The 72089-nt window shown below is 30.6% G+C and overlaps 2 protein-coding genes across 3 annotated transcripts; one reads left to right on the forward strand and one right to left on the reverse strand.

Annotated features, from left to right (window-relative positions):
- Positions 1 to 12688: 12688 nt before the first annotated feature.
- LOC123296561 (inactive pancreatic lipase-related protein 1-like) lies at positions 12689 to 14379 on the forward strand. Its single transcript, XM_044878089.1, has 4 exons — positions 12689 to 12754; positions 12825 to 13037; positions 13498 to 13651; positions 14271 to 14379. The coding sequence occupies exons 2-4, from the start codon at positions 12893 to 12895 to the stop codon at positions 14377 to 14379; spliced, it is 408 nt and encodes a 135-aa protein (XP_044734024.1). The 5' UTR covers positions 12689 to 12754; positions 12825 to 12892.
- A 26465-nt stretch (positions 14380 to 40844) lies between these two features.
- Positions 40845 to 50467, reverse strand: LOC123297045. Of its 2 annotated transcripts, XM_044878792.1 has the most exons (8): positions 50406 to 50467; positions 50252 to 50290; positions 49427 to 49668; positions 49192 to 49358; positions 48733 to 49122; positions 48342 to 48628; positions 44915 to 44970; positions 40845 to 40909 (listed from the first exon to the last, which is right to left on the reverse strand). In XM_044878792.1, exons 4-7 carry the CDS (start codon positions 49265 to 49267, stop codon positions 44959 to 44961), a joined length of 765 nt encoding a protein of 254 aa, XP_044734727.1. In that variant the 5' UTR covers positions 49268 to 49358; positions 49427 to 49668; positions 50252 to 50290; positions 50406 to 50467; the 3' UTR covers positions 40845 to 40909; positions 44915 to 44958. The 2 variants fall into 2 exon arrangements, with proteins under 2 accessions (XP_044734727.1, XP_044734728.1); XM_044878793.1 differs by having other exon boundaries at positions 50252 to 50415.
- Between the last annotated feature and the right edge of the window lie 21622 nt (positions 50468 to 72089).

A 72089-nucleotide genomic window follows, 5' to 3' on the forward strand; every position in this document is an offset into this window, starting at 1 on the left:
TGGATGGGGGTGAATTATATCAGTCTCTGATAAGTTTGGTACGTTTCAGATTGTTCATAATTAGAAGTTTGCTATTATTTAGAAGACATTAGCAAAGAAACAATGAACGAGCAGAAAGATGAACAATTGTTCAAGAATCATGAGACTGTGGATACTCCACTGGACGCGTCAAACACTAATGAAAATACAGGTAAATTTTCATTTATTTTAGAAGTGGATCCAAATTACTTAAAAAGCTAATTATAAATGAAACTTTGGATGTTTTTTATTGAAGTTTGAAAGTTTTAGAAGTTTAGAAGTTTAGAAGTTTTAGAAGTTTAGAAGTTTAGAAGTTTTAGAAGCTACGAGTTTTAATGAATCGTAAAATAAAATCCAAACTAAAATATTTTTATTAATAAAGGGCCTGGAGTATCTCAAAGCCCAACAAGTCCAACAACTACGGCTCCAGTAGCAGGTCAGACTGAAATTGTCGGAAGTGTGTTAAATACACCAACGACTCGATCAGAAAGTATTGCAATGATGACAAGTACACCAATTACTAAGTCCTCTGCTACACCAAGTCACTCGGGTACTACTGCAACCCAAGCAGGTGACAGCAGTAATACTGTAAACGGTGAACAGACTAGCCAACAACAACCTTTTCCACAAAGTAGTCAAGAATGGCAACAGATCTTGAGTAGACAACGGGAAAACATTGAACTTCAAAACAAAAGTTTTGAGTCAATGAAAACTTTAATGGGTCATATTCAGAAAACTTCTGAAAATTTTCTAGCTGTAGAACGGCTACGGATGCAAGATGTTCGAAATAACATACTTAACTCGACTGAGTTCTTTGATGAAACTCTGACACCACCTGGAACTGGAATGCTCACTCAATCCAGTTCACAAGACATTAATATAGAGGTTACCAAGGCTCTGAATGATTTTCTTACCGCTTTAAAAACTACTTTAGAGTGAAATAATAAAAAAAGCTAATTACCAAGTACCAAGAAAGTATCAACTCGGTCCGGATGCTGATATCACCATTTGGATGGATAAACTCAAGACGGAACTAATACAGAAAGACTTGATAGACGTAATTGACTCGACAGTTACATCTCCTAGTGATTTAGATGCAGAAGCAATCAACAGAAGAAAACAAACAGTAAGAGAAATCATAACTAGCCATTTAGACGACAAATATTATAAGAAAGTTCTCACAATTAAAGACCCTGTTGTGGTCATTGAAAAATTAAAAGAAGCTAAACGAGTTGAAAACAACGTCACACATACTTCAGTTAGAGCGAAGTTGTATCAAATGAGACTGCAACCCAAGGAGAGTATTGATCATTTCTGGAATAGATTCGACAATACCATTGTTGAATATGAGAACTGCGACAACGCAGTGCCTTTAACAGATGAAGAGAAGAGATCATCTTTCTACCAAGCTGTCTGCAATACTATACCAGATATACGGATTGCAGATTTAACACATAGAAGAATTACAAAAAGATCAATGACTCTGGAGGAGTTGAAGTCTTGCTTGCTAGAAATGGAAGCTGAGAAAAAATCAAGCGTTTCTCAGGAACAAGGTGCTACTGCACATCAAGCTAAAAGGTTGAAGACACATCACGACAAATGCCATAGATGTACCAATTATGAGGCTGGTACTCAAAAATCGAGTAATTTTGAGTTCCAACGTGGTCGTGGTCGTGGTAGAGGTAGAGGTAGAGGTGCTTTTAGAAGAGGTACTACTTCTAGAGGAGGTTTCAGAGGTAAATCCAGGGGATTTGCTAAAAACAACCGAAAGGCGTTCGGAAAGCAAGCAGTACCACCAAAATATGGAGACAATCAAAATCCACAAGCACGCCAAGCAGGTATGAAATTTGATTATATTAATAATGTAGATAATATTTCGTTTATTGCAGACTCAGGTGCTACTGAACATATAATAAATAAAAGTTTGTTTTTAAGTAATTTTAAACACTGCACAGGAAGTGTAATTAAAAGTGCTAATAAAAATAAGTCAGCTGACATAGAAATAGATGGAGTCGGTGACCTTTACCTACAATCAAGACTAAATAAAATAATATTAACAAACGTATTATCTGCAGAGAATATATCAAACAATCTAATTTCCCTTAGACGTTTTGCAGATGCAGGTTTAGGTATATTTTTAGATGACACAATTTTAGAAATATTTGATAAAGAAACAGGTGATACCTTTTTGACGGGCACCTATGTTAAACCTAACTGGCTCATAACGTTTGAAGTTAGATCCGTTATTGAAAATAGTAAGTCCAATTATGCAACATATTCGTGTACTGCTGAGTTAGTTTCTCCAAATGACGTTTCCGAGCAATCTCAGACGGTATCTGTTGATTTAAATTTACAAAAGACGGAGAGAGAAGTAGATGTTTTTCCTCAGGAATCAGCACCGTCTGAGGTTGGGAGGGAGAGTCAGAAAAAGACTCTTTTGGAGAAGGATAGACGTAATTCAGAATCTGACGTTACAGATTTTATTTTAGATGAACGAACATTAAATAGAAAAATTTTAGATTTAAATTCAGCTGATGCTCTAGATGAATTCAATAATATCGAAAGTACCAAAAATAATATACATGATTTAAAAATAATCAAATTAGATGATGGTATATTATGGCATATAAGACTAGGTCATCCAAGCTTGAATTATCTAAAAGAACTAAAGAAATCTGAACAGTCGTTGTATAATGTAAATTTTAAAGAAAATATTATAGATTGTGAAACCTGTATTCTTGCTAAAATGGAAAAATTGCCCTTTAAAGAATCTAGATTGATAGCAGATAGACCGTTACACACAATTCATGTAGACACTATGGGACAGTTTAAAATAAATTCGTTTCCAGAGGCTTGTAAATATGTTATTGTGCTCTTGGATGATTTTTCTAGATTTGCTAAAATATATGCTATCAAAAATAAGAGTGAAGCAGCTAATTGTTTAGAAAGTTTCATAACAACAGTTAGAAATTTATTAGGTAGAAATGAAAAAGTGTGCTATATTAGAACCGATAATGCTAGGGAGTTTACTGGAGGAGATTTTGTAGATGTCATGTATAAAGAAAAGATAGAATCGGATTATGCCCCTCCATACACTCCAGAGTTAAATGGTACAGCCGAGAGATTTAATAAAACAATACAGCAAAAAATTAGAGCGTTATTGTTTGACTCTGGCTTGCCTAAGTCGATGTGGATGTTGGCAGCCGAAACAGCTGTTAATATGTACAATCGTACACCACACAAAACCAATGGTTTTGTATCACCATTAAATAAATTCAATGCAAAAATTAGCACACATATGAATAAAATTAGAAGGTTTGGATGTTTAGCTTATGTTAAACTTCCAATATCAGAAAACAAGTTTTCTGAAAGAGCAATATGAGCCATACTGGTGGGTTACTCACGTACTGGATATGTATTGTGGGAGCCAATCTCTGGCAAATTCTTAAATTCTAGACATGTCAGGTTTAATGAAAAATTAGTTTATAGGGATGTTTGCAGGGCGGGGCATTTAGAAGTTGAAGATTCTCTAACAATTGAAAAACAAAAAGAAGTAGAAGCAAATGATTATTCAATTGATGGGAGGGTCGACTCTGAATCTTCCGTTGTAAATACTCCTGTAACAGAAGAATTTGAAGAAAAACTAGTTGAACCAGACAAGTCTAGAAAACGTAAATTAGATGAAAATGTATCAAATGATACTGAACTTAAGAAGCTGAGAACTTCTAAGAGAAAACCAAAACCTAAATTAGATGAGAACTTCGTTTATACCAAAACTGCAGAAAAGTTCAAAATTGTAGACGAAGAAGAATTCATTCACGCTATGCTTGCCACAGTAAACAATGATCCTAGTAATTATAAAGAATGTTTGCTGCGTGAGGATGGTGCTGAGTGGAGTAAAGCTATTAAAGAAGAATTCAAATCGATAGAAGATAATCAAGTCTATGAACTAGTAGACAGACCTGTAGATGTTAATGTTTTGGACTCTAGATGGGTTCTAAAAACAAAAATTGGCAGAACTGGCGAAACCATCTATAAAGCTAGAGTGGTTGTAAGAGATTTTCTAGATGAAAACGAGTACGAGTTGAAAGAAACTTATGCTCCAGTGTCCAGACTTCCTGTAATTAGATCTGCACTAGCAATCATAAATGACTTGATTTAGATGCAAAGCAAATGGATGTAAAAACAGCCTTTCTGTACGGTACTCTAGAAAAAGCCATTTTTATGGAGATACCAGAAGGTTATGATTGTAGTGATGAGATTAGAAGTACTAAAGTCTGGAAGCTCAAGAAATCTCTATATGGATTAAAGATTAGACCTAAAAGATGGAATAAGAGGTTCACTGAAGAGGCTCTAAAATTAGATTTAGAGAATGATTTAAATGAACCATGCTTATTCACTTGGAGAAAAGATGGAAAAATTGCTATTGTAATTCTATATGTAGATGATATGATTGCAGCTAGTAATAACCCAGAAAAGCTAGAAGAAATTATAGATCATTTCAGCAAGGTCTTTGAAATGAAAATACTGGGAGAACCGGAGAATTTTCTTGGAATGAAGATACATCGCGTTAGAAGTAAACGTGAAATGTCTATTACACAGCCAGAGTATACAGAGAAAATCCTGGAACGATTTAATTTAAAAATATGCAATACTCACGACACACCTATGATAACTAGACAAGTCAAAAACAGAAACAGCAAAAGTAAAGGAAAATTAGATGATTCTAATGATCCAACTAATGCACCTTATAGAGAGGCTATAGGGAGTTTGTTGTATCTAGCTGGTGCAACAAGACCAGCTATAGCATATGCTGTAAATCTGTTGTCTAGTAAACAGAATAATCCTACTAAAGGAGATTAGACAGAAGTCAAAAGAATTTTCCGATACCTCAGAGGAACAACTGACTTAGGTTTGTACTATAGAGGTAAAACCGAAGTTATGGAAGCTTTGACAGATTCTAGCTTCAGAGATCGAGAAAAGTCGACTTCTACAAGTGGTTATATAATCCAGCTGTATGGTGATACAGTAGCATGGAGAAGCCACAAACAATCCTCTCCTGCAACATCAACATGCCAGGCAGAATATCTTGCCATGAGTGAATCCTGTAAGGAAATAATTTCCTTAGATAAAGCGACTAGAGATATAATAGGTAAAACTATGTATCCAGTCACTGTTAGATGTGATAATAAATCAGCCTGTGACTGTACTCAGATGGAGGGAAGTCACAAACTAAAAGATTTTGATGATGATGTCAATCTTATCAAATTAAATTTGGCTGAAAGAGAAATTACAGGTATTAAACCTCAAATGGCAGAAACTCACGGTGATTTTATAAAATCATGTGTCTTAGCGAGTAAAATTAAAGTTAAATGGATATCCACCAAAGAAAACATTGCGGATATCATGACTAAACCTTTACCATCCCCATTGCATATTAAATTTAGAAATAAAATGATGAATATTTAGATGACAAAATTTAGATGATATAGAAGCTAAATATAGAATTAATATATATTATTTTAATTAATAAATCAAATCATATGCTAATTACTCATTCTTTTACAGAAATCATTAACTAGTCTTAGCAGAGTGCGCAGTGGAAAGAAGTGAGGAGTTCAGGGACCAAATAATAATATACTTAATACTTATCTTTTGATTATCTCTATTATTCATATTTTATACGATCTTAGATGTAATTTTAGATTTTATTTAATTTATTTTTATGATTAAAACATGTATGTGCAAAGGGAGGGAGTGTCAGAAGTATTTAGCTTTGCCCAAACATGTGGCACCATCTCTTAGATGAAAAAATAAAGAGACGGTATACGACAAGTCACAAAAATATATATAGAAGGCTCTGCATGTATAAATAGACATATCTGAATACCGCATAAAGGATTGTAATATTGATAATAAAGTGGTAACTAGATAGTTAAAAATATACAAGAATAACCACGTGTTTATATAGTTTTTATAGCCATCCTTCCTGAATATTCCACAAAATTTACCTTAAGTCCTTCAAAGTATGAATTCAAAACAAAAATAATCTTATCTATTATAATTTAGACAAAATAAAATACGTTTTCAATAAATAATAAAATTATGAGAAAATGAATAAAAAAAAAGTTTTTTTTAACGTACCGGCAAATAATTATGATTGAAAAGATACCGTTTTTTTAGGGTTCCGTTGCCAAAACAAAATTTATTGTATCATTAACACAACATCACGAAAATGTGGAGAAGAAGCTTGCCTGTACTAGCCTGGGTGTTTTGTGTTGTTTTTGAATCGAGTACACAAAATCACATTTTTGTCCCTCGCTCGACTATCTAGTCGCAGAAACGATGTAATGAAGTTCGAAAAATTTGAGCAGTAAGTCAGATTTGAATACGGTTTTCGGCATATAATTCGTTAGTCAAGAATTCGAATGTCAGGAAATTTTGTGACCTAGTGAATAGTGAAGAAAATAATTCCAAACTTTTTACACGTGGGTTTTTGTTGGTCGCTGACCACAAATATCGTTAGAATTGGTCTCCGAGGTACCTGGTGCTCAAGCTGAACAGTATCCCCGTCGTTTTCTGGAGTTTTCGGGATATTCTTTATAATATCGGTCCAAACTCGTTACTCTGAGGTCTTTGGGGTCGTTGAGCACGAATATCGTGACAGGATTGATCTTCCAAGTTACCTAGGCACCCCAGGCACCCTGTATTCAGCCCAGTGTTTACCCAGGCAGTACCTGTATTCAGCGACCTCACAATATCCCGAGTAACAAGTTTAAAATCATTTTCATCACTATTAACCGAATTGTGAATTTAGTAGATATATTTACGGTTAATTTAAAATTCAATTATAAAATGCATATTATTTATGTAAATTGCATATTTTTAATTTCTTATAAATCCAAATTACGTTAGTTACAAAACTTTCTGAGGCTCTAACGAATCTAATGCATTCAAATTCGACTTACTGCCCAAATTTTTCGAACTTTGACCCTTTTTTTGTGTTTCGTTTATGCGACTAATGTGCTACATCGTGAAAGTGTGGAGGTGGATTTTAGAAGTAAATTTACACATGCGCTTATCCAACATACTCTAGGACTCGTAGTCTAGTCACAGCAATAGGCCTTTTCATCATGTCATAAGCGCAAGTGCAGAGTTTATTTTTTCGTACTGACAGCAATAAGTAGGACTAAGATAGAAGATATTTGTTATTCATTTTATCACATTGGTTATAAATCATTTAGTACGAAACAAATGTGAATCGTGATTTTAAAATGAAAAGCCCTATTAAATATTCAAGATCATTCGTAAACGGAAAAAAAAGTTAAATTTTTTTTCTGACGTATGGCGTGCGTTATTCCCCTCCAATTTAATATACGTGTCACAGCGTTAAATTTTTTAACTAAATTTTTTTGAAAATAATTCATAAGTTTATGCTAATACCCTTCATTCAACGGAACCCTAAATTTATGCTTGGTCGACACACTTGACTTTTTTTCTTTTTTTTTCTGGTTTAATTCAATAAACTAGATTTCAAGTGTATTGTTTCCAAAAAAAAGAAACTATTCATAAGAAACGTAAATTATCTTTTTCTACAAAATAACGAAGATTAGAATCGAAATACAAGAACAATAGTTGATTGTTTCGTATTTGTATATATTTTTGTTTTTTTTTTTAGTGTGTTCAAACGACCTTGAATTTAATTTTATAATATTAATTTTATAATATTATTAATTAATAATATTAATATTAATAAATTTTATATATTAAATTACCTATATTAACACTTGCATCATGTAATTTGGGAGTATTTTAAAGGCTCTCATGAATATATTTTGATATATTTACATAATTTGTTTTTATAGTCTTTTATTTAAATATGATAATTTTGTTTAAGGATGTATGAGCACTGCCGTCATATTTAGTTCACGTGTTTTAATTCGAATTCATCCATCATGCCATATTTCCTTTTCATTTAGCTCTTCTTATTATTTAATGTTTCCTATTGAAATAAGTTTTTAACCCCCGAACTAAAAAAAGGGGTGTTATAAGTTTCCCAGATAGCACACAAGTCATAAAAACGACTACGAGAAGTCTTTTAGAAGACTTCTAACAGAAGTCAATTCATGAGTTCTGAATGAGTTTACATTTAAGAACACTAAAATAAGAACTTTTAAAGACATCTTTTTTAAGACATCAATTTTTTGACATCATCAAGCATTCATTTTTTTTACTTCTTATTGTATTCAAAATTAGGACTACTTTAGAAATTCATAAAAAAGGCTCCATTTTTATACCATGCATATATGAAATATACATAGTATATTAAGTTTAGTCCCAAGTTTGTAACGCTTAAAAATAATGATGCTAGGAAAAAAATTTTGTCATAGGTGTTCATAGAATCACCTAATTAGTCCATTTCCGGTTGTCCGTCCGTCCGTCCGTCCGTCCGTCTGTGGACACGATATCTCAAAAACGAAAAAAGATATCGAGCTGAAATTTTTACAGCGTACTCAGGACGTAAAAAGTGAGGTCAAGTTCGTAAATGAGCATCATAGGTCAATTGGGTCTTGGGTCCGTAGGACCCATCTTATAAACCGTTAGAGATAGAACAAAAGTTTAAATGTAAAAAATGTTCCTTATCAAAAATGAAACAACTTTTGTTTGAAACATTTTTTCGTAAACATCACTGTTTACCCGTGAGGTGGCCAATTAGGCGGAAATTTTATAATATGTGTACAAACTATACACTAAATGTCGGTCGGTAATGCAGAAACCTATAAAGTCATTTACATATGTACTATACTTTATTAGTTATGTATGTGTCACATGTTTGTATGTGTAATGTGATAAAGAAATCAACACCGACTATGCATGGTATTTCAACAATTAACTCAGTCAATTGTTTGTTTTCACTTGTTATGAATACATTATGTATTTATTTTGTAAACTTAATTAATAATAATATTTATTTTGTAAAAAAAATAAGACACGCCATCTAATCTTCTTATTCTGAACCTACATCTACGTACATACATGGTACACACATACATGTTTCCAGTATAGGTATCAGACGTGTACAAGTAATTGCGTCTTTTAGAATTCAAGCGTCTTACGAAATAACAAAAAATAATAAAAAATAAGGGTTAATTCAAAACATTTTAGTAAAAAATAAGTTTATTTTTAAACGTTAATAAAAAAGTAATATAAATTCATTTGATTATAATATACATTCTATATTTTAAATGACTTTCATAAACTAAAGAAAATTTAACCTTACTTTTCACTTAATTTATATTAAATTGATTTGTTTAGATGTATTTTGTTGCTTTTTCTGATAATTGGTGTTCGACTGTACCAGAAAATTGGTTACAAAAAGAAGAAAATAAAATGCAATGGCCTCCTAAAACTGAAAATGCTACGAATGCATGCAAGAAAAAAATGATGCCTAAGAGTAATTGGTCCTATGTAAAGTAGACAAAGCTGTTAGGACCCTACGGTAAGTTCATATTTATTTTGATAATATAAAATTTAATTTGACAATTTATATTAACAAATATGAGATATTTAAAACCATACACACAAGAATACCAATCCCCAAAACCACATTTTATTTATAATCAATCAGAATCTAAAAATATTGTATCAAGTATTTATTTCCGTGTGTGTATGTTAACAAGATCCATTATTTTTGAAATTTTTTAATTGAATTTAATATTTATTTTTATTAGATACGTTTGAAATTGCTAGACAAGTAGAAATGGCCGCCGTTAATTTGTCAACAAGTGATGAGGCATCTTTTTTATGTATTCCAAAACAAAATGATATCCGTGGGAAACGCACGCGAAAACTACCGAAACGCTATCAACATTCTGATCGAATTAATTAAGTATGTTAACGTTAAACATCAGGCAAAAAAGTAACATTTAATTAAAATACTTATTTATGTTCTATAATTTTACCAAATTTTCATTTCTTATGTGTTTTGATTTATCTTAGAATTATTTTAATTTGATTTAATAAGCCAAGTGATACTATAGAATTAATATAATAATATAAGTAAACATCAGCCAAAAAATTAATGATGATAATAACATTTAATTAAAATACTTATTTATGTTCTATAATTTTACCAAATTTTCATTTTTTATGTGTCTTGGTTTATCTAAGATTTATTTTAATTTAATAAGCCAAGTTATATAAAATTAATATAATATTATCAATAAGCAGAAATAATACGTTATGTAAACTACATTTGTGATAATATAAAAAATATCTTTGTTTCAATAAATAATATTGATTTAATTTTTGATACCTAAAATTAAAAATTATTTATCCCAAATATGAAGTCCTAACGAAGTCATATTAAAGTCTTCTTCGACTACATCTATGAGATCTCAAAAAAATGAGGCGCTCAGGAAGTCATTTTCATTGAACAAGAAAAGAATTCTTAATTTGTTCTTATTTCTGAAGTCAGAAAAAAGTATTCCCCATGAGCTTTTGCGTAAGAAGTCTGAACTTGCTCATAAAGTGGCGCATTCGACGTCTTGATAAGTTCGTAAAGTGTTCTTTTGGATATGAATTCTGACGTCTAAATCTTTAATGAGAACTCTAGCGGTATTCTTCCAGAAGTCAATTTGCTATCTGGGTTGATCGCTATGTGTGTGTGTCTGTCTGTCTGTCTGTGGGATCGTAGCGCCTAAACGGATGAACCGATTTTGATTTTTTCGGTTTTGTTTGAAAGGTAATTTAATGAATCAAAAAACTAGCAATCAAAAAACTAAAAATTGGCTATGATCTTCCAAATCGGTTCAGTTTGGAAAAAGATTTAAGGAAAAAAGCAATTTAATGGAGAGTGTTCGTAGATATGTTTCAAATGTGAGTTTAGGGTTCCATTGCCGAAAAATTTTTCGGGGGTTTTTTAAATTTTGAAAATGTCACTTGTCTTTTTAAATAATTTTGAATAAATGAAATATATACATGAAAGGGTGGGGAAGGGGTTCCGGTATGTCGAAATTACCAAAAGAAACTATCTTTAACCTCTAGCTCAATTTGGGAAAGTCTTGGAGGTGCAAAAGGCTTAAAATCGAAGATTTTTTCCGCATAAAACTGAGGACAAAGAGGGCTATAAACTTTACACCCCAAAAAGAACTTTCTTAGTCTACAAGGCCACACTAACTTATCCTAAAAGTCGATTTTTAATCACGACGCTCAATTTGAAGAGACTTTCAAGAAGCACAAATTTAGAAGGACTGTAGAGATGAGAAAAGTTTTTAAAACGTCGAAAAATGGCGGTTCTCCTTGGAAATCCCTTCCAAGTGATTGAAATCAACTGCCACTATTATAACATCGTCCTATCTAGTAAACATCCTACACACCAAATTTCATCTCATATTAACAAATGGGGGCTGCTGGAAATGCACAAATGTAGCGGGAAAATTTTCTGTGTAGAACTGAAAAAACTCTGGGAATTCTAAAAGGGAAAAAATATTGCATTGATTCACTTTTAAGACATCTGTGAATGATTTCTGAATGATCCACGATATTAAAAATGTGTAACGATTAAAACTAGAATTTAATAAATGGTTTATGTCATAAACTCAATTTTATCAGTGCTCATACATCCTTAATTGCATATAAAGTACTAACAATGCATTTTGTGAATTCTATGAATGAGAGTTTATATTTTTACCACTGTAAAAACACTTTTTTTTTCTGTGTTTCCAAAACTTTTCAAGCTTTTGGAAGTTTCAGATTCATATCAAAATAATTTTTGTTCAAAATAAACTTTGTTTTAGGTTATATTGAAAGAGGTGGATGGAACATAGTGGCATTCGATTTCTCAATTCTAGTTCATGATTATGAAAACTTTACAGGTCCTACGCGTGACTTTATACCAGCAGAATCAGCGATGCTTAGTTTGTGTCAAAAGTATATGCTATGGAAGGTTTAGCCTTAAGTTATATCGATTCAGTACGGAATTCTTCAAGAATTGGTAAAGTAAATTAAAATTTATTTGCCTGCCAAAGTTTCAGCTCGATTAGATCACGGGAATTGTTTTAATCACATTTTCCCAGATTTTAATCCATCCTTAAAGGTTTATATATTTCAATATATACAGAGTGAGCCTAAATGGCCGAGCGGTCTAAGGTGTTTATCTTCGACTGTTTGTCCATTTAGACTTAGGTTGCGGGTTCGAATCCAGGCAGCGGCAGTGTGAACAATTTATAATTAATGGAAGTGCATAATTGATCACATTGTCGTCGCTTGGATAAGAACGAAGTAACCGACTCCACCTACATCAAAATGTAATTGTAAATATGTTTGTAATTAAATAAATAAAGATTAACAAGTAATGATGTGGGTGGCCTCTGTTATAGGCCTATATGTCAGAGAAACGGAGGTTAAACCCCATTATTATTATTATTATTATATACACAGAGTATTTAAAAATTGATTAAGGGATATAGGAATAATAATTCACTTTTTGTATTTCATAGACACCAATTTACAAAATGAGAAAATAGAAAGAAAATAAATAAAATTTTGGTTTTTCACGAAATTTCGTATTTAGGTACTGCTATCGGAGAATTATTGGCAAAATACGTTGAAGAAGGAATGCCTTTAAAAACAATCCACATAGTTGGGTATTCTTTGGGCGGGCATATCGTGTCATTTATTGGCAAAGCATTTAAACAACATTTTAATAATGAACTTCGCTTACCAAGAATTACAGGTATGATAACCAGCAACGAAAATTTAACCAAATGGTTGGTTATTTAATAAATTTTGTATTGTTTTTTTAGCTCTAGATCCAGCTGGACCAATATTTGTTTTGAAATTTTGTCCAAAATTAGAAAAAGGAGATGCTGATATGGTTGATGTGATACATACTGATACCAATTTATTTGGATATCCCACAAATTTGGGGTATGTAGATTATTATCCGAATATGCATTTACTGATGGGCGGTCAACCTGGGTGTAGTAATGCAGAAGACGGCCGTATAGAAGGTCCCGGTAAGTATCCTTTTTTAGGTATTAATATCCCAAATATTTAGTACTTCAAGAAAAAGGAGGAAGAGACAAAGCTTTTTAAGAGCTTAGGGTTTTTTATAATTACAAGACTCTTATAGTCTCTCATTTAGTGAGGAGCGTATCCAGTTTTGTCTCCAGAAAAGAATTTTTGGACAAAAGATTTTATAATTCTTCAGTTGTTTGGCAAATTCAGGTTCAGAGAGTGGGCAACTTTCATTTACGACTTTTGTCAATATATATGAAATTATTCGTCAAATCGTAAAAAGAATTACCATTTTTAGGCCAAAATGCCTCTAGGAAACAATGTTTTATCCATATCGGAAACAAGGTAATTTTGTTGTTCACCAAAACTTCGAAATGGCAAAACCAAAAATTCCCATACACAAGCACTTAAATAATATACATTTCAAGGGCTTCCAATTTGATTGATTTTATTTTTCAGGATGTTCGCACTATCGATCATGGAAATTTTACAGCGAATCAGTTCTAAATCCAACAGCATTTCCCAGCGTACGATGTATTAATAAATATGCATTCTTATTTAACTATTGTGACAATGATAGCCTGACGTATATGGGATACCTTTATCCAGACAAGTAGGCTTACTCCTCGATTCAGCTCCATTGATTCTGAAATTGATTCATTCAATTCAAAACGCTCAATTATCTCTAAATATCCGATAATTTCCATAATCCTCAAATGCTTATTTATTATCTTTGGTAATACTTATTCGTTGTGTGCGTAGTCATGGTAGGGACAATAAAATCGATGCCAGCGCTTCCAGTGAAAAATTTTGGCGATAAAGGAAGCTGTTATGACTAATTTGCAGTTCTTTACATGTTAATGTTATAGAAAATGTCAAATTAAAATTATTGAAAAACACTAATTAATTAAACTTAATGCATTAAAAATTGTGAAAATAAGAAATCAAATTGCACAAATATTATTTTTCAAATGTAAATTATCATAATTATTTATTTAAATTTGTGAGACAATAATATTAAATTTTCAAGTCATAAATGCAATCCATACAATTCTATAATTAAAGTAGTGTATCGTTACCATGGAAACGCCTCCAATATAACTCACGCATGGTGCAAATATTTAAAAATCATTGCCTCTTAAAAAAATTCTCTTGAATGAATCAATTCTTAAATCCGAATCATTAAATCCGATAGAATTTCGAATCAATAAATTTTGATATTTTTTTTGTAGGGGCAACGGAGAATACTATTTAGAAACAGGTCCTCGGCAACCATTTGGAATGGAAATGGATGGAATTCCAAATTTACCGATTGAAATATACGATTTTGATGAAATGTAAAAGTTTTACTCAAATTATTTTAACGTACAAATTTAATAAAGAGTACAAATTTAGTAAAAAATCATTTTGATGGATTCAAACAAAATTTACATAAATCCTGCTTGTTTCCGTCACACAATTGACTTCCGGAACATAAACGCTTTATCACACCTTTCCACCGTGAATTTCCCATAAACAATGATTTTGTACACACAATTATCCAGGCCCGTGCCGAAGGGAGGGTTTTTGGCGAACGAAACCCCTCCCATTGAGAATCTGTCCGCATAAATTTTGAACTAACAATATAGTACTGTAAATGCACCCATTTATGAGACCCATTTTCAATGACAAATCAGATATCCATGCTTATTTTGAATTCGGTATATTTCTATTTTTTTGGGCTCGGTACAATCTTTGAGTCGAATATTTCAAACAGAAACTTTGGCGAAAACGCATTGCCGGACGGGTGCTAACAATTCATACGATATTTGCAATAAAAATTCATCAAAGACCCATCTTGTAAACCGTTTGAGATAGAACAAAAGTTTAAATGTAAAAAATGTTTCTTATAAAAAAATAAACATTTTTTGTTTGAAACATTTTTTCATCAACATCACTGTTTACCCGTGAGAGCGCATATTATGCGCAAATTGTAGTATTATACGGGTATATCATTTATATGTGTGTGACATGTATGTATGTGTAATGTGACAGTGTAATCAACACTGTCTATACATGGTATTTCAACAATTAACTCATTCAATTGTTTGTTTTTATTGACTTTGTGACCTAACATAGTGAACAAAAGTTGGAACCCCTCCCTTGGATAATTTCTGCGGACGGTCATGCAATTGTCGCCATTAAAAAAATGTGACAAAGGTGATTGAAAATAAACAAAGGTAAATGATTGCTACTTAAATGAAGAACATTAACTTTTTATTCACTTCACGCCAAACAAGAATAATGAAGTTAGTGTTGAATGTAGATAAAATTTATTAAAAATGAAGTTAGCTAGTTATCAAATTACTTAATTTGAATAAATATGTCGGTAGTAATATTTGTTTACAACAAACTGTTACAAGAAAACAAGTCACATTAAAATGTAATATAAAAATAAATATATAAAAATCAGTGTAACTTTTCATTAAGAAAACCGGAGGTTTATGTCGTTCGTTGCTTTGATGTGTACGCCGGACGCGTACAAAATATATATACATAGGACAAACATAGAGTGTGTGAGACCTGAGACTGTGAGCACAGATAGTAACACTTTTTTAAATGTGTATGAGAGTCATTGTTGGCCGTGTGTCAAAATACAAAATATTTTTAACACATTGAGTATAAAATAATAACCCAGTGTACAAATCATTCGTTTAGGATTCCGTATAGTTAGAAAAAAAATTGTAATTTTAAGGTACAAGCTTTTATTGTATTAAAAAATAGAAAATAATTTAAACTATGAGTCACTGATACCCGACTATTTGTAAAAGTTTGAGGCGCTTAATATCAAGAATGAATCAAAAAATAATTAAGCAAGTGGAGTAGATGAGGCGATGAGAAATTGAGCGACTGAAGCTTTTACATATAGTTGGATATCAATGACTCATAGATAAAATTATGTTCTACTTTTTAGTACAATAAAAGCTTGTCCCTTAAAAAGAATTTTTTATTAAAATTTTAAGACTAAAAAAATTTATATATATCAAATATGGTGGAAGCGATGGGAAAATAAGGACGCCATAACTTAACCATGCATTGTCATCCAAACTAAATGTGCATACAAAATTTCAGCTCAATCGGAAACCGGGCAGTGGATCAAATTTGACTTGCAAGATTTGATTACAGACAGACAACGTGGAACTAAAATAAAAGCTTGTAGTAATATCGAACATAAAATATTTACAAGCTATGCGATTATATATTTGTCTATAAATATCCGAATAAATTTAATTTATATGATTCTCACGAATTTTCCAATCTTAATCCATTTTATTTAGTTACCAACAGAATTGTGTCATTGGAAAATTAGTTTTTAGAAAACATGGTTTTAATGTGAATAATATCAGATTATTAATAATAGACTTATCATTTCCATTACAATATTTTCAGAATTATAAATTCCATTATAAATAATCCAGGAAAGTCCATAATATGATTTCAGGAGACGAATACATTAAAAATATTTACAACATGAACTAATTTTTAAATCCGTTTATAAATTAATGCAATTTTTCAATATCCGAGTAAATTTAATTAAAACAGAGTAAAACAAACAGTTGACTGAGTTAATTGTTGAAATACCATGTAAAAACAGTTTTTTTACGTTGTGTAAGTAAAGAACGATAGTCACTCTGCCACACAAAGTAATAAGGGTATCTATTTTTTCACTTTCCCACTCTGCATAGAAATAAACAAACACATACATATGTACAAAACATGCATACTTGTTACATGTATACAAGTATACTTGGGAACGAAATAGCAAAGATTGGACTAAAAAAATAATTCAGTTGACATGCTATAATCATAAAAACTTGTAACGCTGGAGCTGCATTAGCTAAAAGAATTAAAAAAGATGCGTTATAGGAACAATCACAAGTTGCAAGTTAAAGTAGTTCGGCTATTTGAGCGAGTACGGTGAATGTTAAATTTTTTTGCGGTAAATGATTTTCCTTGATCACAATAAACACAGTTTTAGGGCCTCTTGCGTAGCAAAATTGAGAATTATTTCTATTTAAAATTGTGATTTTTAACACAGCACCTTATGGAAGACCTCACGATAATGTTAATTGTACAAAAACTAATCGGTGATTGAGCTTTAAAAAAGTTTTCATCATGAAGAAAATTTATCACAGATTCTGCAAGAAAAAACATTATCCTATGGCGCTTTGCAAAAAGAAACATAAAAAACTAATCAAATTGACGTATAAAATTGATTATTTACGATATTTTTGAAGCATTAAAAAACATTTACGTGATACAAATATTATTTTTATTCATAATTTTATTCATAACGGCCAAACTATTTTAAATTAGCTTGTAAATTGACAAAACAAGACAAATTTGTAGGATCAGCAACTGTGATATTAAGAAAATATTTTTATGTTGTTACTTTTCGTAACTACTCTTCAACCGTAAATTTGGTTTTCCAATTTCACATTATAAGTTCAGCTATAATTGCTTATTTTCATTGAATTTATTTTGGCTTGTTACAGGTTTTTCTAAATTCAAATTATTTATTCTGTTTTAGGTGTACCGAGGATAAAATTTTTAATTTGTTGGTAATCTATTTTTCTCTTTATTTTTTATTATTTGATATTTACAACTTTCCTTATTTTATATTTTATTTTAGGCTAAGGCTTAATCCCTTAGCTTGTTTGTTATATTCATAACGATAATCCTATCTTAGGATTTAAACTTAATATTTTATTGTGTTTTAGGTGAAAGCAGGCAGTTACATTGTTTTAGAGGGTGTAACATAAAGATTTATTATTATAATCTGGTAAATAATTTTATTTTAATTTTAAGGGTAATATTTTATTATTATTTGTTTCAGGGTGATGCGGCCTTTTTCGGAGTTTAGTAATTAATTGTTTAATTTTAAGATTTTTTTAATTTTAAGAGGTTTAATGCTACTGAAGAGGATTGCCAAAGCAATCGAAACCGGTCTAGCTAATTAATAATTTTATAATCTAGCTAAATATTTTTATTGTGGGTCCTTAAGGGGATATATTTTAACAAAATGCATAATACAGCCCACAGAAATGCTCATCTTAATTTGAATAACAATATTCGTGTTCAGCGATCCCAAAAACCTCCGTGTAACAAATTTGAAATCATTTTCATCACTATTAATCGAATTGTGAATTTAATATTAACGGTCAATTTAAAATGCATATTAATTATGCTAATTGTATACTTTTAGTTTCTTATAAATAAGACTAGGTCATAAAATTTCCTGACGCCCTAACGAATTGAATGCCGAAAACCGCATTCACATCCGACTTACTGCTCAAATTTTTCGAACTTTTATCATTTCTTTCGTTTCTTTGTCCAAAAACTATATAGAAAAGATTTAAATCGAATGTGAGCAAAATGATCATATCGCGAGTTTTGATGGGTTAATTAAAATCAATAGTATTTAATTCTAACGAATTCTTAACCAATAACCAATTCTTTTGACATGTCACGATAAAATTTTCTATAACAAAAAACAAAAAGTTATTTCTCTACTGTTAATATATAATAAAAAGTTAACTCTATGCACGTTATTTAAATATATATATTTTCTATTATCATAATGCGAACTATTAAAAACAATTACATTATAAACACCTGAAATATAACAGAAAAAAAAAACAAGTGAAAACAAACAATTAATTGAGTTAATTGTTGAAATACCATGTATAGACAGTGTTGATTACGCTGTCACATTACACATCTATTCATGTCACACATATATAACTGATATTCCTATATAATACATACCATACGATTTGCGCATAATTTGCGCTTTCACGGGTAAACATTGATGTTTACGAAAAATTGTTTCAAACAAAAGTTGTTTATTTTTTATAAGGAACATTTTTTACATTTAAACTTTTGTATCTTTTGTATTAACGGTTTACAAGACCCAATTGACCTATGTTGCTCATTTACGTCCTCAGCACGCTATAAAAACTTCAGCTTGATATCTCTTTTCGTTTTTGAGTAATCGTGATGACAGACGGACAAACAGACGACAAACGACAGTCGACAGATAGACAGACAACCGGAAATGAACTAATTAGCTGATTTTATGAACACCTATACAAGAATTTTGTTCATAGCATCAATATTTTACGCTATTTAATTACATTTTCAATATCAACGTTGAAATTTAATTATTAAATCTATTATTTCGTATCGTTTATATTGCTTTCATTCAATTGTTATCGGGAAAGTGTATGTTCGAAGAAAACAGATAAGGTTAGTTTTCTCATTAATACATATTTGAACATAATTTTATTTATTTTTTTATACCATGTATATATGAAATATACATAGTATATTAAGTTTAGTCCCAAGTTTGAAACGCTTAAAAATAATGATGCTAGAAAAAAAATTTTGTCATAAGTGTTCATAAAATCACCTAATTGTTCCATTTCCGGTTGTCCGTTCGTCCGTCCGTCTGTGGACACGATAACTCAAAAACGAAAAAAGATTTCGAGCTGAAATTTTTACAGCGTGTTCAGGACGTAAAAAGTGAGGTCAAGTTCGTAAATCAGCATCATAGGTCAATTTTGTCTTGGGTCCGTAGGACCCATCTTGTAAGCCGTTAGAGATAGAACAAAAGTTTAAATTTAAAAAATGTTCCTTATCAAAAATTAAACAATTTTTGTTTGAATTATTTTTTCGTAAACATCACTGTTTACCCGTGAGGGCACTAATTAGGCGGAAATTTTGTAATATGTACTATACTTGATTACTAATTATGTATGTGTCACATGTTTGTATGTGTAATGTGATAAAGAAATCAACACTGACTATGCATGGTATTTCAACAATTAACACTTAATTTGATTTTGGTTTATTATTTTAAAATGTAACTTAATCAATTTAGATGATTCGCAGACGAATATAAAAATTAACTGGATTTTCGTTATTGCGAAGCCATATTATTATACCATGTATATGAAATATACCAGGGTATACTAAGTTTAGTCCCAAGTTTGTAACGCTTAAAAATATTAACACTATGAACAGAATTTTGATAGTTTTGTTCATAAAATCATCTAATTCGTCCATTTCCGGTTGTCTGTCTGTCTGTCTGTCCATGTCCAATTTTATACCATATACGCTTTGTAATATACTGACGTATAGGTATTATATATAATTTCCAAATAAAAATAACGATTTAACATATAATACAATATTTTATTAACACAAATTATAATGCTATACAATATACACACATTTAACTTCCAGTTAGAATAATTGTTGAACATTCACGTTTGATGGTTGAATTACTAGTGAACTCCTTAACCACTTAATGGCGGCGATGACCCATAGCCGGAACATCTACGAGACCAAGTATATTTACTACGTGATTCTACGAAATAATACACGGAGCCACTTCTATGATATAGCTACGAATATTAAGTCAGCCATCTATACGTACTATCAAACATCGATGTACCTCTATGTCCGTAAGACACCTGTACTTAGTTAGACTATTAATGACTTAAGTATTCGCTATCACCGGTCATGCTGATTTGAACTTTTGATCAATAGATTTCACATATACTACACGCTTAAAAATATTGATGCTATTAACAAAATTTTGGTATAGGTGTTTATAAAATCATTAGTACATTTCCGGTTTTCTGTCTGTCTGTCTGTCGTCTGTCCGTTTGTAATCACGATAACTCAAAAACAAAAAGAGATATCAAGCTGAAATTTTTAGAGTGTACTTAGGACGTAAAAAGTAAAATGTTATCAATGTTTCTTTTTGTTTTAAACATATTTTTTCGTTAACATCATTGTTCACCCATGGGGGCGCAAATTAGGACAAAATTTTGATGCAAATTTTCTCCAAAATTGTAAAACTACCTCTCTTTTATGAGAAAATGGGCACCAAAGTTTTTCCTAATTTGCGCCCTAACGGGACAAGACTATGGTATCCACTTTCTCCTAAAATATGAAAGATAGGAAGTTAAAAATTTGCATGTTGCCTCATCAAGTAGTCTTGTGAAACATTCTTCAAACATAAAAAAGAATTCTAGATAATACTTTCGAATATTTTCGAAATCCAAATAAATGACAGCCGAAAAGCCGGCATAATTGTGTTGGTTTTTTAAACTCTTCTAATTTATAAAAAATAATACAAGCACTGACATAGGTACAACATTTTCTATACAGGGTATTTCAACAAATAACTCAGTCGATTGTTGATTTTCACTTGTTAGTTTTTTTTCAATAAAGTAAAGAACAATAAACACGGAATTTTCGTCAAATTTTGAAATGTGAATGAAATTTTGGCTGACGAAAATGTTAGAAAAAGCATTTGTTCATAAAAAACATGAATTAGGAATGAACAAATCATTCAAGGCAGATTTTTCTTCAGATTTCAAAATTTGCAGCACCATAAATTTCCGTAAGAAACGTCTTCGAAAATGGCCAGAGCTTTGGAAGAAGATTAATGGAATTTACACGTTCACGTTCATTTTATGTAGAAGAGTCAGGTCACTTTCAGCCCAAAAGAATGGTACACTTTTCAAAAAAGGGCAAACCTAGGTGAATGTTGGAAACCTCGGTTGAATGCGAAGTTGGAGGGGATAGATGACGTCATTGACCAATAGTAAATCAAGATGGCGTTGGGAGGTGTGGTGGGGCGTGGCTGACAGAGCGTTAGTGTGTTTCTTGGCGGAAGTGGAGCTTAAAGTGGTGGGCGTGGTTTTGGAAGTGGGGGTTAAAGGGGGCGGGAATTGGACGTTAGATGAGATAATCGAATTCAGCCCAGTTGGATGGTACACTTTTCCAAAAAGGGCAAACCTCGGTTGAATGCGAAGTTGGAGGGGGGGACGTCATTGGCTTTGACCAATAGTAGCGCTGTAAAAATCAAGATGGCGTTGGGAGGTGTGGTGGGGTGAGGAATGGCTAAACGGGGGGTTGGCTTTAACCAATAGTGGCGGAGAGTGAACAGGGGGCGGGGCGTAAGGGCAAACCTAGGTGAATGTTGGAAACCTCGGCATTGGCCAATAGTAAATCAAGATGGAGTCGGGAGGTGTGGTGTTGGGGAATAATGGCTGCCTAAGCATTGATGACGTCATTGGCTTTGACCAATAGTGGCGGAGAGTGAACGGGGGGCGGGACGTTGACATTAGTCAGCAATTTTCAAGAATATGTTAATTTGACCTTGAAAAATATTGTAATTTGATACTTTATACATGATAAAATTCAAGATACGTGACCGGATGTTAATATTTTTTTATGATTAAGCAATGTAATATGACACTTGAAATTTACATAATAAAAATACATGTTCAAACTTGTTTGAATGGACTTTGATCTTAAAATAATTTTACACGTGTCAGCAATTTTCAAGAATATGTTTGACCTTGAAAAATATGATATCATCATCTTGTAACAAGTTCAAACTTGTTTGAAATAATTTTACACGTGACCGGATGCTAATATTTTTTTATGATTAAGCAATGTAATATGACACTTGAACGTGTTAGATAATAATTTGCAAATCTGAATTCCAAGAAAAGAATATTATGAGTCTGCAATTTTCAAGAATATGTTGAAATAGATATCATCTAACCTTGAAAAATATTGTAATTTGACACTTTAAGTAGACATGATAAAATTCAAGATACGTGACCGGATGTTAATATTTTTTTATTGAATCAGCAATATAATATGACACTTGAAATTTACATAATAAAAATACATGTTTAAACTTGTTTGAACTTGTTTAAACTTGTCTGAATTCCAAGAAAAAATAATTAGTTTGAATTACGATTATAAAAATATCAAATTACAAGATTTGACCATGAAAAATATGATATCATCATCCTGTTACAAGTTCAAACTTGTTTGAATAAAAATACATGTTCAAACTTGTTTGAACATGTTTAAACTTGTTTGAATCGCATTAGATCTTCAAATAATTTTACACGTGTTATGAGATTAGATAATAATTTCTGCTGGTGGGGGATTTTTGGAGTGGTGGTAATCATATAAAAAAGACGCTCGACATTACGGTAATATCAGTTTTCATTAAATATTCATAATATTAATCAAAATGAATAGAGCAGAATTAAAATTATTAGATAGTTGTTTAGTGCGACCATGCATAAAAATGGACGACTTGCCACTGAAAAAAAAATTAAAAATACTAAAAATGGAGCGGATTCTAACGATACATGGGCCATCAATAAAAGTTTTACTGGATATAAGCCTAGATGGTACAGAAAACGAGGGGTTTTTCTACCATCTAGGTTTGCAGTGTTGACGGACAACATGATTAAATTATTTAACACAAAACCGGGGTATTTGAGGGTGGAGGAGAAAATTGGAAGAAGTCACCAACTGAGACTGCGCCTATTCGAAGACGATGGTGATAGTGATGATGACTATGTTCAAGAACATCAAAATTTTTTTTAACAAATCATTCCTATATTGAATTTTATTACTGCAAGATATATATATATTATTGTTATTGTTATAAAAAAATTGTAAAGTTTATGTTTTTGATATTTAAAAAAAAAATAATACTAAATAAATTATGGATATTTTTGTAAAAAATGGTGTTTATTTTAATTCATTACAATTATGGGGTACAATGTCGCTACAAAATCATATTGATCTGTTTCAAAATTCGGAGATGATTTACCCAGAATATTTTAATGTGAGTATTGTTTGATAAGATCTGTTTAGAAAATTGTAGCCAAATATTTTTATAGATGGAATTTTATCAACTTATGGAGGCATGTCGTTGGAGTATACCTACAAAGTTAATCGACACATTACGGTATTCTTATTTAGAAGTTGATGATTGCTTTCATATTGCTGCATTTATGGTAAGAAATTGTTTGGATGCAATCTTATTTGTAAATTATGCGAAAAAGTTCAACTACTTTAAAAGAGATTTCAATCAGTTTGAAATATTACTAAATGAATGTTGTGATGATCTTATCCATGGAAGTAACTTGAGAAAAAATTGGGGTACATACGATATCCGTCGAAAACAATGGATTGGTGATAGTGCTAGACATGATGAGAGAATGTTTTTATGGTATCAACAAATAGATCCTGAAATTCTCTGTAGAATGCTATACCAACAAATGGATGGTGGAAATATACCGAAATGGTTCGAGCCATGGATATGTGTTACAAATTGTAATGAAATAGACAGATGTGATTGTGGAAGAAATAGTGATGATCATGATTGTATATAGAAATAAAAACATGAATATAATTGTCTATGATAAGTTTTTTTTAAAAATGTGTTTGTATTTACAATAAAAAACACCTATAATTTAATTAATCATCGTTTTGTTTTATCTATGAAATGACCTCACCACCTTATTTTCAGGTTATAAATACACCTTGTTTGTGATAATTATATTCGCACCATCAAGTAATTTTGAGTAATAAACATGAATCAAAAAACATTTGTATTACAACAATATTTTTATATTGTTTTGTGTTAGTTAAAAATTGCTTCAATAAAATTTCATGAACCTAGTCTAATATATATTCATATTAAAAAATACATCTCCTTTTTTAAAACACAAATATGTTTACAAAAGCGGTCCACTATGACAAAATTTATTTGTTGAGTGTAAGTATTTTATATTTTATGTTTTTAATATTTAGCTAATTTTTGTTGTTGTTTCAGAAATGTGTCCTGCTGTTGTTGTGATGATCCTCAAAAGTGGTTCGGTATTGTGATAGGTGTACAAACAATTGATAGAGTAGTGCGCATGAACAATTGATAGAGTAGTGGTGGGAGTGTCAAAAAATTGATAGTTAGGTAGAATTATTGTAGAAAACAATTTAGTGTTAGTTTAAACATACAAAATGCAAGACTTTGGTAATCATAATAGTGATAACAACTGTATTGTTAATATGATTAAAGATGATTGTAGTTTAAGTGCTATAAACAATGTGTTAACAAAGTATTTTAAAACATCCGTTAATATGGCAATTAAATGTGGTCAACCGGAAACTTTAAACTACCTTATTGATAAGGTAGAACAAATGGACTTAGAAGTGAAATTTTCCCCATCGTCAGACGATGAAGACAAACAAATTTGGAACTGGATTTTAAAAAATATCCACTCTGGACAAACAGATGGAATTGTAGGACTATCCATTTTTGAACAATCTTACTACAGTGTATTTACATCAAACGAGTTATCCGACTATGTTCAAGTGAAAGAAATAATTGAAAATTATCTTATGAAGAAAGATGATGATGATAACAATAGACACTTTTCAGAATAATAATTATAATGTATTTTCGATAATTTATAAATATATATTTTTTAAATATTATTATAATACAACTCTGTTTTTATATGTTATAGATAAAATTTTACAATAAAAAAAATATTTTTACAATGTGATATTTTTTATTTATTTTTTTATAAAACACAAATATGTTCACAAAAGCGGTCCACTATGAAATAAGACTTTTTTTATCAATATATGAATCATGTAAAGAGTCGAACCCTAACCACCGGACTTTAACTTTGGATCCATCATTTAAGGTAAATTATCATTATTTTGAATCAGAATTCATATTGATTCACAAACATCTTCTACACTAATACCTGGGGTTGGGAAAAATTACTCCAAATTACTCCGATATTACTCCAAATTACTCCGATATTACTCCGATATTACTCCAAATTACTCCGATATTACTCCAAATTACTCCAAATTACTCCGATAATACTAAACAGGTCTGTATCTAAACAGGTCTGTATCTTAACAGGTCTGTTTCTAAACAGGTCTGTATCTAAACAGGTCTGTATCTAAACAGGTCTGTTTAATACTGTTTTTGACCGGTTTAATACTGGTCTGTATCTGTTTAATACTGGTTTTGATCGGTTTAATACTGGTCTGTTTAGAAACAGGTCTGTTTAATACTGGTTTTGACCAGTTTAATACTGGTCTGTTTAGAAACAAGGCATTTCGTGCCTTTCGCACTGATGCTATAAAGTTTATAGTTTTCTTTGCCTTTTTCGTCTTTTTCTTTTTTAATCCCATACTGTAGTGTCACCAATACTTTGTGTGTTTTTTCAGATTCATAATAATAATTTTTTTCTGTAAATTTTTTTTAAAATGTAAATTTTAATCATTAATAAATAAAAAAAAAAATATTTATAAGATTTTTATTAAATAAAACCTTTATTCTAATCTCATAACACGTGTAAAATTATTTTAAGATCTAATGCGATTCAAACAAGTTTAAACATGTTCAAACAAGTTTGAACATGTATTTTTATTCAAACAAGTTTGAACTTGTAACAGGATGATGATATCATATTTTTCAAGGTCAAATCTATTTCAACATATTCTTGAGAATAGCTGACACGTGTAAAATTATTTTAAGATCAAAGTCCATTCAAACAAGTTTGAACATGTATTTTTATTATGTAAATTTCAAGCAATATAAAAATATTGTTGTAATACAAATGTTTTTTGATTCATGTTTATTACTCAAAATTACTTGATGGTGCGAATATAATTATCACAAACAAGGTGTATTTATAACCTGAAAATAAGGTGGTGAGGTCATTTCATAGATAAAACAAAACAATGATTAATTAAATTATAGGTGTTTTTTATTGTAAATACAAACACATTTTTAAAAAAACTTATCATAGACAATTATATTCATGTTTTTATTTCTATATACAATCATGATCATCACTATTTCTTCCACAATCACATCTGTCTATTTCATTACAATTTGTAGCACATATCCATGGCTCGAACCATTTCGGTATATTTCCACCATCCATTTGTTGGTATAGCATTCTACAGAGAATTTCAGGATCTATTTGTTGATACCATAAAAACATTCTCTCATCATGTCTAGCACTATCACCAATCCATTGTTTTCGACGGATATCGTATGTACCCCAATTTTTTCTCAAGTTACTTCCATGAGTAAGATCATCACAACATTCATTTAGTAATATTTCAAACTGATTGAAATCTCTTTTAAAGTAGTTGAACTTTTTCGCATAATTTACAAATAAGATTGCATCCAAACAATTTCTTACCATAAATGCAGCAATATGAAAGCAATCATCAACTTCTAAATAAGAATACCGTAATGTGTCGATTAACTTTGTAGGTATACTCCAACGACATGCCTCCATAAGTTGATAAAATTCCATCTATAAAAATATTTGGCTACAATTTTCTAAACAGATCTTATCAAACAATACTCACATTAAAATATTCTGGGTAAATCATCTCCGAATTTTGAAACAGATCAATATGATTTTGTAGCGACATTGTACCCCATAATTGTAATGAATTGAAATAAACACCATTTTTTACAAAAATATCCATAATTTATTTAGTATTATTTTTTTTTTTTTTTTTAAATATCAAAAACATAAACTTTACAATTTTTTTATAACAATAACAATAATATATATATATCTTGCAGTAATAAAATTCAATATAGGAATGATTTGTTAAAAAAAATTTTGATGTTCTTGAACATAGTCATCATCACTATCACCATCGTCTTCGAATAGGCGCAGTCTCAGTTGGTGACTTCTTCCAATTTTCTCCTCCACCCTCAAATACCCCGGTTTTGTGTTAAATAATTTAATCATGTTGTCCGTCAACACTGCAAACCTAGATGGTAGAAAAACCCCCTCGTTTTCTGTACCATCTAGGCTTATATCCAGTAAAACTTTTATTGATGGCCCATGTATCGTTAGAATCCGCTCCATTTTTAGTATTTTTAATTTTTTTTTCAGTGGCAAGTCGTCCATTTTTATGCATGGTCGCACTAAACAACTATCTAATAATTTTAATTCTGCTCTATTCATTTTGATTAATATTATGAATATTTAATGAAAACTGATATTACCGTAATGTCGAGCGTCTTTTTTATATGATTACCACCACTCCAAAAATCCCCCACCAGCAGAAATTATTATCTAATCTCATAACACGTGTAAAATTATTTGAAGATCTAATGCGATTCAAACAAGTTTAAACATGTTCAAACAAGTTTGAACATGTATTTTTATTCAAACAAGTTTGAACTTGTAACAGGATGATGATATCATATTTTTCATGGTCAAATCTTGTAATTTGATATTTTTATAATCGTAATTCAAACTAATTATTTTTTCTTGGAATTCAGACAAGTTTAAACAAGTTCAAACAAGTTTAAACATGTATTTTTATTATGTAAATTTCAAGTGTCATATTATATTGCTGATTCAATAAAAAAATATTAACATCCGGTCACGTATCTTGAATTTTATCATGTCTACTTAAAGTGTCAAATTACAATATTTTTCAAGGTTAGATGATATCTATTTCAACATATTCTTGAAAATTGCAGACTCATAATATTCTTTTCTTGGAATTCAGATTTGCAAATTATTATCTAACACGTTCAAGTGTCATATTACATTGCTTAATCATAAAAAAATATTAGCATCCGGTCACGTGTAAAATTATTTCAAACAAGTTTGAACTTGTTACAAGATGATGATATCATATTTTTCAAGGTCAAACATATTCTTGAAAATTGCTGACACGTGTAAAATTATTTTAAGATCAAAGTCCATTCAAACAAGTTTGAACATGTATTTTTATTATGTAAATTTCAAGTGTCATATTACATTGCTTAATCATAAAAAAATATTAACATCCGGTCACGTATCTTGAATTTTATCATGTATAAAGTGTCAAATTACAATATTTTTCAAGGTCAAATTAACATATTCTTGAAAATTGCTGACTAATGTCAACGTCCCGCCCCCCGTTCACTCTCCGCCACTATTGGTCAAAGCCAATGACGTCATCAATGCTTAGGCAGCCATTATTCCCCAACACCACACCTCCCGACTCCATCTTGATTTACTATTGGCCAATGCCGAGGTTTCCAACATTCACCTAGGTTTGCCCTTACGCCCCGCCCCCTGTTCACTCTCCGCCACTATTGGTTAAAGCCAACCCCCCGTTTAGCCATTCCTCACCCCACCACACCTCCCAACGCCATCTTGATTTTTACAGCGCTACTATTGGTCAAAGCCAATGACGTCCCCCCCTCCAACTTCGCATTCAACCGAGGTTTGCCCTTTTTGGAAAAGTGTACCATCCAACTGGGCTGAATTCGATTATCTCATCTAACGTCCAATTCCCGCCCCCTTTAACCCCCACTTCCAAAACCACGCCCACCACTTTAAGCTCCACTTCCGCCAAGAAACACACTAACGCTCTGTCAGCCACGCCCCACCACACCTCCCAACGCCATCTTGATTTACTATTGGTCAATGACGTCATCTATCCCCTCCAACTTCGCATTCAACCGAGGTTTCCAACATTCACCTAGGTTTGCCCTTTTTTGAAAAGTGTACCATTCTTTTGGGCTGAAAGTGACCTGACTCTTCTACTCGTAATCTATACTTGAATTGATTAAAGAAAGGATAATTGACTTGAAAAAATAATACCATCATTCAATCGCCCTTTCTAAAAATAATTTGACGGGAATTCCGTTAAGACAAACATAGTAACAACAATATTCAAATTTTTGAATATTGGTTTAGTGGAAAAAAGAGAATATTGGTTTAAGCATATACCACTAACCATATGTTCCGTTATACGTTATATATCTACGTTAAACGTTGTTAAACTTAACGCCTTAATTATGGATACATCAGTTGTTTATTTAGGCCATCCAATCCATACGTACACAAATCTATTTCAAATATTATTTTATCCATGGTTATATAACTAATTTCAAACTTCTTTCATTGATTGATATAATAACGTGTGTAAATCGATATAATCGAATTTATGTAAAACAGATGTTTACATAAATTTAATATAAAAAAAAATTAATTTTAATGTGTTTTTTAGGATACCGTAGCAATTTTTATAAGGACGAATTTCTAAACGGTGTTCAATTTTCGATATTATTTTGAATGGGCTACCATTATCATGGATTATAGACAAATGACAAGTAAAACAAGTGAAAACAACCAATTGACTGAGTTAATTGTTGAAATACTCTTTATAGTGCTTACATTATTTTTTTTACAAATTAGAAGAGATTAAAAAGTCAACACAATTATGAGGGTTTGAGTGTTTTCTATAATTTTTTGTTTTTTCGAGAATATTTCGATATTTCACAAGATTATTATTTGAAGCTATCCGTAAATTTTCAACTCCCTAATAATTTTGGAGAAAATGGACACCAGAATTTTGTCCTAGTTTGCGCCCTCACGTGTAAACACGGACGTTTACGAAAAAATGTTTCAAACAAAAGTTGTTTATTTTTGTATAAGGAACTGTTTTCATTAAAACTTTTTTTCTATCTCTTACGGTTTACAAGATGGGTCCCTCGGAACAAAGACCTTGATCTATATTGCTCGACTGATGATGACTGGTAGATAGACAACCGGAAATAAACTGTTTTAGGTGATTTTAGGCGAGTTTCATTTCCATGACAACGATACACTACTTTAATTATAGAATTGTATGGATGCATATATAATTGTATGGATTGCATTTATGGCTTACATTGGAAATTTAATATTATTTATTGTCTCACAAATTTAAATAAATTATTATGATAATTGTGTGCAATTTGATTTCTTATTTTCACAATTTTTAATGCATTAAGTTTAATTAATTAGTGTTTTTCAATAATTTTAATTTGACATTTTCTATAACATTAACATGTAAAGAACTGCAAATTACTCATAACAGCGTCCTTAATCGCCAAATCACTTAAAGCGATTTTATTGTCCCTATCATGACCACGGACTACGCACACAACGAACACCAAAATTTTATTGGTAGCTTCAATATTTTTAAGTGCAACAAACTTGGGACTAAACTTAGTATACCTTGATATAAAGTACATATATACAGGGTATAAACATTCCATAGTATTTCTAGTTTTTAGTAAAAAAATACTTTAGGAATAGGAATCTTTGATATTGCATTCTATGTGTCTTTTAATATTTTTTATTTAAATTGGATATTTAATGTCAGCTCATACTGTTTTCAAATACTAAATTTCCCTTTGAATATCTTTTTATACATCGTTACAAAACTGTAATAAATTAACGTTTTAAAATTATTTCTTTGAGTAAATATATTGTAAATTTTTCGACATCGAAATATGACTATAGTGATAGACCTCTGCAGCTCATGAGTTTTTCTTTTTTGAAGGAATACACTTTGATGTTAGAAATCATTTATTTAAAAAAAAAATTATATCCGTTTTTTATTTTTAATTATGAAAATGATTTTAAGTTATTCATATAGTATGAAAATGTCAACATCATGTGTTCTTTTTTATCTACCTAATAAATACTCTTCTCTGTGTATGAAAAACAAAAACCGCAATGTCTATTGGTGACAATAAATAGAAAGAAAACTGACATTTTTAAAAATGTCTACTACCCAGCATAAATGGGAGATTTTACACTTTACGGTGGTTACATCAGAAGACAAAAATGAAAAAATTTGTGTGTGTGTGTGCTATCGACAAAGCATATATTGTTTGAAACTAACAATAACCTGACGGACACATCATACAGTGTAATTGTTTTCCATCGATACAGAATGACTACATAGCTACTCAGGTAATGTAAATACGAAAAAAAAAAACAATTTATCAATTTTTATTTATAAGTCTTTTAAAAATATCTTATAAATTATTTTGCAACATTTTTTTTTTTAGATTGTTATCTATGACAAAATGAATCTTGAACAATGGCCGAAAATATATCTACTTTTGTTAACTATCAATTTCTTTAAGGAGATATGCAAGATTGGATAAAACTAGAGAATTCAATAAAATTTTACAAATACATTTTTTGATTAGCAAAGTTTCCAGAAATCACAAAAAATTCTTAGGTCATCGGGCTTTTCATTATTATTTAATCGTTCAAAGTTGGCTGCAAAAATGATGAATCATATTATCCTTTTCAATTGGATATTTTCAAAAATTCTAGACAGTTTGACAAAAAACTATTTAAAATATTTACAAAAGCTTGTAGTTTATAAGAATACTATAAAAATATAAGGTTGTCCATGATATAACAACAAAATTTTAATTTAATTATGAGTTCATCCAAGATCCATTATTTGATGAACAGAGACGACTTTAGCTAGAGTATTGGTGATTGAAGAGCGATATCTATATTATTAAATTTATAAACATCACTTGCACACAATATGTTATATATTTTTGTAATTGCATGGTATTGTAAAGCCAAAAATAACTCATTACTTGACTACAAAGCATGTATTTGGTTTATATTTATGTTCCGTGCAAAAACTTTTTTACAATACTGTAGGCTTACAATCAAATTAAATGTTATACCCTATGGTTTTATCTCATTTGGGGGATATTAACACGTTAATTTAACCCTTGTGAAAATAATATTAATCGTTAAGCCGTAAAGAGAGCAATCATTATCAATCTCTACTTTTATACCCAGCGAAGCGGGTGGGTATCACTCTAGTCATTTATAAATTTCTTTATTAATAATGCCATTATGTAAATATTTTCTAAACAGAATTTCTAGTTGAGTATGCTAATTAAGTATGTCAATTTGTTTGTCGTATTATTATTATTTTTTAAATAAAAAGGTATAAATAGTTTTTACATGAGCATTGATATTATTATTAGTTATGTAGGAGTTTTTATATATCCTGTTATAAATCATATGCACAGGATTCGAATTTATTCCTTTTCCGGAAATTTTAATCAACAACAAGTTTTTAAATGTCAAATGTTATTTCTATTTTGTCAAAGTAAGTAATTGATTAAATTGGAAATTTTATTTATAGTTTTATCATGAGATGATAGTTTGTACTTCTTTTCAAACATTGCATTTAATTATAACATTTATCATGGAAATTTTGTGTTCATCTGAAAGTAATATTACCAAACAGTAAAAAAAACTATTAATCTTTAAACAATATCAACTTTTTATTTGAATTTGAATAAAATTATTTTAATGTATTTTGACATTTGACATTAATTTGTTTTTAATAATATACAAATTAAATATTTTATTATTATTTAGTTCATAATTTTGAGCTTTAATAGGTACTTTTTTATTAAAAACATCTAGAAAAAATATCAAACTACATTAAAGTTAGTCCCAAGTTTGTAACGCTTAGATATATTGATGCCAGCAACAAAATTAACCTAATTAGTACATTTTTGTTTGTCTTTCCATCAACAAAATAACTCAAAAACGAAAAGAGATATCGAGCTGAAATTTGTTTTTATCGAGCTGAGGACATAAAAAGTGAGTTTAAAGTTCAAAAATCCATTTGGTCTTGGATCCGTAGGACTCTATTTTAAACCATAAGAGATAGAAAAAAATGTGTCTTATAAAAAAGTGTAAAAAATGTTTCTTATAAAAAATTAAACTATTTTTTGAAACACTTTTTTCGTAATTTTAGTTTCATTTTTCTCAAAAACTACAAAAGATGGTGAGTAGAAAATTTGTATTAATTATAATTTCATAATAAACCCTTTCGATATTTTAAAGAGGGTTAAAGCGATCAACTTTTGGAAGAAAATTTTTTGTTTAAAAATTCTTGGGTGCTTTGAACCATTTTTGTGAATAGGGGGAGGCATCTAGAGGGGGCAGCTGCCCCTATCTACCTCTTTTGGCGACGCCCATGGTTCATTTGTTTCAAATCTCCATAAATCTGTTTTATATCAATACATGGAAGAAATACTTGGACAGACAAGCAAACAAATATATAATTTTAGTATTATGCAGTGATGACTATTTTCAAAGGAATTTGTTGATATTTATGAATGGATTATAACAAACTATTTCCAAGTCTATTTTTAATATATACACAATATTTTTTTTTTTTCAATAATCTTAGTGAGCATATATAACAACAATTTATATAAATGTTTTTACTCCTTAATATTCAACTCAAATCTAATTAGTCAAAATGTTGACATTTAGAGGAAATTACCCAGAAATATATCCTGTCAAATACCCGTATTTCGATCCATCATTTCAAATATACCATATATACATTTTTTTTTTAATAAAAATATGAATGTCTCGAGAATTTCTGATAATACTTAGACATATTTTTAGGTTAAATTGTTCATCATTTTTCTTATATCTTAAACTAGACAGTCCGTCATGTTAAACAGTATAAATTTGAAGTATTCTTGTATCTAATGTAAATATCTACCCTACTTTCTTTGATATCTATATTTATCTCACTTTTTATGGTGAATGATAATAGATATCGTGAATTCCAATTAGCTGTGTTATTACATAATCTTTTAAACGAGAGGTGGGTATATCATTTAGGGAGGTAGGTATATCAAAATACTACAAAACGAATGAAAATAGCATGATTTTCGGTTAATTCTAAAATTACTATGAAAATTTTAAGGTATTTTAGCGGAGTGAGAGAGAACACAATACCTTAGAAGGAAAAAAATAGCTTGATACCCACCCGCTTCACTGAACTTAAAAGTAAAAACCACCGCGAAGGAGGATTGATCACACTTATACACCTTCCATAACACTCGATGGGATTGTTTTACACAGCTAAAATATATGTACAGTTTTTTATTTTTTAAGTGTAAAATACACACTATTCATTGAGTATAGCCGGAAAGATGGCCATGAATTGTTTGACATTTACTATTTTAAATTTTTCACAGAAATCTTTAATTTGTGGTTTAAAATAATGATCATAGATGGAGCAGTAAAATGTCAGAATATAGCTCATGTGTTACTCTGATGTATGAGCTACATAGTTGTACAATTTCATTCAAATTTTTTAGCTATAGTTTTTGCGTGAAAGCGTAACAAACAAACAAACATTCTTACTTTTACATTTATTATATATAGGGATAGGGATAGTATTTAATTGTTCTTATAAAAAGTTCGTTACTCAATACCTTAAATTTTAATTACCAGGGAAAAGCTAGGAATAGTTCAAAATTTTCTAATTATATATTTTGAACTTTATAGAAATAATTTTGCACAATTTTATCCGAGTCCGAGGGGTCAATTGTAAGTGATTATTGTTTTGCTTTCAAAGCATGTTGACACAAAAAAATAGAAAAGTTTCTAGAACATATTTTCAAAAACAAAAAAAGATGTAGTTTAAAAAAAAAGTAATAGTTAATATTATCTTTATGAGGTATGTGAACAATTAATTGTATCAATTGTTTAGGTTAGGTTAGTTTAATCCAAAAATAATATCCACTTCCTTCTACCACGTCAGATTTTCTCATTTAAATTATGACAAAATAATCAGGTATGTTTCATTTGTTGGGATATGAAGTGACAATTTCTAAGGCTACGAGGTTTCCTATCGACTCATTATCTCCTTGAATTCCTTGAATTTTCGATTTTTCAAATGAGATTTGCAAGTAAATATCACGTAAACTTCATTAAGTCATTTCCTTTAAAAGAAACACAAATTATTTCGATGATATCGAATCGAATCAAGACGATCGAATAATCGAGAAAAGTATTTGAGATAACCACCTAATGCAGTCGATTTGGCATCTCAAAACATTAATATCAAAGAGTATAAGATAGAGAAGAAGCAGTCTATAAGAGCTATTGTAAAATCGTATTATACGAGTTTCAGCGCCTCTATCAAGTAAGACTTTCAAACTTAATAGTAAATAGTCACCCTGGCAAGATAATCAAACTTAATAATCGCCCTGAAAAGGAGTATAGGAAACATAAATGTTGATCGCCACAGACTCCAGATGTCACTTACAATTATATTTCTGCATCTCCTCTATCCTATATTTTTTGGTTAAGATATGATAAAAATCTTTGAATAAATAAAAGGATAATAAATGAGAGAGATTAATGCGCATGTCTTAATATACAATATAATATCCTGTCGCGTATTTACAACATAATAATTTCCATTTAGTAATTAAACTGTTCTAACCTGTGATACATGTCTACTTTAAAGTATTCCTAGCAAATAAAACAATATCTAATCATTTTTTAGTACTTTAACACAGAATTAATTAAACAAATACTGGCTATTGAAGCAACTGACTTCCGTCGATTCGGTCATGCGCATTGAATACCATGCTCTGTTATTGCATTTCTCTGTCGGCTGTTTGAATATTGTATTGTCGTTTTGCTAACCTTCTCTGTGAAGAAAAAATGTACATACGTGATATACGTTGGACCATTCGTTGTGTGCGTAGTCATAGTAGAGACAATAAAATCGAAGCCAACGCTTCTAGTGAAAACTTTTGGCGATAAAAGGAGGCTGTTATGACTAATTTGCAATTCTTTACATGTTAATGTCATAGAAATGTCAAATGAAAATTATTGAAAAACACTAATTAATCAAATTTAATGCATTAAAAATTGTGATAAGAAATCAAATTGCACAAATATTATTTTTTAAATGTAAATTATCATAGTTATTTATTTAAATTTGTGAGACAATAATATTAAATTTTCAATGTAAGTCATAAATGCTATCCATACAATTATATATGCATCCATACAATTATATAATTAAAGTAATGTATCGTTATCATGGAAACGTCGCCTATAAAACTCACGCACGGTGCGAGTAAAATATATGATCTAAGATAAAAATATTTATTTCGATTTTCGAGCCGAAAAAAATTATCTTTCTATCATATAGTTAAAAAAAAAAAAAACTACATCTCTGATATTCATCAAAACTAATAATTAATATTTCCAAATAAATGTTCATCATCATCACTAAAAAATTAAATTTAATATACCATGTTGAAATATTGATAAAAAACAAAAACAACACATTACGAGGACTCTTGTTTTTTTTTTTTTTTTTTTAATAAACAACCATTAAAGAGTACCACTACTATGGTTTTAGAAAAAAGTGTGTTTTTGTGTTTGGAGTTTATTATTTCATATGTGCTGTATACAATAATAATAAAAAATGGAATGCTTTAAGCAACTACTTCTATATACTGTCAAAATAATGAATATTCAACTGCATCCGGTGAAATTAAAAGTTCCCTTCTTTCTGACAATAAATTGTGATCCAGTCAAACTTAGTAATATTTTTAAGTAAAACTAATTCTGGTTTTCTGACGTATGAACTTTTGATAAATTCACAATAGGGAATATTCATGAAAAATAAATTTGGTTCAAATTTTTTTTTTTTTTTTTGTAACTTTATTGGCTGTACAATTCAACTAAACCATTATTTATTATTTATTTTTTATATTTTTAATTACTTAAAATTAATTAATAAAAGCACAAATTCAGTGAGAGAAATTCAAATTTCTAAAACAGAACTTCAAATTTTAAAACGGACTTGGCCTCATAGTATGTGGCTTGTCAGATTTGTTGACATACAGTATGGTATTAATTACTAATGTTGTATGGTTTCTCATTGAGTTATATTATTCTTTGGCTTTTTATTAGAAAACTTAATAATAACGTGTGTAAATTCTGTGTTGTAAATTCATTTGTTTAAAGTGTAAATTCTACATTGAACTGTCACCAATTGACAGTTCACATGTTAATACGTTATCAACAGAGAACGCGCCAAAATGACTGCGTTTAAACATCTCAAAATTATTCTCTATTTTAAATATTTTTTTACAATTAATTGCAGCATTTTTAAACAGTATTTATATTTTTTACTATGTTATAACGGTGTAAACAACGAATTAATAATTTACAAAAATTCATGAATATTCCCTTGTATCGAATTCAAATACGGTGTAAAATTATTTTGAATATAATTTCCCTACATGGAAAACACAAATAAAAAGGAAACAAATTTTCAATTTCGATTTGGTCTATAACTTAGCTGGTGTGTATAAATAACATTTCATGGTTGAAAATTGAAAGCGCAGACAAGCTATGAAAAATAATAAAAAAGCATGGAAATAATGCATTACAATAAACAAAGTATTATCCACCAAAGAAAAATTTTTGATTTAACTTGTTTATAAGTGAAACATCTTCAATTTGACGTTCGATTTGTAAACTTAGTTACTGCCTACAGCGGACAAACCAATTTTAAGGAGTATCTAGACCTTGGAAGCATTATCAAAAATTTTAAATTTTCTGAATTCGATTCCTTGTAAATTTTACGATAAATTAATTATTAAAAACAGTCTTTTTTACATGCTACTTAGTATGACGAATGGTAGGTCATAAATGCTGTTTTTGAGTTAATAAGCGCATTTAAAGTAGTTCGGCTGTTTGATCAAGTATGGTGAATGTTCAATTTTTTGCGATAAAAGATAGTTCAAAGTTCCTTGATCACAATAAACACAGTTTTGGACCCTCTTGCGTGGTAAAATTGTGAATTATATCATTTATAAAATTGTGTTCAAATTTTAAAATTTAACTGTACTAACTTGTATATCTTCAATCCAATTAGTACAAAAAGATGAATTGTTAGGTGTTAATGCTTAGTGTCGCAAACAGTAATTCACATATGGTCCATTTGTAAATGGTGCTAACACACAGACCCTTAGAGAAGAATCTTTAAAATATCTCTAGAATCTTTGAACTATTTTATTTTCAGAAAGGCTTGATTGTTTTGATATGTTGTTTAAATTCTAAACATTTGATCTTAATTTTATATTGAAATAAATTATTTATTTCAAAAGTAGGCATATTTAATATAGGAACGAAAATTTACGTGTCAAAGGACTTCATTAACGATGTACGATCAGACTTATACCAATTTCAGGTCTATCTTTACAAAATGTATATGAAATATATCAAGGTATACTAAGTTTAGTCCCAAGTTTGTAACGCTTAAAAATATTGATACTATGAACAAAATTTTGGTATAGGTGTTTAAAAAATCACCTAGTTAGTCCATTTCCGGTTGCCTGCCTGTCTGTCTGTCTGCCTATCATCACGATTACTTAAAAACGAAAAAATATATCACGCTAAAATTTTTATATCAGTTATATATGTGTGTAATGTGACAGAATAATCAACACTGTCTATACATGGTATTTCAACAATTAACTCAATCAATTGTTTGTTTTCACTTGTATTTTTTGTTTTTTTTTTAATTATATTTCCAATTTTGTTTATTACTAGACGGAATTGGACGAAAAATAAGAATAAAATTTCTCGATATCTGATTTAGTTTTCGAATTATCGAAGATTGAAATATCGATTTAATTATTCGGTCTTCGGCATTTCGAAAATAAATTACTACAATAGTTTTTTTTTCTATTGAATTTCCGGGAAAAACAATACTTAATGATTCGAAAGTTGGCTCTGATTGAATACAAATTATTTTCATCATATTTTCCATTAAAATTTTTTTTTTAAAACATGCATATATGTTTTTAGCGAGTGTCAAATGTCTTCTACACAAAAATAATTCAAAGTTTGAAACATATTTGTAAAATCGAAAATTCAAGGACTTCACCTGATTAGCTTGTGATAACCCATGCGGGAAAGCGGCTAAGTATCATTACTACTTACCCCATTAATGAGTCAAATTTACCGATTTTAAAAGGAGTGTTATAAGTTTGACCGCTATGTGTGTGTGTCTGTCTGTGGCATCGTAGCGCCTAAACGGATGAACTGATTTTAATATTTTTGGATTCATTTGAAAGGAAATTTAACGGAGAGTCTTCTTAGGTATGTTTCAAGTGCGAGCTAATGGTTACACACTGGACAAAACAAAAAAATTTGCGATAATCATCAAAATCAATTCAGTTTGGAAGTATGACATATAATTTTAACATATAAATAATTACTATGGAAAAGAATGGTCAAATAAACCTGGCTCTATTCATTTCGAAAAGTGAAATGGTAAAATAATTAGATAATTCAAAACAATAATTCCAAAGAAGGAAGTCAACTCAAATATTTCAATTTCATTTAAAATATTTCCAAAAATTTATCCCAAAAAATGATATCCCTCTAAATATCCTTTTCATCTCATCTGATGTCTTTGACCATCACTTTGATATTGATTTAAGAAGGAGTGTTATAAGTTTAAAGTGTTTATCTGTGCGTCTATGTGTTTCTCAGTGGCATCGTTGCCCCTAAACGGTCGAACCGACATGATTGAGAACATTCTATAGCTAAGTTTCCAAAAATCGGTTTATAAGGATTAAATCGAATTTGTTGGGAGTTTTTTGGAAGAAAATCTGACGTAGTAAAATGTGTTGAAAAAAAAATTTTCTTTTATCGGATCTATTGGTTTTCAACGAGTTTCCAACTACTACATTGGATAGATAAAAAGTGAACATTACACATCATAACCAGAAGACATATCACGGGTAACGTAGGCCATTATAAAAATGCAAAAAACAAAAAACAAATTGGCTGTTGTTTTTATAAACTCAGTTTTTCCCCAGATTTCAAAAACTAATGTTTAAAAACACAATATATATTGATTTTATAGTATATGTTAATTCTAGAAAAACTTTTCATAAACAATATTCATTTTTCCATGTAAATAGAGCTGTTGGAAAACAAAAGTATAGTAAAAAAATAAAGCAAAACAACTGAAAAAAATCACTACTGAACAAAAAAAAAACAACATCGCCTCTGTTTTAAACAACTGCATTATATATCATTATAAAAGTATTATTAAAACCAAAAAAACATTTAAAAAAAGACGATTATAGAACATAAGCATTTTACAAAAAAAAAAAAAAAAAAAAAAAATATATATATATTTTATAATGTCTTTTTCTAGTCATATTGTACGGATGATTTTTAAATATTCATGTAGGGTTGGCAACCATGTTGATATGTGTCTGGAACACTGGTCTGACATCTGACGATAAAAATTCGCGCTAAAACCAGACAAGTTTTTATACTTTTTTTTTTATTTGTAATAAATGGACATACATATAGGAAATTTATCTAAAAATAATCACTAACACAGTTTAATTGTTTAAATTCTCTTCATTATTTTGAATGTGAATGAACTGTTTATAATTATTTAGTTTTCATAGGGTTGACACTTTTGAAAAATTACAAACCGGAGAGTAGGAAAATCTCCTACAATTTAGATTTTCCCGGTGTATCTTTTAAAGACAAAGTTAAATGCAAAGAAAAATTAAAGTTGTATCCTCTTAGCGTATTAAAATATGAATACATACTTAAATAATAAAAACATGAGTCAGTCAGTATACTCTACGCATGTATCTATACTTAACCACACAAGTGTTACCGAGAAATTTTAAACAAACAAATGTATACCGACTTAAAAAAACCGGAAATTTAATTTAAAAAAGTTTTCATTTTCATTTTCATCCGCATATTTCATTAATCGTCCCGAGAACGGAGAAAAGTTTGAGTTTCCAGTCTCAAATCGGAGAGGTGACAAATGTCTTACCAATAATTGTCTGTTTTGATATTTAAGAGTTTAGGATCTAAGCTCTCGAAAACTATATTTGTCCATGTCGCAAAAAAATTCCCAAACTTCAGTCTTTTTCAATAATTACATGCACCGTACTATACGCCTCGACAAAGCCTCTTTAAGATATGAAAAAAAATTTAAAGGTAACTGCAATTACGAAAGAGTGATCTTATCGTTAAATGATATCATCGATGAAATTACAAAGGAGAGATGCGGAAAGATTGAGGCGATTCGGTTCATACTGGAAGCTAGAGATCGAAGATTGGTAGCAGTAGGACATAGAGACATTTAAATCTTGGGAAAAACTAGCCTATTACAGGAAACTTTGGTGTTGAAATGAATTTTTAAAGCTGAAAGGAATGCGAGGAATGTGACAGGAAGAAGAAAGGATAGAACACTACTGCGTCAAAACTCGATATTGGTGATTATCGGCGATCCAAATTCTTGGAACACATAGGCAAAATTGAGAAGAATTTGAGCTTTAAAATAGTTGGCAGGGCTTCAGGGGCGAATTTTTAAAAGTAGGTCTCCGAATGTTCGTCTCTGAGTGAGTCCCAGTACTTATTTTTGGTTATTGACTTCAAAAAGAACAGAAGAAGCGTTATGAAATCACCCCGTATACATATTATAGAAAAAAATTTACATACACACAAAAATTGTATTCATATAAACTCACTCGAAACACAAATGTATGTTTATACATATAATAGTGCCGACAAATCCATAAAAAACCAAATCTTATCCGTTAATACGCGTAAGTGGTAAGATTTAGCACGATTTACGATATACATTAGTTTGTTTAAAAATAATTCATTATGATTTTTCGAATATTTGAATGAGGTAATAATAATATTAATGACATGTTTACTATAAAATAGGTAATAAAACAAACCCAACACATCAGTTCAAATAGTGAGTGCAATAATGTCTTATTTTTTACCCGACTACATCCGAAACAAAACAGGGTAGAGTCAATTTATTACTTTTTATACCATGTATTTATAAAATAGATCAAGATATACTAAGATTAGTCACAAGTTTGCAACGCTTAAGAAGATAAGAAAGGATTGGATAATACTAGGGATTTCAATAAAATACATTTTTTGATTAACAAAGTTTCCAAAAATCACAAAAAATTCCTAGGTCACCGGGCTTCTTTTTATTAATTTATCGTTCAAAGTTGGCTGAAAAAATGATAAATCATATAGGTTATCTTTTTCAATTAGATATTTCTATATCAACGAATCTAGAGAGTGTGGTAAAAAACTATCTAAAATATTTAGACAATCTTGTAGTTTATAATAATACCATAAAAATATAAGGTTTTCGATGATATTAAAACAAAATTTTAATTGAAGAGCGATATCTATATTATCAAATTTTTAAGCATCACTTGCACACAATATATTATATATTTTTGTAGTTGCGTGGTATTGTAAAGCCAAAATTAACTCATTATTTAACTACAAAGCATATATTTGGTCTATATGTATGTACCGTGCAATAAACCAAAACTTTTTTACAATACTGTAAGTTTACAATCACCTTAAAAGAACAAAATAAATTAAAAATTTTAAAACTGACTTCACCAAAAATGAAGTCTTTCCATAGTCGGGTTTTACTTCATAACTTAATTTATTAATGTTGTTTAGTGTTTAGTTTTTTTTTTTAGAACTATTAAAACAAACATAGAGGAAATGTGTTCTTAATGTATGTTAATTCATTGCATACATAAATGACATGCATGCATGTATAGACAGTCGCTATGACACACTGTCATGCCATTTATGTACAACTGTTAAGTATCTCTATACAGAATGTTCGATTTACATCTTGGCATATAAATATCACGAGTTTGAGAGAGTACATGCGTTAAGCAATGTATCTAAATGAGAGGTATTATATACATGTGTTGAAGCTTTGATATCAGTTGAGATAGTTGTAAGACGCTTAGAGAGTGGGAGTTTCTTAGTTGAATAGATGAACTACAACAAATTAGCCACGATACAAGTGACAATGGCAATTTCATATTCTAACACTTATAATACCTCTTACTTAGATGCATTGCTAAGGCATGTACTCTGTCATACTCGTGATAATTATATGCCTAGATGTAAATCGAACATTCTGTATATTATAAATGTGGAAGTAAGGATGTTTGTTTGTTTGTTTGTGTGTTTGTTATACTTTCACGCAAAAACTATTGAATGGATTTGAATAAAACTAAACAATAATCTAGTGCATACATCAGAATAACACATGAGCTATAATTTATAAAGATATATTTAAAAAAAATTAATTGTTGAAATACCATGTATAGACAGTGTTGATTACGCAATCGTTTGAATTTTTAGGTCATGTTAGAAAAGAAAGATAGCCACTCTTACTATAATACATACTTTAAAACTTGCGCCCTCACGGGTAAACAGTGACGCTTACGAAAAATGTTTCAAACAAAAGATGTTTATTTTGTTATAAGGAACATTTCATATATTTAAATTTTTGATTTATCTCTAACGGTTTACAAGATGAGTCCTACGGATCCGAGACCCAATTGATCTAGGTTGCTCATTTACGAACTCAACCTCACTTCTTACGTCCTGAGCACGCTATAAAAATTTCAGCTGGATCTCTCTTTTGCGTTATCGTGGTAACAGACGGGCAGACAGACATACAACCGGAAATGGACGAATTATTTGATGTTATAAACACCCATATCAAAATTTTGTTCGTAGCATCAATATTTTTAAGCGTTGCAAACTTGGGGCTAAACTTAACATACTATGATATATTTCATATATACAGATTATAACAAATTATATTTATTGTTTTGACATTTTTAAGACAGGGTGAATGAGAACAATTTATGGACATCTATCCTGAAAAACGCGGGCGTAGCCCCAGGTAAGAGCTAGTATTGAAATAGAACATCACGATAACAATACATAAACTTAAAGAATTGATGATTTAAATACCATGTATATACTGTTAATTGAATACTATAAGTTGGATTTCAATCATTTCCAATTTCTGATTTTCCTTTTTGTTTATTAATCAAAAAATTTTTTGAAAAACAAATCACTAACCCAATATTATTATTTTATGAATAATTTTAAGCTATCGAGGTTTTACTGCATTTAAATATATCTGAAAAGCAATATTTAATTTGTAATGAAAGAGTCCATTAGAAAATTAATTCCTAGGACAAAATTTGTTATTTGATGTTGCTAATGGGCAGCTTATAAACATGAATTATTAATGATTATGAATTTTTTATCTAAAAAATAGTGATATACGAATTTAGAATGCAAGTGATTATATTTAATGCGTTTTACGTTGAACTTAAAAGCTTAGTCGTAAACAAATATATTTTCTACAGAATATAATATAATCTTTAGGGGAATCATCGGTATTAAAATATGTAATGAAGTCTTACCTTGTTTTCAAAAAATCAAAAATGATGAAAACATAGATAAAAGATCAGGTACTCACCTAAAACAGAACAAAAGATAAAAATTAGTAAGTGAACATTGTCTGCACAATTTAAATACAATTTTACTGAGGCAAATCTTGAAAAACCCAAGTACGTTTTTAAAGTACTCGGTTTAATTCAAGTAGTTCGATCTTTAAATTCTGTTGTAAGAAAAATTTATATTTAGCCAAACTATCAATTCGAATCAATTAAATGGTAATATCAGGCTCTAAAACACACTTGGGAGTCCCCAAAGTTGGCCTCGGTAAAACAACTCAAGTATAAATAATGAAATTAAAGCCATAATTTTCTTGTATATTTTAACAAATTTTGATTAAATTTGCTTGTCGTCACTTAGTAAGTCTTGTACATCTCCTTGTCTCAGTGCACCTAAACAATTTTCTAATATAAGGATGAATTTATGTTAACTTCGAGTTGAGATATAGTTATTGAAATAAATACCACGATACTCGAAATACAATTTAAAAAAACATACAACAGACTTACATTTCGCCAAATATCGATATTTCGATTGCAACGCAATCATCGTCAGTAGCTAAATTTATTCATATAATATATAACACAAACATTTTTCACAAATAAAAATACTATTTTTTCTTCAAATTTGTGATAATTTTAGTAATTTTATTTTTGTAAATCGTTACTGTAATTATTGGTAATGTTTTTCATATTTATTTTTAATTTTGTTAAAAATATTTGTAATGTGTTATACGAATAAATTTAGCTACTGACGTAGCCTTGTTTTCACTTGTTTTAATTGTATTTTTTAAATAAATTTTCTTAATATGTATAAAATTTTATTTCGAGTATCGTGGTATTTATTTCAATAACAATTTCATATGAAACTGTAATAGTACATAAAACTGTAAGAGAGTTCTAATGACTCACTGCAAAATTTATGTCAGATTATTCCGCCAAAATGACGTCGACTTATGTAACCCCTCGAGTTTTGCGGATATAATAAGCCTTTCATGGCACATCCGAGATGTAAGTCACGTGAATCGTATTACATAAGATATTGTAAAGAAAAAAAAAAGAAACATATACAATTTTTACACGGCATACAAGACATCTTATAAATATTCATACACAATATAATATTTACATGTTGTTATTCCGTGTTATATTCACTTATTGGAACGCAACAATACGACAAAAAAAATTAACGTAAGCATAAAAGAAAGTATTTGAAGTTTGTTTCACTTTAAATACTTCAATATTTTTGAAAAATTACTTGTAAGATATTTTTGGTAGTACCAATTATATGTTATTTATCTTTTTTTAGATGTAAAAAAAAAGTGCTGAAAATTGTTCGTGATAAACATTGAGGTTATATTTGTAATTATTGATTGTGAAATGGGGAAGGAGTTGATGTATTTTCACCTTAATTTAATTTTTATACCCTATATCTCTATATATTATAAATGCGAAAGTAAGCATATTTGTTTGTTTGTTTGTTTGTTTATTACGCTTTCACGCTTTCAGCTTATCATATGTAGGTTTAACGAAAAATATACTCACGGTCCACAAATGTACTGCTTAGGAAAAAATACGCTAGACAAATAATTAGAACGCAAAAATATCATAAATGAAAGTTTATCTTTATAAACGGCATTAAAACGGAGAATTCTCAAGTTTACATACGTTAATTAAAATACAATTAAGCAAAATATTTGTACATAAAATAATGAACAGGACTGTACCCAAACACTAATTTAATTACCCTACAAAAAAAAAAGAAAGAACAAACTTAAACGTCTTTTAAAATATTCATTAGAAAATCGAGCGAAAATAAAACGTTAAAAAGACATAAGAGTAAGTAACGTTCAAATAAAGTTCATTTAACTTCAACATTTAGCACCATTTCTCCAACTTTTTCACCTCCTGTAGTATATACAGTGGAAAACGATTACAGCGATATTGAAGAGATAGTATAATTATGATCGTTATTATGGTTCTCCCAAAAAAACCAAAATCCGCTCTTCATAAACACATTCGCCAATTACATAAAAAACAAATTCAAGTACTGACGGGGAGGCAGCAGCTTTGACCTGCCTTCACTTTGGTACGCCTATGTACGTGAAGTTTCAGAGATGTTGATAGCAGAAATTGGTTCCAGTTTTTAACCAGGAGGAAAATAGTTTCTGGCCTAAAAGTATTTTAAATTAAACAGCATTTTTAACGTAGCCGACTAAATCAATAACAAATGCAGATCAAGGAAAGGTGCAGCTTATGTAGCTTCTTCAGGATTCAGTGTTATCGATTGAAGAAATTGGTATGGGATTTCATCCCTCATATAAGATTTAAGATAAATCAGAAATAATTCTTCCAATCTTCAAAGGAGTCCGATTTTTGCATTTTTTGGATCAAAATAGCTCTAAAAAGAATTTAAATAAAAAATACTTTATAAGAACAAGCTTTCATTGTACTAAAAATTAGAAAATAATTTTATCTATGAGTCACTCATACATGATTATTTGTAAAAGCTTGAGGTGCTCAATATGTTTGTATGTAACTATGTTTTTTTGAGGTGGAATCTTGGAAGTGAATTTTATATTGAGCCTCATTACCTCCAGCTTCGATCGCGCGCGCTAGAAATTTTTATGTGAGACCTATTGGGTCCTCTGTGGGTTGCCCTATAGGGTCCGCACATAGGGATGTCACGCATAGACCTTTCTGGCCCTGATTGGGCAATCCCACTTGTGGCCCAATGGGGAAATTCAAAAAAGGTCCCATTAAGGCATTTCCAATTGTGCCCCAATGGGGAAATCCAAAAAAGGTCCCATTAAGACAATACCACTTGTGCCCCAATAGGGAAATCCAAAAAAGGTCCCATTAAGGCAATACCACTTGTGCCCCAATAGGGAAATCCAAAAAAGGTCCCATTAAAGTAATCTTTCTTGAGCCCCCATAGAGAAATCAAAAGAAGATCCCATTAAGGTAATCTTTCTTGTGTCCATATGGAAAAATCCAACAAAGGTCCCATGAAGACATAATCCTACTTGTATTTCTTAAAAAAATCACAAAAAGATCTCATTAAGGCATCCCAATTTCAGTCTTAATAGGAATAGTCCAAAGTGGCTCCATAAAGAGCATTTTAAAGTAGATCCTACTAAAAAAATTAATTATCATAAAAAAATTGACAGGACTAAATTTTTTTCTGCTATTATTAAACTTAATATCATAATAATAATAATAATAATAACATAACCAGTAGAATCTTTTAATATAGTAAAATCATTTAAAAGAATATTTTTATTTATCAGTTGAGACATGCGTTTTATCTAAAAAACATTATATTGCTTGATATAAATTATATGTAGGTAATAAAGTTAATAATAATTATATCAATTAAATCGGATTCACTTACGACTTGCTTACGATAAGTAGGACTAGATTCAAGTTGGTTATTAAAATCAACAAAAGTATCGTTATCATCGATGGGAAAATCAAATTTTTTGCTTTTTTCACCAGTATTTTGATTTTCATCAACACCGTCGCCAAAACATTTCTTTTTTAAGATGTTTTTTATCTCCTTCATGTCATTAGCTAGTTGATTAAACTCAGCAGTAATTTGAACAACAGTAGAGTTCAATTGGCTAATTTGTTTACTTATACTCGTAAAACATGTAATAACATCCATATTTTTTATTGAATCTGTAAAAAAAAAAAAAGTTATAGGATGTATGTTTCACAATTCGTTAAGTTTAATTTTGTCGATTTTGTTTTATTTTTTTTTCATTATAATATTCAAATTTTACCTTTACAAGTTACAGACGTCTTCTTTATCGAATTTTTAAACTTATCAATTTTACAACTTCGTGTAGGTGACTTAGTTGTAAGAGATTGCTTCGAATTTGAGTCATCGTGCAGACTGCTATTAAAACTACTGTTACTGCTGTTCTTCGCAGAATTATGTAACTTCAACTTCTTATTGTTGAATTTATTTCGCGGTGACACTCTTTTCCGCTTCAGCAATTTTGATCGACTGGTTGAAGGTGAAGAGTCACTAGTTTCGTGTGATAAATCCTGGGTTGATTGTCGAAAAACGTCATTATTATCATCACTATCCAGGTCAAATGATCCATCATTTTTTTTCCCCTTTCTTTTATCATTTAATTGCAATGAAGAATTTTTTCTCCCTGAGGACTCTACAGAAAAAATTAGAATATTCATTGTCTGTATTATTAATTTAATTATTTTAATATTTAAAACTTAACCTGTATCATCAAATTCTACTTCAAAGGTGTTCAATTCTTTTTGTAAATTTTCGATATTATTTTTATTTGACTTCATTTTTAATAATTTAAGATCTTTCGAGGCCTGTAGTTTAGCGGAATCTTCTTGTTTAATATTTTCAAACGTTCTTCAGCTTCTTCATATGAATCTGTAAAATAAATATACCATAATAATAAATTTTCTGAATAATACACAGTAATAAATATTTAGACATACTTGCTCTTCCGCGTATTTCAACATTATAATCAGGCCATTTAGAGGAAGGCTTAGCACAATTTTTAACTATCGCTTGAAGCTTGCTGTAATTCGACTGATCAAATGGACCAGGCATAAATTTACAACGACAACTGTTATTCTTGTCAAGGAAAATCCAATTAGCCGGGGCAATATCGATCTCTTCAACTTTTCCGTCTTCTTTGGTTTTGGAAAATAATACCAAGTAAAATCGCGATAGTTTCCTAGAAATAAATAATCAAATTATTATCTGTAGATCAACAGTAAGAAAAGTTAATTATTTTTGACATGTGCCTATTTAATGGTTAAACAGAAAAGAAAAAATTTGTATATCAAGCAGCATATTAGTTATGAAAATAATTTGTATGAAATTTATACAAAATTAATTTCATAATCGTATATATTTAAAATAGAAGTCGTGACACTTGAAATAAAATTTCATTGAGCTAGACCAACATCTAACAATTTTTAGAAAAATACTTTTATAAAAAAATTTTTTTTAAGAAAATTATTGCAAGAAAAAATTTTAAAATACCTTGATGGGATTTTAAAAAATATTTTTTATAAGAATTTACTTTTTGAAAATTTGTGTCTGCTTTTGTTAAGTCGCGTATCTTAAAATACAAATAATCTATAAATATTATCCAAGTATGAAAATACAAAATATTTTTAATTTATATTTTTCAAAAAATAAAAACTATCATTGTTCGTTAAAATTCTATTGTTTATACACAGAAAAACTGCCTGAAATACTCTAACAACTAATGTTTCAATTTATTCTATGCTTATTACTTTTCGAATACTTACTTGTCTTCAGTCATTTTCAATCACTAATGCTGGAATCACCTTTAAAAAATTAAATTATTTTTTTTGAGAATTTAATTTAATATCAAAGATTCTTAGTATTAAATTTATTTTAACAGTATAAGTATATTATGAAATAAAAATAATTTAAACTAACAACCACAAGTAACCTGCTTTAACTTGCACTCGCGTAACGTTTGCCTTCCGTACTTAACTTCAAACTATCGTCTTTTGTTTGGTATGAATAGTGAATACCACCATCCATCGATATACTAATGCGTAATACTTAGTTTCTTCACAGTACACATATATACACATATACAGGGTTAATCTATATAACTGGTCCATGGAGGCGGAGTTTACATACATAAGGGCTTACCCTTATACAAAAATTTTTAAATAGTAGGATATTTTTGAATCATTCAAAATTGTAATTGACCATTTAGAAACCTTTATTGATTCGTTTTAACATGAAATATTTATTGTTTTATTGCTTAATTGCTTTACAATGAGACAGATAATATATTTGAAAATAGATATTTTTTATTATTTACAAAAATCTCCTACTATTGGATATTTGTATATCCAATGAAAATATTAAATTAAATTAAGGGGGTCAACTTAAAATACTCAATGTACTCTATATGTTAACTGACCCTGTATACAAGACACAAAGGATCATATAAACAACTGTGTGCTATACTGTGGAGCGTCACTAATTTAGATTTAAATAAACTATAAATATATTGTCGTATCCCAGGAGTTGTTCCAGGAAACGGTTGAACCTTTTAATTAATTTTACTTGGTATTACCAAGGGCAGGACTTGCTGTCACCAGGTTGATCCTTGTACGTAGATCCCAAAACGGACGGTTACTTCCAATCACAAGTAAATTATTATAATTTACTAAAGTCAAAAATTTATTGTTGACTTATTCAGAATTCAGTTTATTACTTAAATCAATTTTTATATTGATTTTAATGTTACATGAAACTTCCTTCCTTTTTGCAATTTAACACTTGTTGACTTTTTTGTATTGTAATTAAAAATATACCGGAGACTGTATTTAATTAATTATTTATTTATTAAATAATATTACAATTTGAATAAAAATACTAATCTGATTTACATTGGATTTTGTTTCTCAATTTATATAATTATTATTGCTTATTCAGCAATATGTCGCCATGATCTATTGATCATGCTCTGTAAGAAATAATTTGGGAAATATAGGATAATTCAGGATACTACAATATATACTTCTTCGTATATTTTAGATGGAAACAAATGAGCAATCAGTGTCTCAGACATCTGATTTTTTTTGCATATATTGATAAAAAATTATATAACCTAAAACATTATTGAAAATGAAAAGAAGTTAGGAGTAAGTCTGAAAAGCCTTATTCCTTGAAATAGGCAATGTATCTTTAGTTGTATAGATGGAAGATCTGAAATCAAAATTATAATCATAAACAAGTGAAAACAAACAATTGACTGAGTTAATTGTTGAAATACCATGTATAGACAGTGTTGATTACACTGTCACATTACACACACATACATGTCACACATATATATATATATATAACTGATATACCCATATAATACTATACAATTTGCGCATAATTTGCGCTCTCACGGGTAAAAAGTGACGTTAACGAAAAAATGTTTCAATCAAAAGTTGTTTATTTTTTTATAAGGAACATTTTTTACATTTAAACTTTTGTTCTATCTCTAACGTTTTACAAGATGAACCAAGACCCAATTGACCTATGTTGCTCATTTACGAACTTGACCTCACTTTTTATGGCCTCAGCACGCTATAAATATTTCATCTAGATATCCCTTTTCGTTTTTGAGTAATCGTGATGACAGATGGACAGACAGACGACAGACGACAGACGACAGACAGACAGACAACCGCAAATGGACTAATTAGGTGATTTTGTGAACACCTATACTAAAATTTGGTACATAGCATCAGTATTTTTAAGCGTTACAAACTTGGGACTAAACTTAGTGTACCTTTGTATATTTCTTATACATGGTATAAAAATCAAATTTTTCTGATAAATCTTAAAAGTAACTTTGAATACACATATAACTTTTTTACACCTGTAACCACCGATATGGTTAAAATAAAAGTTTCTCCCAAATAAGTAAGGTAACGCTAGATTTCTTGTCATACGAAAAGATGGATATTGAATTGTAAATTGAGGGTTAAATACAGTGGTTTTTATTATGTGCCGATATTAAATTTGTTTATTGGTTTATGTTCAGCAATAAGATAAATTAATAACTAATAATTATAAGAAACTAGCTGTACCCGGTATGCATTCCAATACTACATAAAGTTGAAAAGTTTGATTTCATATTCTGTTTAATAAAGTGTTTCTTGATATAAAATATTTTTGGTTTTTCCGTTTAGTGCGTGCACGAATAAATTAAAATTCAAAGTGCCTTAAAGATTGACTGTCTTTATGAGTTTCGAAATTTTAAAAAACGGTCTACTCTATATAAATCAAACGGCCAAGTTGCGTGCTTAGATGATTTAAAGTATTAATGACTGACAAATGTAATTTGATTTGCTTGTTTAAACGTCAATATAAACAAACACTCAATACTGTTATTTAAATTATCATTTTTAAGGTAGTTGCTCCATTATGATAGTGTCAAAAGTATGAAAACTTAAGAATATTTCGAAATCAATTTCTGCTTGGTAATCGAAATACGTATTTACATAATAAAACAATTGATCTAGAAAATTGGGGCAAATCGAAAGTTATACGGGAAGAATATTTGTTAAGATTCCTACATACAATCAGTGACTGTATGTGATTAATTGCTTTCAATCCTTCTACTATAGTTGTTTCTGTTACAACCACAACACTCTACTTTAATCTTGTGCACAAAATTCTAAGTTTAAATGTGTCATGATTTTGGAGCTTCCATTGAAACTATGTGGTGGTTTCACGATTTTCTCATGCTGTACGTGTAAAATATGTCAAGTTTAATCGCAATTGTCTCATAAAGGATGTGGTAAATCTACTTGATATTTTTAACCCCATAACGAAAAAAAAGGGGTGTTATAAGTTTGATCACTATGTGTGTGTGCCTGTCTGTCTGTCTGTTTCATCGTAGTGCTTAAACGGATAAACCGATTTTGATTTTTTTGCTTTCGTTTGAAAGGAAATTTAACGGAAAGTGTTCTTAGCTATGGTTCAAGTGCGAGCTTAGGGTTCCGTATCTGAAAAAAACAAAAACATTGGCGACCATCTTCAAAATGCTTTAAGGAAAAGGGTAATTAAATAGAGAGCGTTCTTACATATGTGTCAAATGCGAGTATAGGGTTCCGTACCCGGGAAATTTGTCGGGGGCTTTTTAAATTGTGTGAATTTCACATGTAATTTTATATGCATTTAATTTTTTAACTTTGTAAATTTTGTAATCGCGGAGCAACTACCTCAGGGACGATATCATTTGAATTCATATTACAAAGTACTGAAAACTCCTCTATAACATATCTTTTGTTTACAATTGCATAAATTATCTGGTAAAACACAAAGTAATTTTTCGCATGCACCATATTTACCGTTTAATGTCAACCCGTTTATCAAACATAAAAAGTAATAAAATAATAGGAGACTAATAATGATTTGAAAATAATAAAAAATTTTACCAAAATAAGTAATTATGGACGCGTATTAAATAATTCAAATAAAAAAAATATACGATTTTTTTAATTTTTTTTTTTTTTTTGACATGTACAATGATTTTCAATAAACGATTAGGTTGGTAAAGAAAATTATATAAAAGCGTAATAAAGGGTTATTATTTGCTCTATTCGATTCAATTCGAGGTTTAATTTCTATTCGAATGTAGGTAAATCTCATTTAATATTCTTTGTTTCAATTGTATGTATGTGTGCATGTATTGCATAACCTATTAGATTGGTTATAGATAGCCAACGTTTTCTGTGTGTTCGATTTTAATATTGTGTTTATAATTTAAGGGTTGTATATTTCATAGAAATCAATGTAATATGACACTTGAAATTTACATGATAAAAATACATGTTTAAACTTGTTTGAATCGCATTAGATCTTAAAATAATTTTACACGTGTTATGAGATTAGATAATAATTTCTGCTGGTGGGGGATTTTTGGAGTGGTGGTAATCATATAAAAAAGGCGCTCGACATTACGGTAATATCAGTTTTGTTATGTAGTCAATTGTTGAAGATCAATTTTATTAAAAAGTTAAAACAAAAATCAATTTATTTAAATCTCGCGCTAACATGTCAAAGCGAATGATCTTCAACAAATTGATTACATAACACATTTAAATACAAAATATTATATTTTGTTTACTTACTATAATAACTTTTGGCGCGAGTAATTTACCTCCAAGCTGAGAAATTATATTATCACTCTCTTAAAATCTTCTGTATACATCACATCCTAATATACATTTGACTCGAACGCTGAATAATTTTGTCATCTATTATAACTGATCATCATTTATTATAACTGATACATCAAGTCACATTTTGTTGTAAAAATACCAATTGTAAAATCTGAAAATAAATTGTAAACGACAAAAGAAGAGACACATTATTTCAATAAAAGTTTCTTACCTGCATTTGAAGTGTTTAATTTCATCGTTGTCTATCATCCTTGTCATCCAGCTACAGCCGTAAAGGATTCTCATCAAATTATTTAATAAGTTTCCACAAATAAGCGACATCGTAGCAGATCTGGAAGCTCCACATGGAATAAGGATAACGAGCTAAATTATACATCTCGTGTACGGGTGAGTATTAGTTTTATGAAATATATTATAAATACCTGTTGCGATTCGAAATAGGATTGTTTCGGTACGGATTGCTGCGCTATATATTTGGGACGGATAGTTCATTGCTGTCACCAAATTTATCACTTGATAATATTTATCACCTTTAATCATTTGATAACATTCATCACGTTTAAATTCATCACTTTGAATTGCATTCTGTTTACACGTGTTTGCAAGTTCATTGCTGTCACCAAATTTATCACTTGATAATATTTATCACCTTTAATCATTTGATAACATTCATCACGTTTAGATTCATCACTTTGAATTACATTCTATTTACACGTGTTTACAAATTCAAAATCTAAATGTCACATCTATTGCATGAATAGTATCTATTCATGACAAGTGCATATATGTCAATGGCAGCATAAAGACGAAACATCACATTGTGACTTCTATATATATATTCCACAAAAAAATCTTAGATCATTTGATGCATCAAACGACTTCCGCCAATGAACAAATAATTAATATCGAAGCAATTATTAGTTTAACTGACACCAGACGAAAAGTAATATTGTTATAATATTACAATTGTTGTGTGGTTTACACTTATCCAATACTAAAGCTACGGACCTCAAAAGCACGTGGTGAAAACGTAGCACAATTTTTCCACAACTTTCACCTTTAAATTATAAGTTTTCGCCAGGGCCATTACTCTGTCTAATATAAAACGATTTAACATACGAACCACATAACAAATGGTAACATCGCTCCGTAAAACAAATATTTTCGTCATTGTGATTTAAATACATCAATTTAAATCACAAATCTTAAAATCACAATTTGAATATTTGCAAAAAGCATAGCATTTGCAAATTTTCGAACAATAAATGCTTCGAGTTATAAGTAAATAATAAACCACATTTTCTTAAAAAACCCTTTTATTTCTCTCTCTCTTTATTTTCCAAAAACAAACATACATAACAAACACATAATTCTTTATTATCACACCTTTTTTTGCGATTTGTTTCTGCTGTTGTTGTTTCTGTTTTAGGAAAACCATTTTCACTCATTATCTGGTATTGCATCCGATTCGTGGAAATCTGAAAAGGAAATTACAAGCTGAGACTACAATAGATCTTACAATTTAAGGAAACAGTCACCATATTCAAATTCGGAATGTCAACCAATCAATCAAATGGCGCAGTCCCACGGACTACACCAGCAGCTCAACACCAATCAACCTTCAGCACACCACCATCACAGCCCATACCATCTTGTACACCACCAACTGTTGTGACACAGGTACCAAGTGCTCCAATTAACGCAAACTTAATATATAATATCCACTCGGACGGTAGACTATCTCCGATTAGGCCGTGGCATTCGAATCCAACAGCTCCACCTATGCCCCAATTCCCTCCAATCCCCCTATTCCTACACGCAGTCAATTATATCCTAGTTTAAATCATCCCAATTTACCAAACACAAATAATAATAATATCCCCACTCCCAATTCCACGAGTGAAACCAATACGCCAAACCGCCGAATGAGCCAGCGTGAAAACATGGTGCAACTGATGGCAATTCAAAACCAATTATTAATAAACACACATCGTGAAATACAAAATCTCTCAGGACCTAATTTTCATCCAGATATGTCTCAGTTATGTCAATCTATCCCAAAAACAGATGGTGATAATCCTATGCAGTTTTTAGAATTTATAATTAAAACTGAGAAAATTGTAAATCTCAATATTTTGCCTATCAACAAACTTATAAGGGGCTTAGTGTCAAGAACTGATGGTGAACTACAGTTGTGGTTATCCAGGCTAGCGACATCATCAAATGATTGGATTGAAATCAAAGCTAACCTGTTAAATAATTTCCTATCTCCCACACAAACTTCGCGTGTCATCTTGACCAAAATTTTCAGATATCAAACCGTAAACGAAAGCTTAAAACAATATATTGTCGATCTAGAGAATACCGCCAAAGCACTAAACTTTAATGACGAAACACGCATCGTCACACATATCCTAGACAGCGCAAATTCTAAATATTTACCCTTGTTATCAACCATTTTTCCTCCTCCAGCTACGTTCCGTCAATTATACGATATCGCAAAACGTGCCGATGAAAGCACCTCTCGTTTACTCGCAGCTACCCAACGCGAGACTCCTAACAAGTCATAGCAACAACTAACGACTGATAAACTCGAGGCACCTCCACCTAAAGGCCATAAATTGTTTGCCTCCTTGTCAAATAGCCACGAGTTTAAATATTCTAATAAAATACCTTTCATTAAAATTGATGTGTTAGGGCAAAAATATCAATGTATGATTGACACCGGATCATCGTACAATATCATCCGTTCGGATCTGGTTCCAAAGCTGAAACATAAAAAACACCAAATCAGCAAAACCTTCAAAAAATTGACAATAGCAAACAACACCAACATTACCATTAACAAAGTTATCAATTTAATCATCAAAATTGAAAATTACACATGGAAAGTTCCGTTCCTCATCGTCAAAAACTTACCATGTTCAATCATCTTAGGCAATCATTTTCTACATAAAGTTAAAGCTAATTTAAATTTTCAAACTTGTAACTTTACGATTCCTAGTCGAAGTTTAAATATTCCCATCATTTTCAACTTTAACGATCAGCTCCACCTAGTCCTTGAAAATACAGCCAAACTCCGTCAATCTGAGCTCGAAAAGCTTGAAGAATTAAAACAATCCTACAAAGACGTTCTATGCAATAAAATCGGTCATGCTACAAACCATACGATGAAAATCCTTCTAAAAGATAGAACTCCTACGTATAAACATCCATACACAATGGCTCCTCCAAAAGCAGCCATTCTTCAAAATATCATAGACGATCTTCTTCAACAAAATGTCATCGAAAAGTGCACCAGCAGTTGGGCATCCCCAACATTTCTTGTCAAAAAACGCGATGGCAATTACAGGATCGTCCATGACTATCGAGAGGTTAACAAAAAGATATTATTCGACCCATATCCAAGCTCTCAAGTACAGGATTGCCTTAATTCGTTACATGGTGCAAAAATTTTTTCGAGTCTCGACTTAGTATCCAGCTATCATCAAATTGCCTTGGACAAAAACTCTAGAAACATCACAGCTTTTGTCACCCCACAAGGCCAATATCGATACTTAAAGGCTCCACAAGGACTAGCGAACTCATCCCAAGCTCTAAACAGAATTATGATGGACATTTTCGGAGATCTTAAATACAAATTTTGCATACCATACGCAGATGATCTTCTCATATACTCAAAATCCATCGAAGAACACTTCGATCATCTCCAAGAAGTTTTCGATAGGTTAAAATTACACGGTCTGACTGCGAAACCTGAAAAATGTCGTTTCTTCATGACCCGCCTAAAATACTTGGGTTTAATCATCGACGAGTTCGGCCAATCAATCGACATGTCCAAAGTTCAGGCCATAAACGATCTTCCTCCTCCAAGAAACCTTAAACAACTTCGTAGTTTCTTGGGCATGACAGGATACTTCATGAAATTCATCGAAAACTATGCCGATATCTGCCTACCACTAAATAAACTTCGACAAAAACATACAAAGTTTGAAATAAAAGAAGAACATCTGCGAGCTTTTAATAATCTAAAAGACAAACTTACCTCTGCACCAATTTTAAAATTTCCCGACTTCTCCAAACCGTTCATTGTTAGATGTGATGCTAGTGATCATTGTATAGCTGGAGTTTTACTCCAACGTGTGGATGATGTTCTCCATCCAATCGCATACACATCCAGGAAATTATCACCAGCAGAAGCCAAAACCCACATCTATGAAAAAGAAGCGCTAAGTTTGATCTCAACTATAAACAAATTTCAAGATTATTTACAACATGCCAAATTCATTGTACAAACAGATAACAATGCCCTATCATACCTCTTTAAGAACTGTAGAAATATAGGAAAATTAGCTCGTTGGCAATTGACTCTAGCAAACTTCCAATTTGACGTAGAACACATTAATGGCTCTATTAACAACATCGCCGATGCCCTGTCTAGGCTATACTCTGACGAAAACACGGAACAAACCTGCATAAACCCAACTAGCTTTCTATATGAGGACGCTACACCAGAGGACAAACTCTTATTCTTAAACGAAATGACTAACATTTTTCCAAACATCCGCACAGCTCAACTCTCTGACGAGAAGTGCAAAGACATCACGCTCCGACTGAATAACGGAGATGATGATGTACAAAACGTTTCTCTTCATCGCGGACTTCTGTGTCGCAAAACTGGGAAATTAAAAAAAAGACGTATTTACGTCCCAGAATGTATCCGTGGAAACATCTTACATTATTTCCACGATAGTCTTTTGTCCTCCCACCAGGGTGTAGTAAAAACATATAGCAACATCTCCAAACGTTTCTCTTGGGAGAATATGTACAAAGACGTTGTTTCATACGTCAAGTCCTGCGACACTTGTCAAATTAATATAAAATCTAAACAGGTCTAATAAGAAACAGCTCGGTTTAATACTGGTCTGTATCTAAACAGGTCTGTATCTAAACAGATCTGTTTAATACTGGTTTTGACCTGTTTAATACTGGTCTGTATCTGTTTAATACTGGTTTTAACCTGTTTAATACTGGTCTGTATCTGTTTAATACTGGTTTGACCTGTTTAATACTGGTCTGTATCTGTTTAATACTGGTTTTGACCTGTTTAATACTGGTCTGTTTAGAAACCTTTCTGGTTTTCAGTATATTATATTTTCTTCCCTTAACTCTTGTATCAAACTATTGATTTCATTTTGATGGCTGAAATTTCCCGCGTCACGTGATGCGCATAACAGCCGTAATCTGTCGCAAAGTTCGTCGATTGTATTCCAGTACACATAATCTTAGTGATTATTAGTTACTCGTGATAATGTTAGACCGCTACCAGAAGCAGGAGCCAATGGGTATAGATGTTTCTTAATGATTTTTTTATACTTTAAACCTCTAGTTCCTTGAATTTGACCCTGAGAGTCATAATTCCGTCTATTAGCGTTTGTTGATGTTACAATTTCTAAATAGTTACGCATGTCTTGCTCTGAAAAATTTTTTGGTATCTGTTTTACTAAAAGCTCATATAAACCTGATGTCCCGTCATACCATTTTTCGTTGACTTGTATATCGTTATGCTTAATGTGAACAACTGAATTACCTACATATAATCTATCAGCAGCATTATCATAACGTAATCCGTAAATATTATCGATAAGCTTATCATCTTTATTCGATAATATAAAATAAATGTATTTACCGGCCACATCTCCATAAGTCTTTGTAAAATGCTGAAGTGCATGATGATTATTCTCTGGTGATTTTATAATCTCCCTAAATACAACATCAGGAGTTGTATTTAGTTTAAACATGTATTTTTATCATGTAAATTTCAATGTCATATTACATTGCTGATTCATAAAAAAATATTAACATCCGGTCACGTGTCTTGAATTTTATCATGTTTATTTAAAGTGTCAAATTACAATATTTTTCAAGGTTAGATGTTATCTGTTTCAACATATTCTTGATAATTGCTGAGCATACAGATTCCCATAATAATATTCTTTTCTTGGAATTCAGACTTGCAAATTATTATCTAACACGTTCAAGTGTCATATTACATTGTTGATTCATAAAAAAATATTAACATCCGGTCACGTGTCTTGACACGTGTAAAATTATTTTAAGTCGATTCAAAGTTTGAACTTGTAACAGGATGATGATATCATATTTTTCAAGGTTAGATGTTATCTATTTCAACATAAAAAAAAAAAATAAACATCCGGTCACGTGTCTTGACACGTGTAAAGTCGATTAAAACAAGTTTGAACTTGTAACAGGATGATGATATCTTATTTTTCAAGGTCAAATCTATTTCAACATATTCTTGAGAATTGCTGACTAATGTCAACGTCCCGCCCCCCGTTAACCCCCCGTCAAGCACCACTATTGGTCAAAGCCAATGTCGTCATCCCCCCGTTTATGCTTAGGCAGCCATTCCTTCCCTCACCACACCTCCCAACGCCATCTTGATTTACTATTGGTCAATGACGTCATCTATCCCCTCCAACTTCGCATTCAACCGAGGTTTCCAACATTCACCTAGGTTTGCCCTTTTTTGAAAAGTGTACCATCCAACTGTGCTGAAAGTGGGCTGACTATACGACTCTGCAGGACCCATTTTGTAAACCACTAGAGATAGAACAAAAGTTTAAATAAGCGACTTCCATTCCTTATAAAAAAATAAGCAACTTTTGTCTGAAACATTTTTTTGTAAACATCACTGTTTACCCATGAGGGCGCAAATTAGGTGCAAATTTTATAGTATGTATTGTATATATGTTTTTTTTTTATTATTTTGTATTCCCGCCAGGCCTAAAATAAAAATTCAAATTATTAGTTCCAAAAAAAAAAAAAACACAACCAAAAAAATAAAAAAACCAACAAACAAAATTACCAAATAATACCTGTTCAAAAGTTTTCTTCAAAACAAAATCAATTAAAATCGCTCTCTTTTACTGGCGATCTTGGAGTGTCTACACGGATACTTTCCCCAACATGGATTTTTAACAAACCATCATTAATACAACACATGCTAAAGGTTTTGGGATATATACTTTGGAATGGCTATCAATGTTGTGGATAAATCGCATGGTGTCGGATATCGGAGTTTTATAGTACTTAAGTATCTTTTAAATTTTTATTATTTCATAAGTTTATAATAATTCAGCACTGTTTAGGGTGCACTCTTTAAATAGAACCCAACTTGGACATTTATTTTGTGCGCTGATCAAACGATGTCGCGAATCGACTTCAATTTTGGTTTGGTCAGTCGCATATCTAAAATTAAGTAATACAATAATTGGTTTTCAAGTGTTAATTGTTAAAAAAATTTTTTAATTGAACATAATTTTAACTTACCAAAAACGGTTTCTCATATAAGAATTTTTTAAACATCACTTGAGCCTGAGTTAATAAATTTATTTTTTATTATAGCCACTGTGCTATTTATTTGTTTTTGACAAAAACTTGACACACTATGAATAATTATTTCTTTCAATTAAAATTAAACTTATTATATTTCTCTTTATGTCAAAACTATTGACACATGTTTGGACGATCCTAACCTCATATTTTTATTGTAGATAAATTTAAAGGTCTGTTTTACTTTCGATATTTTCATTAATAAGTAAAAATAGTTTTGTTTTAAATCATATCAATTTATATTTCAATATCTAAAGTGGAACAATCCATTTCTATATAATATCCCCATATTGTAAACGTATTGTTCCTCAAAAGAATAATCATGTTTTAAAAATAGTTAATAAATACTTGTGTTGTTGCATTACATAAAATATTTTATTATCAACACATATTCCCCAGCTATCTTTTCAGATTTAACTGACTCTGGAGGAATTTAACAATAGAGCATAAACGGATGGATATCTGGCGGGCCCAGGGATAATCCATCAGATCACTATTCCACATATTAGACCCGCTCTCTGCATAAGTACAACCAAGCCCCTTTCACCATAGGCACAGTTTTTTCATTTACATTAAAGATTTTTTCATTTACATTTGGAGCAGAGCATCCAAATAAGAGTTGGAAGACGTTTGCAATATATTTTTCTCTACAATAAAACAATAAAATTTTTTTTTTCCAGTTTATAATCTTTAATTCTGTGTTTTAGTACATTTGTCATTAAAACATTTTACAATTTCGTTTGTTCAACACAATGCCAAGGACACGTTCGATGGAACGTAACAGAGATCGTACTGGTGATACGCCACAACCAATACCATCACCAGCCTCACCAGAAGCAATGTTTAATACGCCAGCTGCAGCTTCGGCAGTAAATAATGCAGCCATTTCCACACACCTTGCGGCCACTACCAATACATTGGACCACGCTGCACGCAATTTAGTGGACATGCAGCAAGCAATGCAACTTCAACAACGGCAAATATTACAGCTAAGTGACATGTTAACAAACTTAATACAACATTCCTCAAATGTTCAGAGCACAGACAATCCCACCACCTCCAATAACGTATTCGCCAAACCACATGTCGACTCCTTTTTAAAACAAGTCGATATTTTGAATATTTCCTCCCCTGACACAATCCTAAAATTTATAACCCAAGTACAGAATTTAGTAAATATAAATATTATACCGTACCATACATTACTAAAAATTTTAATCAATAAGTGTGCCGACAACGCACTGCAGTTCTGGACCGATTGCATTTCCAATTCGTTGGAATGGAACCAGATCAAAGCCAAATTATTTGATGTATATATTTCGCCAACAGCTAAACAGATTCTAATCGATAAATTTGTTCGACGTACCCAAACTGAACACGAACCATTTTCAGAATTCACAGGTTCAATAATTCGGTACGCGAAAATATTAAGTTCAGAACTATCTGAAAAACAAATTATCGAAATTATTTTTGCACATGCAAATATAGATACATTGAAAATCATGGGCTTAACCCCAATTCCTGGTTCATTCAACGAACTAAACCAATTAATTTGTCAAACTGAACAGATTCAGGCCAGACTGCAACCACCAAATTCTCAGCTTGGTATAAATTCCCCCAACGGTCAAAATTCCACTTCTAACCCCAAAACAAACGCGTTATCTTGTGCATATTGCAGGAAATTAGGTCACAGTATTACGCACTGTAGAAAGCGTAAATTTAACGAACGCACAAGAGACCAAAAATCCCAAGAATCGACCCCAAAAACTTATAGAGCACCCAAACACTTTTATCAACAATATTTTTGCGTCATTTTTACCAACCCAAAACGTTTTTATTTATGGCATTCCAGTCTTAACGCTTTTAGACTCAGGAGCATCCGTTAACGCTATTCGTTCTAAAATTTTAAACAAATTAAAAAAACTTAACACTTCAATCGAAATAAAAAAATCGTATATGTCAATTTCCTTACCTGGAAATAATACTTTAAAAATTTCATCAACTGTCGACTTACATTTCAAACTTAACAAATTTAGTTGGACTCAAACCTTCTGCATAGTCGACAATTTACCATTTGATTGCCTTATTGGATCAAAAACTTTAAAACACTGTAACATTGTCCTTGATTTTGCAAATTCTGACATTAAATTTAAACATGATGAAAATATCACTATACCTTTTTTAAATTCTACCAGTGCTGGCAACATAATATCAACAATTACTGAAGAAAGGATATTTATGGACAAAAGCCAAAACGTAAAATTAAACGCGTTATTAAGGCAGTATGACGATATTTTCTCTGAAATTCCTGGTCGTGCAAAAAATTTCGAATATCAAATCAAATTAAAGGATAATGTCCCAGTGGTTAAAAGTCCATATTATTTACCACCGGACAAAGCCAAATTATTAGAGGAGCATATCAAAAACCTCGTAAAACAAGGCATTCTATCCCCTTCTGACAGTCATTATTGCTCACCAGTATTTTTCGTGAATAAGAAGGACGGATCACATCGACTTGTAGTTGATTATAGATTTTTAAACAAACATATACAGTTCGATCCCATGAGCTCGGCCAATATAAATCACATTTTCTCTAGTATTGGTACCTCGAAGGTCTTTTCAGTGTTGGACATGACAAAATCGTTTTACCAGCTTAAAATATCGGATAATTCCAAACACGTGACAGCTATAATTACACAATTTGGAATGTATCAATGGAATACCTTCCCGTTCGGCTTGTGCGTATCAAGTCAAGCGTTGTCACGTTTTTTTAATGCTAATCTAGCTGAATTTCGCCATAAATTCTTGCTCATCTACTACGATGATTTAATCATTCATAGCCCGGATATTACATCGCACCTTCAACATTTAGAGCTCTTGTTTGCCAAAATTAAAGACCTTGGTATTACAGTGAACCAAGAAAAAGCTCGCTTTTGTATGTCTCGAATCAGACTTTTAGGTAGTGTCATTTCAGCTGATGGTCGATATATGGACCCAACTAAAATTCAAGCTATTGACCAAATGCCTACACCAAGAAATCTAAAACAACTTCAAAGATTTCTCGGTGCAGCTGCATTTTATTCCCGGTTCATACCATTTTTTAGTTCAATAGTCGCTCCGCTAAATGACCCAAAAAAGAAAAATGTCCGATTCAAGATCACGAATACCCACCTAGAAGCTATTAATAAATTAAAATCAGCCCTAATATCGGCACCTATATTAAAACATCCGGACTTTTCAAAGCAATTTATATTGCAATGCGACGGTTCATCATCAGGCATTGGCGCTGTTCTTTTGCAAGAACACGAAGACGGAATACATCCAATTATGTTCATATCAAAAAAGTTAAATCCCGCTGAACAGAAATACAACAGCCACGAATTAGAGATGCTAGCAGTTATACATGCTCTTGAAAAATTCAAAGAATTTCTAATCGACAGGCATTTCGTATTACAAACTGATTGTAAAAGTTTGCTTTGGCTATTTAATAGCCCAAGCAGATTCAACAAACTTTCACGTTGGATTCTCAAAATATCGAGATTTGACTTTGAACCCCAACACATTAAGGGACAGCATAATTGCATGGCCGACTTCTTGTCACGCTTGTTCGAAACCGAGATAAATGAGCTTAACTCAGATGATATTTCAAATATTGACGCAAAAAAGCAAAAATTGACATTGAATAGCCACGACCCAGGTTATTCAAAGCTATTAACAAAAATTAAAAACTCATTGGGTCAAAATTTAAATGATACTTCCCAAAATATACAGGAACTGAAATATGAAGGTAATCAAAACGAAGATTCAATTAATTTATTAGCAAGCACTCATTTCGATTTCTTATCAATAAAAAACGAACAAAAAAAATCAGATTTATGTAAAATCATTTTCCAATCAATTAATGACAATAATGGTCAAAATGTTTCTAAATTTTGCATGAAGGACGGTTTGATTTGCAAGTTAGCGGGTAAAAATAAATTAAAACGAATTTTATTAACCGAATCCTTGATATCCTACGTTCTAAATTACATTCATTACTAAAACATAATTGAGTGGTTCTAAAAACTAGAAAAATTTCCGGTTGTGTGTCGACACGATTCATTTCCAGTGGTCTGTTTGTCCGTAAACACTAAAACTCAAAAACGAAAAGAGGAAAAGAAATCAAAAGAGATGTCAAGTTGAAATTTTTATAACGTGCTTAAGGCGTAAAATGTGAGATAGAATTCGTAAATGAGTAACAAAGATCAATTGAGTCTTGGGTCTGCAGGACCCATTTTGTAAACCACTAGAGATAGAACAAAAGTTTAAATAAGCGACTTCCATTCCTTATAAAAAAATAAGCAACTTTTGTCTGAAACATTTTTTTGTAAACATCACTGTTTACCCACGAGGGCGCAAATTAGGTGCAAATTTTATAGTATGTATTAAATGGGAATATCAATTTTGAATGTGTGGCTATCTAAGAGTGGATATCTTGTTTTACTTACGTGACAAAAAAGAAACGATTGCGTCATCAACATGGTACTATTTATACATGGTATTTCTACAATTTACTCGGTCAATTGTTTGTTTTCACTTGTTTTAAATATTATTTAAGAAATCTCAGGATGAGACGTCATGAAACTAAGAATGTACAAAAAATATGGCACCGACATAAGACTCATTTTCTTTCTTAGCTTGTTGAACAACCCATATATATGTCACGAAAATCCTCTCGAGATACACCGCTACTGTACTATTAATAAAATAAAAACTAAGCGTGAAAGATATTCAACTGTAATTTTATCATAAATAGAAAAAAGAAAATTTTACTGTACGATGATATAAAACCTACTAATTATTCTAACAAAACGATATTCAGTATTTTTTATTCACAATCAAAATTTAAAAATAATTAAACCTTTATATAAATAATTTCTTTATGAAAATATAACAAAACTGCCCATATACAGGATGTAAGAGAAAAACGAAGGTTTTCTTATTTGGCATATTTGATCTGTAGCACTATTCTTTCATGAAATAAAGTTTTAAGTAGCTGTTCAGAATAACCGCTCCCGTGAGAATTTTTGCTGCTCTCGGACATTTTATCTTAATTCATAAGTAGGAAGTGCATTTTCCAAGACGACTTAGTCTAGGAAATACTTGATGAACTTTTTCTCAGTTCCTTGTTTGTGTGACATTGCTTGTTTTTTTCCAGTGCCCTTCAATTGAACAAGAACCGTAAACTCGAAAAAAAGTTTTTAATTTTTAATTAATAGAAAAGTTTTAATTAATAGAAAACTGTATGATAATTATTTTTTAGTAATCGTGAACTCGAAAAAAAGTTTTTAATTTTTAATTAATAGAAAAGTTTTAATTAATAGAAAACTATATGATAATTATAATAATAATAATAATAAATGTAACTGTATTTGCAATAAAGCTTACAGCGGTTGGTACATTCTCTTTACTAATATTAAACAATGCTTGTAACAATAATACAAGAGAGAAAAAAAAAAAAAGAAAGTATATATAAAGTAAAAAAAATTAAATTAAATGCATTAATTATAAATTGAAGCTTAAAGTTAAATCTTAAACTAAGTATATAAATATTATTCGAATAAAAACAAAAATTAAATCGAATAATTAGTAAATTCTTTCTACATTGAGTTATTTCCAAAATGTATGAAATGCAGCAAACAGTGCAATTATTCGTTTAAACAAAAGCTCCTCAATTTAAGACTGCCATTTACAAAGTGGAAAATATCATTTATTTTTCCTGGGGACAAACTTGACAGCAAGACCATGAAATTATTCTCGTAGTTAAAATTTGAGTTTAAATACTTGCCAATAAAATGGTTTCTCATCGATTTATAAATCGGGCATTCCAAAAGAAAATGTATAAGTGTTTCAGGCTTTTTATGATTACAAATAGTACAGAGTTCTTCTTGTTTCCATTTATATAAACAGCCATTTGCATGAATTTTGGCGAATTGTTTCCCTGAGACTCTGATTTGGCTAACTAGTTTTATCTTACTAAAATTTAAATTCATTTTAAGGTATTTTACATAGTCGTTCAAAATATACTGATACATAGGGCTGTAACTGGAGTTCAAAATTAGATTTTTATCCATGCTAGAGAGTTCTCTTTGATAATTGGTAAGAATGATTTCGCTGTTTTCTTTAATACTTTGGGCCCGTTGTTCATTCCATGTGTTTATACAACCAAGATCCCGAAGTATCTCTCGTAGCTGAGTAACCCAATTGTATTTGCAATCCATACCCCCATTTATATCAAGTGACATTAATTGATTGTAACATATTCTTGGTAGTCTATTGTCATCTAGTTTCAAAATTCTTTCCCACCAGCTTAAAACCCTTTTTAATGCTTCTACTGCAATATTACCCCTCCCAGTTTCCCATCGAATGATATAGTTTGGAGTATTCTGTGGCCAATCAAGTACAGTTTTGAAAAATATTCCTTGCACCCTTTCTATATTTCGGAGATATGGTAAACACCAACTCTCAGCCCCATATAGCAATGTAGTTGACACTACACTGTCAAATAGCTGAATTCGGGCATCCCAGGGTTGCATTTTGGATTTAACCATTATATTCTTGATCCTATGTATAGCTGTCACGGCTCTATTAACAGCATAGTCAGCAGCTTTAATGAACAATCCCGAGGAAGAGAATTGAACGCCAAGATAGCAATATTCTGACACGATATCAATAATTTTGTCGTTAATTGTGAATAATGACGTTTTTAACTTGCCCCCTTTTCTAAATATTAACATTTTCGTCTTTTCGGTATTAATATCAAGTTCATTCTCCAAACAATAGAGCTGGAGTTTATTGAGTGCTCTTTGAGCCATGCCTGGACTGTCAGTTAGCAAAACCAAATCGTCAGCATATAGTATTAGCAAAACATCAATTTTACCTACTCCCACACCTCTGATCCCGTTGTTAGCCATAAACTGTTCTAAATCGTTGATAAATAGATTAAATAACAATGGCGATAGAGAATCTCCTTGAAGTACTCCTTTACTAATATTTATTTTTTCACTTTTATCACCATTCAAAGATAGAGTAAAGTTAGCTTTTCGGTAGAAATTTCTCATCGTATTTATAATTTTACTACTTATTCCGATCTTATATAGTTTTTCCCAGAGTAGAGAGTGTGGTACTGAGTCAAATGCTTTCTGAAAATCGACAAATGTGGCATAAATTTTGCTCTTACTATGCCTTATATTTATATTTACTATGCTGCTAAGCGTAAATATTGCGTCTTGGCACCCCTTCCCCTCCTAAACCCAAACTGGCATTCCTGTAGGACACCTCTGCATTCTGCCCAATGTTGTATGCGGTTTGCTATGACAGTTGTAAATAATTTAGCAATATGGTTCATAAGTGAAATTCCCCTATAATTATTAGGGTCGTCTCTATTTCCTTTTTTGAATAATAGGCTCATTCTCCAGTCCGACCAGGAATCAGGAGTAGTTTCCTTATTTAGAGTTTCATTGAATAAAATTAATACCTTTTCTAGCCAATTATTAGTGAGATTCTTTAAAAATTCGTTTGTTATCTGGTCAGGCCCAGCAGCCTTCCCAATTTTACAATTGTGTATTATTGTATTAAGTTCTGCTAGTGTTATGTTTTGGTCTAAATAGTCGTCTGTTCTTGTCGGAATTTCAACAGTTAAATTAATATCTGTTTGCCTATGAAAATTTTTAAAAAATGTTTCCCATTCCGCGACGGGAATAGAGTTATGTGTTGTCCCCCATTTGCCTCGGAATTTGTTTATAATCGTCCAAAATTCGGTTGCATTGTGTATGTTAGATATTTTAGTTTGTAAATCGCTTAAGTATGCTTTTTTTTGGGTTTTCAACAATGAGTTATATTCAGCCTTTATTTTTATGTATTCTAGACGCCCTTCTTCGCAGTAACCTTATTTTTTATATTTTTTGAAAGATACTTGAACCTCACTTTTCTTTGCTAGACAAACTTCATTGTACCAAGGATTTTTCTGAATTTTAATTTTATTATTACTACTTCTATTCCATAAATTTGAATTTTTAGCAGCCAGTTTTATATTATGTATTATAGCATTATTCATATCTGAAACCGAAAGCGTATCCAAGTCATTTATTGTCGATAAGTTTAGCTGTTCTACAAATTTTTCTTTATGTTCATTCACCCATTTCAATTTTTCTGGCTTATAATCTACGGATTTATTCGTAAAAGGTTCTTTGTTTAAGTAGTTTCTAATTGTTAAAAGGCTTGGCAAATGATCTGACGATAATATATAATCGAGTATTTTAAAATCAAGAATATCCCCAATTGCCATGTCATTCACCCAAACCAAATCGACAATACTTCTTCCCGTATTACTGATATAGGTACAATGTGCAGGGTGGTCACTTTTACTACGCCCATTAATGACATAAAAGGCCGAATTCTCAAAGAAACTGACTAACATTCTGCCTCTTTGGTTAACGGTTTCTAATTGTGTCCGCCTATGCGAATAGATAAGAAAGTTTTCAAAGATCTTGCTGTCAAATTCGTCTGCAAAGTCATTGAGTGATCCTATGTGTGCATTAAAATCCCCGCTTATTATTATTTTTGGATCCGAATTTCTGAGTTGCACTTCCAAAATCAAGTCTCCCAATAAACCCATTGCCTCGCTCATATCATATTTTGGGTTTATATAAGTTGTTACGATGTAACCGTTCATTAGTGTGAAGTTGTCTTCATATTCAACCATCTTGCGGTTAGCACTAGCCTTCATTTATCTATTGGTCTGTTAAACGTCAAAAATGTTAGGGTTTTTGTTTTTTTTAATAATAAATGTAGTGGGGAGTAAATTCGTTAGATGGTTATAAAAATGAAATACGGCTTCCTCTTATGGGGTGGACCGTGACAGCAAAGAGATCACTGACATGCGAGGTGGATAACCAATATGGCTTAGCAGATCACAACGTGGTTTCGTGGTTTTTAAAAATAAAGAAGAAATAAAATAAAAGGATGTTACATGCTATGATGAAAGTACGGTAATACGAATATATACGATGTCTTGAAGGTACTGTAAACTTTTAATTTGGCTTTGCTTGCATTGTTATCAATCAATCCACGCTATGTCGAGGTAAATTTTAATAATTTTTTAAAACGATACATACGTATCAATTGGTCCAAGGATGTTGCGATATGGTTGTTTTTTTTTATATTCACGGCGTGAAAGGCGCTTAAATTATTTATAATAGTTATTTAAAACGTTTTCAAGAAAAATCTAACACGTGTCTTCTGAAGATGTTTTGTATGTTTATGTCGCGGTTTTTGCAACGACAAACGTGTTAATCGTTTCATTTCTATACATTCTAGATTTTGTTGATAAATTTAGGTCGGTATATACCGTTTTAAGTAAGTTTTTTAAAGTTAATATATGGTGAAGATTGTTTTGGTAACTCGTGTTAGTAGCGCGGTTTATTATGGCGTTTTCATTTTAAGTATATGTAAAATGTATTAAAGTTTCATTATGGTACGCTCTGTTTTTGTTAGTAAATTTTAGGTCGATACATATATGCATATTTTAGTAGATTACTAAGTTTAATTTTAGTTAAGGTTGCGATTAATCTACAGTAGACGTAACGCGTCATGTCGAACGCACTTGTTAAGTTTTTCTTGATAGTTTCTGTAAATTAGGTTAATATTGTTGTTCATTATAACGTCGTTATCCTTTTTAAGTTGGTGTAAAACGTATCGAACGTTTCACTATTATTCAATCCTGATTTTGTGATAAAATTTATGTCGATATATATATATATATATATATATATATATATGTATAAATATGTACTTTATTGGATTGTTAAGTTGAACCTTTGGTTGAGATTGTCTCTAAGTTTTAGTAGACGGTAAAGTTTGAGTAATTGATTACATTTTTGGTAATTTAAGTTCGTGTTAAAAATTGTCAATGCTCTGCTTTTGATATTGTTAAATAAATTGTTATCTACCATTAGGTTGT

The sequence above is a fragment of the Chrysoperla carnea genome, chromosome 1, assembly GCF_905475395.1.
Source record: "Chrysoperla carnea chromosome 1, inChrCarn1.1, whole genome shotgun sequence".
Taxonomy (NCBI): Eukaryota; Metazoa; Arthropoda; class Insecta; order Neuroptera; family Chrysopidae; genus Chrysoperla; species Chrysoperla carnea.

Bases quoted from the DNA above. Each gene is read 5' to 3' on its own strand.
- LOC123297045 (XM_044878792.1), bottom strand. From the start codon at position 49,267: ATGAAGTCAAATAAAAATAATATCGAAAATTTACAAAAAGAATTGAAC. The intron at 49,123-49,191 runs GTTAAGTTTTAA...TTTTTTCTGTAG, and splicing joins AGTAGAATTTGATGATACAG to AGTCCTCAGGGAGAAAAAAT. The intron at 48,629-48,732 runs GTAAAATTTGAA...TTTTTTTTACAG, and splicing joins GACGTCTGTAACTTGTAAAG to ATTCAATAAAAAATATGGAT.
- LOC123296561 (XM_044878089.1), top strand. From the start codon at position 12,893: ATGGTTGATGTGATACATACTGATACCAATTTATTTGGATATCCCACA. The intron at 13,038-13,497 runs GTAAGTATCCTT...TTTATTTTTCAG, and splicing joins CGGCCGTATAGAAGGTCCCG to GATGTTCGCACTATCGATCA. The intron at 13,652-14,270 runs GTAGGCTTACTC...TTTTTTTTGTAG, and splicing joins GGATACCTTTATCCAGACAA to GGGCAACGGAGAATACTATT.